This window comes from Miscanthus floridulus, chromosome 14 (genome assembly GCF_019320115.1).
Source record: "Miscanthus floridulus cultivar M001 chromosome 14, ASM1932011v1, whole genome shotgun sequence".
NCBI lineage: Eukaryota > Viridiplantae > Streptophyta > Magnoliopsida > Poales > Poaceae > Miscanthus > Miscanthus floridulus.
Window position 1 is genome coordinate 50,824,893 of NC_089593.1, and position 70,484 is coordinate 50,895,376.

Here is a 70,484-nt window from a genome sequence, read left to right on the forward strand (position 1 = left end):
GCGCTACTGAGGTGGTGGAGATACCGTCCGACGACGAGGTGGATGACATGGTGGAGCTACCAGTGTCGTCGCAGGAGCTGACGGTGGTTTAGTCGAAGGCTGGGCCCTCTAGTGGGCTGCCAGAGGGCAACCTAGAGTGGCCTTGCCTCGAGGACCCGGCAAAGGTGCGGTTCGTCCTTCGGGATTCGCAGGAGCATCAGCTCTAGGACATCCTTGGGGAGCAAGGACATGCCGTGGTGTCCAAACTCGCCAACCTATCCGCGAAGCTTGGAGACGCCCAGGAGCGGGTTAAGTCCACCCATCATTTAGTCGAGGTTGACCTGCAGCTTGCCGTGGAGGTGAGTTTCATGTACTTCTCTTTGACCTCTGAATCTTTTGTTGGTTGCCTTAGCATGCTTGTTTTTCATAGGGTCTAAAGGGGATGTTGTCCCACAAGTCCCGCTTCCTCCGAATGGAGCACGCCCGGGTGGCTGAGCTTGAGCGTCAGCTAGAGTCCGCTCACTTTGAGTCCCAGGACCGGGTGGCCGAGGCGACCGCAGCGCGGGCAGAGGGGCATCGTGCAGCATATCGAGCGACCACTGCCAAGCGAGCGCTTGAGGCGGCGAAGGCCCGCTAGGCAGAGACCGAGGCGGGGTTGCGGACATCCCTGGCGAACACCGAGGTGGCACTCCAAAAGTCCCTGGAGACCCTTGAGTCGGAGCGGAGCGCCTTGGTGTCAGAGCGGAACGCCCTGGAGTTGGCGCGGAAGGCCCTGGAGTCGGAGCAGAAGGCCCGTTCAGAGGCAGACCGGGAAGTGCTCGTGTTTCGGGGCCGGGTGATGGGGAAGGAGGAGGCAAACACCCGGCTGTGCGTGTAGGCGACTCGACAGGTGGAGGAATTCTCCGTCCTTGAGAACTTCTGCATCGGTATGTTCCTTTTCTATTTTTCGTTGTGTTGGTTTTTTCCTTCAGCCTGTTTCTGAGCTTGTCGCCCTTCTTTCAGAGCTAGGCGGAAGGGTGAAGATGCTGGAGCAGTACCTGGAGACGATCAAGTCGACCTTCAGCTGGAATGCAGAGGAGATGGCCAAGTCCCGTGAAGGGCAACGTGCTCTCAAGGGGGAACTTGACCAGATCCGCAACGTTGCCCAGCTCGTCGTCTCGAAAGTCTTTGGGTCGACGTCAAGCACTAGCGCGCCCGCCGTCTAGCTGGCGGAGGTCCCGGATGCGGTCTGGGGCCTTATCACGAGCGGGTTGTTCTACAGAGTGTCGGGGGTGCTGACTTCGGTGGCGATGCACCACCCGAACCTGGACTTTGCTACTGTCTGCAGTGGGTATGCTGAAGGCTTGAGCACGGAGGACATCCAATCGATCAGGGAGAGCTTGCTGCCGCATGCAAGGTCGGTGGCAGAGCAAGTCTCTGCTAAGTGGGTGATGGACGTCTGTCGTGAAGACATGCCTAGAAGCATGCGTGGGGAGGATGTTGCCGAGCTTGCGGATGGTACGGAGCCTAGGTTGGAGGTGGATGTCGCCCTGGCTTCGACCGAGCCAAATGTCGTGCCGCCGGGGAGTGAGCAGCTCGTGCCTTCGCCGGTCGCACCGACAGCAGATGTTGTCGAGCCGGTCCAATAGCTTGTAAAATATAAGTAGTTTAGTGAATGTAAAAAGTTTAAGTTCGTGGGGGGTCCCCATGTAAATGTTCCTGTGTGCTTAATGACTACAGTTGGTTTTATTTTCTGTGATGCAGTCACTCCATTCGGGGAAGCTTGTTCTATTTTGTTCCTTAGTTTTCCCTTAGCATAATTTTGTTTTTTATTCTTTCTTTCTCGAACCTGCCCGTTTATCCCGTAGGCTCCAACCTTGGGAGCCCGGGGCATGGCCCGTGAGGCTCAGCTGCTCGTAACCATAGGGAAAGGCGGGGTGCGATCGGTTGGAATGTTTTAAAGCAAAGCTACATAAGGGAAATTAAAGGAACGAACTCCCCTTTTGATCGGGTAGGAAGGAATTTCACCATATGATAGTAAACAAAACAGAGAGGTAGTAGTGCCCCCTAGTGGAGCCCCCGAGCGGGGTGCTTTTATAGGAGCATACGCTAAGTAAACAATGGTAAGACTGAAACTTAGGGGAAGAAAAATGACATAGCTGTTCCAAGCGTTCGGAGAGAATGTCGTTGTTGTTGTCCTTCAGTCGGTAGGCATCCGGTCCGATCACTTCAACCTTTAGTCATTCGGATCCTTACCCGCTACACCCCCTTTCTCGGTCGCTGCTTCTTCGCCTTTTTCTTCCTTTGGCCTGCTAGCCTACCACAGAAGGCGCATGAGGAGGTGGCAGTCCTTGTAGAGGTGTTTGGCGGGGTAGTCATGGTTGGTGCATGGGCTTTCCATGAGCTCGTGGAAGTGGCCCGGAGGGTCCTGCTGGGGCTACGTGCCCACGTGATCAGCCGTGGCGACCAACGCGGAGTTGGTCGGTCGGTGGCGATCCTTTCTGTTCATTTTCCCCCTCTGCGTGGAGGGGCCCTCATCCTGATTCTAGCGCTTGGCCTTGCCTTTGCCCCAGTCTTCGTTGGAGCGCTGCGGGAGCGACGCTTGCTGGAGGTTTTGGACAAAGGTCCGTGGTCCCGGGCCATCAGGGCTGGGACTCTGGTCACTATTGCGTGTGTCTTGGTTCGGCCCGAGCCACGTATAGACAGGCGGTCGGTATAAAGCAGTCATCAAGTCAAGACGAGGTGCCAATGCGGCCTCCTGTGCCGCACTCGACAGTCGTCGTGGTGATCGGGTGGGGCAACCCATCTGCTGCGTCCCTATTCCCCTGGTGGGGAGTGAGGCCGCGAGTCGGTGTCACCATACGGAGCTCTCCGCTTGTTGCATAGCGGCGGTCTCCGCTAGTGCCCGGAGGTTTTGGTGGATCGCCTGTTCATGAGGGTCGTTCGGCTCGGACAGGCCACGCAGAAGCATTGCCGTAGCGGCGATGTTCAGACTAGCCTAAGTGAACTGTGGGGATCGTTCCCCCTGTCCATGGTGTTGCACTGGACCTAACGAGCACGACCTCGGGTGCCGCTCACCGGTCTATGTGCACAGGGTGCAGTGTGGTGCGCCGAGCGCACTGGCGCAGTCGGTGGCTGATGCACCCACTGTTGTCGTAGTGCCTCGCCGTGCTCCCATGTGAGCTCGATGGTCTCCGCACGAGAGTCTAGTGAGGTGTGAGTCGGTGAGGACTCAGCTTTCGCTAGTGGGTATCCCGAAGCGTTCGCCATAGCGCATTCTTGGGACGGACGATGGCTAGGTGCCATGTCGCCGATGCTAGATGCGTCACTCTCGCCATCGTCATCCATGAGGTCAAGGAAACAGGTGGGTGCATAGCTCGCCATTCCCACGAATTCAGACGTGAGAGGGGGCAGCGTCGGCATCCTTCGGTGCCCTCGGGCATACGCGTCCACGGGAGACGCGAGGCCGTAGGGGAACCGATCGTATGGCGGTCACGACGGGACAATGGGGTCTCTCTGGGTAATCGATGGAAGATAGAGAATAGTAAGTAAATAACAGCATGTACATTACTCACAGCGGGGTTTAAGCAGAGAGTTTGCTCGGAATGAAGCCCAGATGCAGCGTCGTCGAAGTCGTGGAGCATCCTAGAGCTGATGGAGGGCGCCCCTCCGATGGGCGCCGGAACGAGAGCCTCCTCGCGGAGGTGTAGTACGCTAAGCCGGTCGGCGACGAAGTCCAGGCTTCCGAAGAGGAAGGCCTAGGATGGCTCGAAGACGGGTGGAACCTGTATCCCAAACGGTGGGAGAGTGGGAAACTCGAGTGAGCCGAAGCGAATCGTATCGCCTGAGCCCGCCACAGCGAGGGTGGCGGAAAAGTGGGTCATCCGATGACCAAAAAGTGTTGAACATACAACGTCTTCCCCACGGACGGCGCCAACTATCGGTGCATAGTGACCAACAAGTAAATATTTGTAGTTTTGCCGTACGTTGTGATCGGACGTAGCCTAGCACTCAATGACACAGGGTTTATACTGGTTCAGGCAACGTGCCCTATGTCCAGTTTGAGTCGGTCGGTGACTTTATTCTTGAGCCCAGGTGCTCGAAGTTTGCAGTGGGGCTACAAACGAGAAGGAGAAAGATGAGGGTACAAGAGGTCCGATCGGCTCCGGTCGAAAGGGCCGAGAGCGACAGGAGCTCTACTATAAGCTAAGTGTTCAAGTGTGTGCTTGAGGTTCGAACCTGGCGGTTCTGTGGTTGTGTACTAGGGAACTTGATCGATCTGGATTAACTTGTATGGACTTGAATCAACTGAGTTTCTTGAGAGAGAGCGCATCGAGGGAGAGAGTACGTATGCTTCTAAACCTTGTTGCCCACGCTGGCAGGTACATGATGGTAGGCGCCCACAACACTGTTGGATGACAGATGCACATGGGAGGTTCCGTCGTCCTTGTTTGGGTATGGCAGATGTCGGTACCTGCATATACTGTTGATGCCCAGAGGCATGTGAGGAGTTTCACCATGTGCACTCGGTATGGTAAATCCCGACACCCACAACACTGTTGGATGTCAGATGCACATGGGAGGTTTCATCGTCCTTGTGTTGGGTATGGCAGATGTCGGTACCTGCATATACTGTTGATGCCCAGAGGCATGTGTGGAGTTTCACCATGTGCACTCGGTACGGTAAATCCCGGCGCCCACAACACCGTCGATGCCCAGAGGCATGCGGGGGAGCCTTACCGTATGGAGGTTTTAATGGCGCCCACAATACTGTAGGGGAAAATATAGGCGCCTACAACACTGTTTGTGTCAGGGCGGTTGCAGAGTACTGTTCCCGCAGGTGTACAGGGCATGGCCCCTGGTATCGTGGTTTGACTTGTGCGCCTTGCCCTGCTTTCTTCGTCTGTTGCCTGATCCTTTCTGAGCGGGCGTCCCCGGTCGGTTAGTTCCAGTCGGCTCTGGCTGCGCCAGTCACAGAAGAGCAGTGAGCAGGATTTTACGTACCCCGGTCGGAGACGTGGGGTCAGAGTTGAAAGTGGTGCTTTGGCCAGGCCTTCCGGTCGGAGAGGCTGTCCGGAGGCGACTGAAGACCGAAGTGAGCGCTCCGGTCGGAGAGGTGGGCCGGAGTCGGAAAGCGGGCGCTGCTCCTCCTCGGCCAGACCTTCTGGTCGGTTGATTGGGTCGTCCTTCTAGCCTGCTGTTCAGATACTTGGGCCGGCCCGTGAGTTGCGTGTTGTCTGCTTAGGCCGAGCCTTTGGGGAAGTCGGTCCGCGAGGGACCTCAGGTTTATGAATCCGACACTTATGTTACTAGTTTTTAATTTGTACAATTTTTTTTGAAATGGATAGAAATATTTGACTTAAGACAATCCTAATATGATATATAAAAACAAATGGAGGGAGTACTATGTCCACCAGCTTCACCTATGAATAAGTTTTTTTTGTATTGGCTCCAAAAGCAGCTCTATGCGAGCGACCCGGCAGAGCCATGCCTCCTGCGCCACTCCCTGCACGGCGACCTGATGGAGCCGCGCCTCCCTGCACGGACGCGCCGCCCGGTAACCCGGCGGAACCGCGCATCCTCCCCGCGCGGACGCGCCGCACAGCGTCACACGCCCCGACGACCTAGCGAAGCGGGCCACCTGCGCCCTCCACGCGCGGTTGCGCAGCCGTTCGGTCCTCGCGCCGTCGTCCCGGCTATCAGCCTGTTCGTTTGGTCGTAAACGATCGTAAATTTCCAGCCAGAACAGTATTTTTCTCTCACATCAAATCAGCCAGCAGTAATAATCCACGATCGTATACGATCGTTTCAGCCCCAGTCGAACAGGCTGTATGCCTGCGTGAAGGCTTCGGGAAGGCAAAGCAGACCATCCCTATGCCGGGGCCCACCAGTGTAAGATGAATTGGGTCAAAGCCGGTATTTTCATATTCTCCTCTCTCTCCTCGCATGTCACAGCGCAAAATGCGGGGCTTCACCCTTGAAGCTGAGCGGCAACATCCCATTTGGTGGAGAAAGCTGAAAAACAGCTCGTGAAGCTGTCCATAAATCTATACCAAACGCGGCCTAAGATACTTCTATGAATGATTATATATATAATTCGGACCACCCACTATCATACTCTTTGTGTATAATGTCAAGAAGATGGCCTCACGTAGGGGCGGATATTGGTCTAGAGCCACCGGACCATAGCCATGTTTAGATTCATTAGCACTAAAAATTAACAGCTAAAATTAGTACCAGTGGATCAAACAGACCTGCTAATTATTAGTTAGAGGGTTGCTAACTATTAGTTGCATAAACAGGTTTGGAGTTGCTAATATGTGTTAATAGTTCATATGCACCTTCAACTAACCTAAAAATTAAGTAGCTAAAAATTAGTAGCTATTAGCTATTAGCCAGCTAATTTTTAGTGTTAATGGACCTGAACATGCCCTAAAACACCTCTTATAGTATCTTTAAATTTTTGGACCGATCTAAAGTGGCCTAGATATTGTGCTAAAATCTTTATACTCCCAACCGGCCTAGTCACACAACCACAAGCGTTCCTAAGAACCCTGGTCCGCTTGGGGGGCTGGCCACTGGGCAAGTGGACGGGTAGCCCGTGCGGCCGGTGCTCGCAACAGCTGCCACGCTAACCGGCAAGCGGCGTGTGCAGGGTGCAGGCACGATCGTCACCTACTTGCCTGTTGGCAGAAAGCCAGCAAGCAGAGTAGCATACTGCAGACACTTGATGCCGAGTTTTAGTTATGTAATTTTTCATTCTCAGATCCAATCTCTTGATTAATGTTGACCTCCCCAATCTGAAAATTCTATGAATGATTAATTGATTAAGTCGATTTTTTTACAACTGCGCCACAAGAGGATCAATACATTAACATAACATCTTTTTTTTCTCATGCTCCAACGCCAATTATACATGTTTACATCAATTATGTTGTGTAGTTAAGCATGGAATTAAGATGTCATCTAAATTTATGCATTTATGAGTTAGTCTCATAATTTACCGATACCAGACCTAGCATTCATGGTATTTTGACCCGGTGCGGATGGTATACGCACTTTCATAGTGGCTCTAGGTGTTAAAGTTGACCACTTTCGCCATTGGGCTCACACACATCATGGCCACACATTCTGTTGTATGGAGCACCCTCAATAGTTGAGCTAGTTAGCTAGCTCATATTTTGCCACACATCATCTAAGAGTAACCATAAAAGATAGCTTCTTCAACAATATGCCTCTTCAACACTGTACCATGGGTCTCACCACTTTGTTTTCCCAACCCACGTCTTCTTCACGCCGCCGCCTCCATAGCTACTCCTGCACAGCCACCTGCCACCCTCGCCTGTTCAACCGCAGCTGCCCTTGCTCGCTTGGGCGGCTCATCCCCGCTGCCCCTTGCCTCAGCCGCCACTGTGGCTCAATCCGACGCCGGCGCCGCCCCGCCTCCGCCCCGCAACTCGCTCTGATCGACGCTGCCCATCTTTTCCTAGGTCGGGCGCTTTCATGGCAAAGAGCAAGAGGAATGAGATGGGATGGGTGGGAGTGGGACCGAATAATGCCTCGTATTTTGTTCAAGCTAGGCGTGGGATTAACCGTGTGTTTGGTTGGAGGGATTCGAAGGGGTGGGATGGGATGGACCTGGGATTTGAGCTGTTTGGATGGGAGTCAGCCCAGGGACGTAGATATCCCACCTAGCATATTCCCCTCAGATTCCTTGACTCCACGTCCCACTTTTTTACACGGACGGAGGCGGTCCCTGCTTTCTTCTCACCACTCACCGTGACTCCGTTTCTTCTCTCGGAAAAAAGGCTCGAGCGGGCGACAGCTCGGCGACGACGCATCCATCACCGGCGCGGGATGCGGGGCCACAGCGCTTGACGGCGGCGCGGCACCAGGCGGCGCGTCGGCAGCGCGGCACGGGCCCCCACGGCGGCGGCGCGGCACGGGCCCCCACGGCGGCGGCGCGGCACGAGCCCTCGTAGCGGCGGCGTAGGCTGTGGTCGGCAGCGGCGGCATGGCCTGTGGTCGGCGGCGGCGGTGCGGCACACGTCCGGCAGCTCCATCCTCCTTCTCCATTAGCAGATTTGTGATTTGCCCAAGGTATACAAACCCTAACACAATGGATTTGCTCAAGATTTGTGATCTCCATTAGCAGATTTTTGTTTTTGCCTCCAGTCAAGTGCCATCAGTTGTGCCTTGGAGTTGAGAAAGCACTTCCAACATTTTAGTTGAGATAACCTAATGGACTCATTTAGGTGTGCTTCCATCTGATAAATGCAGTGAGAACCCACCAAAACATTTTTTTTGTTATGCTGATTTGGTTGCTGTTAATCTCTTAAGGTGAATATTACAGTAGACCACTGTGTGAAGTAAATTATGTGATAAAAGGGTTTATAAAGATGTGAAGACAAAATTCAACATTCCTTCTTTGTAGCCATCACATGTTCTGTCATCATAGACGAACAATCTGAACATTTTACTTCTCTGTTTGTAGAATAGTGATAGTGAAATAGAAATTGCATTGGTTGCAAGTTGATAGTCCAGTTTTTCATGTCGGTTCATGCAAAACGGAGACTGGTTGGCATTTTGAGGCTTCCTTGTCAAGCTACCTAAAAGCTCTGCTGCAGGTGCATTTTCATCATTTGAAGTGTTGAACTACTATAGGTTTTCAGTTCACAGTGTTGAACTTTAGGAACATTCAGTTCAGCAGAAGCATAGGCAATTTTCAATCAATGGAGATTGTAGCCCCTGTCATTTTCCAAACAACAGGCATAGCAAATCTGGCAATCATACTTTTTCCATCAGCAAAGTCCAATGGGAATTTTTTTCCCTACGCTGTAGCGCTAGTAAGTTACCTCATGTTTCTGATCTGTGTTTGAGCATGACATGACAATATTGTTTTTCTTTCTTTGATTGTTGCATTGTAGATGGATCAGAGAACCAAGGTTCTAGTTTGTTCAGCTGCTGCATATATGTTCTTGTTCATGGTGGCCACGGTTATTCAGTCTAGAAAGAGAAAAAGACGTGCCAGTAGAGTTGGTATTACTTATGCGCCAATTGAGGAAAGGGATAGAATTAGACAAGAATACCTAGACACTTGCATTTGGAAGGATGATACAACTTGTGTAAACATGCTTAGACTTAATAGAGCATGTTTCTATCGATTTTGTAACCTTTTTAGAGATCGAGGGTTGCTTCAAGATACCACTCATATGTGTGTTGAGCAACAGGTGGCTATGTTTCTAAATATAGTAGGGCACAACCTTAGAAATAGGTTAGTTGGCACTAATTATCATAGGTCAGGAGAAACAGTAAGCCGCTATTTCAACAATGTCCTTCATGCCATTGGAGAGCTACGAACAGAATTTATTAGGCCCCCATCATTGCAAACTCCGTCCAAAATTGCCGGAAACTATCGGTGGGATCCTTATTTTAAGGTGTGAGGTTTATCCCTACCTTTGTTTCACATTTAAATTATGTAACCTTGTGTTGGCCCCTAATTAATTTTTACTTTGATGAACATAAACTAGGATTGTATTGGAGCTATTGATGGTACACACATAAGAGCATCTGTTCCTAAAGATTTGGAGCATTCGTTTCGTGGTAGAAAATCCTTTGCAACTCAAAATGTAATGGCAGCCGTAGATTTCGATCTACGTTTTACTTATGTCTTGGCTGGTTGGGAAGGCACAGCACATGATGCTTTAGTTTTGCGAGATGCTTTAGAACGCCCTAATGGCCTTCGTGTTCCACAAGGTAACAAAAAAAAATCACTAACTTAATTTCGTTATGCCAATTTTTGATAACTCGAAATGTGATCTCCTTTTCTACAATATGCTAGGCAAATTCTATCTTGTTGATGCCGGTTATGGAGCCAAACCGGGATTCTTGCCTCCTTTCCGTGGAGTTAGGTACCATTTGAATGAGTGGGGGAATAATCCGGTCCAAAATGAGAAGGAGTTATTCAACCTTAGGCACTCGTCTCTTCGTGTGACTGTAGAGCGTGCATTTGGTTCACTTAAGAGGAGATTCAAAATTCTTGATGATGCAACTCCATTCTTCCCTTTCCAAACTCAAGTAGATATTGTTGTAGCTTGCTGCATAGTCCATAATTTTGTCATAGCAGATGGGATTGATGAGTTCATCATTCAAGATTCGAATTGGCCAATGCAAACCCATGCTACATCATATACTGGACAAGCAAGTGAGCATGCTGCAACCGTTCAATTTAGACAAACAATTGCGGATCAGATGTGGGTAGACCGTCAAAACCATTATGCAAATTAATATATAGTATCTCTATGTATTTTTATGTATTTAGACAAACAATTATGGATCAGCTGTGCTGAATTTAATTTGTATGGACATATGGCTTGCTGAAATGTATGTACAGCTCGCTGGAATTTGTATGACATATGCCTTGCTGAGATTTATTGGTTGAAACATGCAACTTGAGAAGTTTCAGTGTGTTTGTATGACATATTCCAAACATGCTTTTGTTTGCATAGTAGCACATAATTTAGTTCAATAATGTTACGTGTGAATTATTGTTTCAAGTTTCAGGGTTTGATATTCAGTCTGCAGCTGTGTTTCCTTTGAATTTTTTGTCTCCACTATTTTGCTCAGTCTGCAGTAATTTTCTTGCTGTCCAATCCTTCTTCCTATTGCAGTCGAAAGATGCAGGCTTCACTGGCGGTGACACACCAGCAACAATTCATAATTGAAAATGTGGATTAATTTTTTTTTGTCTCGTTGGCTTTCTTTGTCTTCTACGTTGGCGCTGGTTTTCTCTCTTTCTTGTCCGTCAAGTTGGTGCCTGTACCTGTGTTGTTTGTCTACCAGAAACAATTAATAAATAACTTCTCAAGTGGCATTTGTGTTTCCTGGTTTTGTATATGATAGGTCATGGCAGACCTGAACGAGGAAGTTGGGGGAACAAATGGACATGCTGTATGGACAACACCAGAGACCGCTTTTATGCTAACTCACCTAGCCAATCTGGTGGCTAGTGGCACAAAGACATGTTCTGGCTTTAAGAAAGTCCATTTGAACACTTGTGCTAAAGCTGTCAATGAAAAGTTCAGGACCATGAAAACTGGGGAGCAAGTTAAAAATCATTTGAAGACACAACAAAGGAAGTTTGCAAAGATGACCAAGCTTAGGAAAGTGAGTGCTACTGGTTGGGATGAGGACAACTTCATTATCACTCTTGATGAGGAGCACTACAATGACTATGTTAAGGTATAATTGCAAAAAACTTAACCAACATGTTAAGCTCTAATTGTTTGCTTCTAACTAAACTTCCATTTATCCATTGTAGGATCACAAGGCTGATGCTGAATTCTTGAACAAGCGCCGTCCAAACTATGGTGAGATGCGGACAATCTTTGGAAATAGTATGGCAACAGGAAAGTTTGCCAAGGACTCAAATTCTGCATTAGGTACTGAAGAAGCTAACACTGAAAATGAAGACCTGAATGCAAATGCTGTGAGTGAGTTGAATGCAAATGGTGAGAGCGAGGCCACTCCCTCTCCTTCTAATCAAGGGGCTACCTCATCAGCAAGCAAGCCAAAGAAAGCTAGGATTGGTGGGGATGAAGAGGATGGGCTGATTGCTGTAATCAGTCGTGTTGGTGACAGACTTGCTGAAGCTATAGAGAAGGCCTGTGCTGCACCCCCACCACAGCCCACCAATGATTTACCAGATGATCTATTCAACATGTTGATTAACCTTCCAGGTTTCGATGCCGCCCAGTTAAATCTGTACTACCAGTATTTGGTGGCCAACAAAGACATGGGACGCGCATTCTACAACCTTCCTTTTGACCACAAGTTGATGTGGGTGGCTATGTTTGTCTCTGAGAGGTTCCCAGGACAGTGAAATAGGGGCTTCAATGGTTCTTTTGCTTGCAAGGTTCCCAAGACAGTGAAATAGGGAATTCAATGCTTCTTTTGCTTGCACCACATGAGACAATTAGCTATGGTTAACTAATTCCAAGGCTCGAACTATATATTGTGACTAGCCTTGAATTTACTATCATGTGTTTGTATATTATGTGGTAGGTTAAAACTTATACTATTTGTAAGGCTTAGAACTGTTATGTATGAGCCTTGAACTTCTATTGTGTCCAAGAACTTGGCATGACCTGTAGTCTTGGCACCATGATGAGCATTCTCTAGCACCAGTTCATTTGTATGTGGATCAGCTGCTGACACACTTCTCTGATGAGATAGCCCTCATTTGGATCAGCGTTGCCTTCATTTGTGCTCTGAGATGGTTCAATCTCACCAGGAACCTGTGGTAGCTCATCACTTGGCATAACTGGAATTTGTGAAATACCAGCATCTGCATGATTATTCATCCAATCATATAATTTATCATTTGAAAAGAAGTGGCAGTAGAGGCAATCATTCCAGTTTGTGAAGCAAAATTTACCTTCTAAACCTGAATTTTCTATAACAAGCACAGGATCATGACGGGGTGCCCATTTTCTGGATAGGCTTTCTTTTTCTTCCGTCTGGCCCACATCACCTCCGCTATTTGGATGATCATCCACAGCAGGACACGCCGAAGATGTATTGCAGGTGTCTTCAACACTGGGCTCCTTCTTGACAATTATTCCAAATTCCTTGATCACCACAGGGGAAGGAAGAACGGGTTGCTCACAAGCTGCATCTTCTTGTAAGTCTTCGTCCATAACACTGGCTTCACGAGATTGTGAACTTTTCACATCATTGGCACAAGGGACCTCAATCTCAGAGTCAGATGCCATCTGTAGCAGACCATCTCGCTCATTAGACCTGTAGTCAGTTTGGTGGTATATATCTTTAGGCTCCAAAGGCTCGTCCACTTGACATACTACAGAGTACTCTGTGTAAGTTTTTGGTGAGCCAAACGCTCCAGTAGGCTCTAGTTCTGCACTCTTTCTAGAGGACAAAGCTACACTCCGTTGCTTAAAATGGTGTCCACAGCACGAGCAAACTTTTTTCACGAGGGGAATTCAAAGTATCATCAATTCTTTGTTTGCTATCAAGTACATTGGCATCCATCACAGTCTCATATGTTCTCAATATAAAAAGTGGTAAGAATACCTACATTATGAGGGAGGTGATCATATGGAGATATCCTGTCTCTATCCCTTCATCCAAACATGAGATAGGATCACTCCGTCTCACTTTATCCTCCTAACCAAACAGAAAACAGGGATCATCTCATTCTACTAACCAAACAGAAATAGGAACCATCCTATTCCAGAAAACAGAGTCAGGACCATCCCATTCCATTTCGCCTCTCAACCAAACGCTACCTAAGAGTTAGCTTTCTCTCTCTTTCTATTCTCTCTCTTCCACGTAAGCAAAATATTAACGTAGATTTCTATGAGTCCGCTGAGGTGTTAATATTGGAGCTGCCCTAATGGAATTGGCATTCCTCTATAGATTTGCTGGCGATAACGAATGCGTCGCTTCAATCAAGTTTTCACAAGTCCAATGTGAGGGGCTACTGATGTAAGAAAGGCACGCATTATTATTGGATAGGTACAAGAAGTCATAGAAGTTCAGAACTAGAGAGTAAGAAAGCTATAGCGGACAAGTCCAAGAAGGCCCGTCCACATACCCCTTCGGCCCCCGCGTCGCTCTCCCCTGAGGGTGACTCGGGCGGCGCCGTCGCCCCCGCCTTCGGGCCCCTCCCTACATCCTCACTGTCTCGGCCACCGTCAGAGCTCGCCGCCGGAGCTCCAGTGGAGGGCAAGGACGGCGGTGGCCGGGTGTCTCCCTCCCTCTCCCTCTCCATCCCTATCCCTTTCCCGGTGATAACATGCGCCGTCATCACGCTTCTCATGGTGGTGGCTGGCGGCCCAGATCCGGCCTCTCTGTGGGTGGATCTAGTTCCCCGCCGGCTAGATCCGGCTTCGGCGGCGTGGGGGTGGTGCTGGCGTGTTTCGGGCTAGTCCGTTGGGTTCCGGCGTGATTCTTCAAGGGGAACCTCGGCCGGCGGCGCTCCTGGCATTGGGGCGGGCGGACCCCTCCCTCCCCTTCCTGATCTGTCTCCCAGGCCAGGATCTGTTGTCGTGTCTCTCCCGGGGGGGCTCCTCGGCGTGCTCTAAGGGGAACTCGACCGACGGCACACCCGGTCCGGGGTGGACGGAGCCAGCACTCTCCGCCCTGGATCTGCGGAGGAGGTGCTCTCTGGCCTTCACCGACGTCGGGGGCGGTGGCCCGCCGTAGCACCCTTCGGGTCTGGTGGGGCTGGGAACGGATGTAGTGGTTGCAGTCGGCCTTGGCCTCCTTGGTCGAGGCTGGCGTTCCTCTGCTGGATCCGGCGTGCTGATGGCGGAAGTTCATAATGGGGATGCTGGAGGCTCTGCATGGCGGGTTTTGACGCTGGGACCGCTTGCCGGGGGCTGGGACGGTGGTGGGATGGGTGACTGCGGCTTCTTCTGATCCCGGCCCTCTTCTCCCCGCCACCTGCCTTTCCCTTGCTCGGGCTGGTTCCTCGGGTCAGGCTACCTCTGTGGGACTCCGGCGGCGGCGGATATGGAAGAAGCATGAGGTCGGGGCGAAAGCTTGGACGGCAACATCTGCGGATGACGTGCCCTCTTTGAAGGTGTCCTTTACTACCTCTCTTCCTACCGCGTTGGATGTCGCAGGTGAAAACCTTCCCTCGTTGGGCTAGCTTGTCGACGCTCTTGGCGTCGTTTCCTTCTTGAAGGCTTTGCTAGGCGATCCAGATTCCGTTGTGAACCTTTTTGTCGTCAGTCATGGTGCTTCTCCTACAGTGACAATGCTCGGTGTTGGTGCTCGGTGCTCCCTACGGTTATCCAAGTTGTCTTTCTCTAGTTGAGGTGTCTTAGTTGGGTGGGTGTTGTTAGTTGATTAGACGCGTCCAAGTTACAAGTAGTGGCGTGAATTGTGACAGTTGTTCAAAAGTTGTTAGGACGAGTGGAGCACTCTCCTGAGTTGTATGGTTTTTGGACCCAGTTTTCGCTCAAAAAACTAGGTGGGCATTTGCCTTTTTTTTCTTTCATCATCTAATAGAAATCGCGGCAAAGCTTTTGCCGTCCTTTCGGAAAAAAAGAAAGCTATAGCGATAGCTGATGAATGAAAAAAATAAAACTCGACGCTCTCGTCGGGCAAGGTAGCTAGCTGCTGCCGCTGTAGTATTGCAGGATGGTGTAGACTGTCTGCGTGATGGCCAGGACGAGGAGGAAGACGGTGGCGGTGAAGGAGAGGAACGACCAGGGGCTCCGGAAGTAGGTGTGCACCAGGTTGGCGCGCCACTGGTTCCAGCGCTTCCGGCAGTAAGCCTTGACCTCCCGGTGCACGTCGTCCAGCGCGCTCTGCGGCTCCAGCACCACGTCCCTCGACAGGCGATTGAACATCTTCGCCACCGCCTCGTCGCTGCCCAGCGAGTTGAGCACGATCCGCCCGCGACGTGAGCAGGGCCACGTCCCGCGCCGACTCCACCATGTTGTCCATGAAGAAGACGTAGGCGGTGACGTCGTTCCCGGCGCCCACGTGCAGGCGCTCGAAGGCCATGAGGTTGAGGAGCATGTACTCGGTGGTGTCGTCGACGGCGATGGACGGGAGGTAGAGCGTGCCCGTGCCGTCGTGGAAGCGGATGTCGAGGAGGCTGCTCGTCGCGCTGCGCTTGAACCGGACGCCCGCCTCGTACAGCTCCTCCGCCGACCGGATGACGATGTCGTCTGTCGGGACCGACGCGTCCGGCGGCGCCCGTGGGCCGGCCGGCCTCGGGCCATGGAGGAGGCTCCGGCGGAGGACGTCCAGCGGGTGCAGCACGAGGCCCACGCCGGTCGCCAGCGGCCACGACGTCGGGGAAAGGAACTAGAAGCACTAACCGGTTGATCAGGTCGTCGTTCTGCACGAAATAAGTTACTTGCTTTCACTTTGTTTTTTTTTTAATGCTGCTTTCACTTTGTTTTTTTGCTATACATACATGCATGCCAAAAGTAAAAGACAAAATAAAGAACCATTTGATTGCACAATTTATCAACCACAGGTTACGTTACGTACCCCGTTCTTGGCGCTCTCGACGGCGACGAGGCGTTCGAGGACGAGCAGCAGTGGCAGCTGGTTGAATGCGCCACTCGTCGCCGAGCCCCTGGCACGCGCCTTCCAGCCCCTCGGCCTCAGCCACCGCGGCAGCGAAATCTGCCAGCGGCCTGCGCGCGCGGCGCAGGAAGTGCACGAGCAGGTGGGTCTCCCCGTGGTAGAACGGGCCCAGCGATACAACCTGTGGCTGGTACGCCCTGGGGTTCAGATCCTTGATGCACGCTGGCACAGGGTAGATGCACTGACAGCGCCACCGCGCGGACGACTCCTCCGACGCCCAGCCGTCGGCAACCTCCCTCTCCACCTCTGCCATCCATACGCTTTCCCCAATGCTACTACGCCGGCGTGTCGTCATTAATTTCCTTTAGCTTCTCCACTCCTGAGACACTTGTTCTGCTTGAGCATGAGCTGCTGTGTGCTGCTGAAGCCTGAATGTATATATGGAATACAATCAGAAGCAGCCAAGCGGGCAAAGTGAGCACGACCAGGGAATAGCTGCAGGGTACGGTGCAGAGACAAGACGACAATGTTCTGCTTGGGGTTCTTTGCAATACCAGCAACGCTGCAAACGATGTGACACTGACTGGGATCACATGCAGGCTTTCGGAAAGAAGATATGGCTGTGTTTACTTTGCGAATTTTGAGAATTTGGCTATCGTAGCATTTTTGTTTTTATTTGGTAATTATTGTTCAATCATGGACTAATTAGGCTCAAAACGTTCGTCTCGCAATTTCCAACCAAACTGTGCAATTAGTTTTTTTTCGTCTACATTTAATACTCTATGCACGTATCATAAGATTCAATGTGATGACTACTATAACACTTTTTAGGAAAGTTTTTGAGAACTAAACAAGCACATAATAGCAGAAGCCGTGAAAGAGATGCACAGATAGGAATAAAATGAAAGGTAGAGAACTGCAGCTATATATAGCCATATAGGCGTACGCTTTGATGAAAACCCAAATGGTGGGTAGCATGGAGATACAGGCCTTGTTTAGTTGGGCGAAATTTGAAAATTTGGCTACTGTAGCACTTTCGTTTTTATTTGGCAATTAGTATTCAATCATGGACTAATTAGACTCAAAACGTTCGTCTCGCGATTTCCAACCAAACTATGCAATTAGTTTTTTTTCGTCTACATTTAATACTCCATATGCGTATCGCAAGATTCGATGTGATGGCTACTGTAGCACTTTTTGGGAAAACTTTTTGGAACTAAACAAAGCCATAGGAACGGTTGCACTCTAGGCAAGGAACATCATGCATGACACATTCAAAAGCTCGGGATGGATTAGTGCAACTCCAAATGATATGACATTTTTAGATTGGATTAAGTCTACTTTTGGCCCCTTAACTATCATGTTGGTCTAATTTTGATCCCAACTATAAAACCGTCTGGTTCAGGAACCTCAAGTTTGAACACCATTCACTCTTGGCACCTAGACACGGTTGTGGCTGTTTCATGCCGATGTGTACCTGGTTTTGACCCGACACGCTGACGTTGACCGCCACGTAGACGCACGCACGGGAGGGATAAAACCCGTGTATAAAACCCGGCACCGGTCAGCGTCCCCTACCCACCCTGGGCCCCACCTCCCGCTCCGACCTCAACCCCGAGCCATGGCCAGCCACCTCCCGGACGCCGACGCCGTAGGGTTCAAGCTCTTCGGCAAGGCGACGGTCGGCCACCTCCGCCGCATCCACCTCCGCCGACGACGGCGATGGTCCTTCCTCCTCCTCCTCCCCCGCCTCCATCCCCGCCGCAGCCGCCTACCATTGCACGCATGCCACTACAAGGGTGGAGAGCGACGAGGAGATACGGCGAGTGCCGGAGATGGGCGGTGCGTCGGCGTCGGCCTCGTCGGGCGCGGATGAGCGCCCTAAGGAGGACGGCAAGCAGGGGGCAGCTGGCGGCGGCCACGGGGGCGCAACCTCCGATAGCCGAGAAGAAGCGTGGCCGCACCGCGGGGCACAAGGAGTAGAACCGACTGAAGCGCCTGCTTCGGAACCGCGTGTCCGCGCAGCAGGCGCGGGAGCGGAAGAAGGCGTACCTGACAGAGCTGGAGGCCAAGGCCAAGGACCTGGAGCTCCGTAATGCCGAGCTTGAGTAGCGGGTGTCCACGCTCCAGAACCAGAACAACACGCTCCGCCAGGTGTTGCCTCGCCTACCTCCGTCCACCCCCCATTCGTTTCCGCGGTTCGATCTAAGCTCCAAAGCGTTCCTCTCGTTCTGAGTGACAGACCCCCTGGTGCTCCCGCCGCGCAGATTCTAAAGAACACGATGGCGCACATGAGCAAGAGGAGCAGCGGCGGTGGCGGTGGCGACAAGAGCGGAGACGGCGGCAAGAAGCACCACTTCACTAAGAGTTGATGAGAATGGGAGAGGGACCTGGTTTGTGCTCGTGCTCACTTGATCTAACCATTGTTGGACGGCCGCTGTCACGCGAGTCGCCGCTGCCGTGCCTCCGCAGCCACGATGGTCGTGCCATCGCGCCCCACAAGCTGCGGATCCACGCTAGTCATGCCTTCGCGCCCGAGATGGTCGCGCCTCCGCCCAGTCGCGCTCGTCGTCGGCCCATCACCTCACCGGCGACCAGCGGCCTCTGCGCCATGTAGGTTGCAGATCCGCTTCGGTTGTGCCTCCATGCTCATGCCGGCCACGCCTACGCCCAATCGTGCTCGTCGTTGGCCCATCGCCTCACCAGCGGCCAGCGGCCTCCACGCCGCAAAGACTGTGAATCAGCGTCGGTCGTGCATCCGCTCCTGAGATGGTCATGGGGGGCCGCCGCGGCCCGCAGCGTGGCCAGCAGGTCGCTAGTACCCCCATTGCTATGTAAAAACATATGTTTATAGCATGTGAGTCCAGGACGTGTGGGCCCCACATGTCACTGAGATGGAGGTTGCGTGTCAAAACTGCTCAACGTCGGTCAAAACAACCTTGCCCCCGCCCAGGTGCTAAAAGTGAACGGTTTTGACAGTTGTGGTACCGGTAATAGACGGTTTTATAGTTGAGGGTTAAAATTAGACCGACACAATAGTTGATGTGCCAAAAGTGAACTTAATCCTTTTAGATTTGAGTCCAACAGATATTGTTTATCAAATTCCAAAAAAATAGGGATTTTTGGTTTCTCGCCATTACAATTTTCCAACCATTGAAAACCACCACTACAATTCACGTTATTGTAAATTTGCCATTACAATTCTGCTTCTCCCTCACCCTTGCCCTTTTCTACGCCTGGAATGTACCTGGGCCCACTTGCAGGCATCGTATTTGTGTACTGCCCCGTATTGCCCCTGGTTAAGTGGATAAGGCAGGATTGAAGCTGGTGTTCCTTTCCTCTCTCTACTCCAGTTCTTCTGTCCAATGAACCCTAACCACGTTCTGGCGGCGGCGATTTGGAGGCGTCGGCGGCGATTGAGGCGTCAGCTTGCGACTAGAGGCGACGGCGACAAATCCTAACCAGCGTGCGTCCGGTGGGGGCGATGGAGGCGGCCTGATGGCGTCGGTGGATTTGGGCACGCCGCGCGCTGGTGCGGCTACGATGGAGAACACCGCCACCAGGTACCCTTTCCTTCTGCTTTGCCTTGTTGTGGTCATCACAGTATGGGATTAGGCTTGATTTGTGTGGTGGCATCGATGTATCGTGCATGTATACACTTTGATTTGGGGTTCGATTTACTGCATGGTAGGGATGGCATGTTTTCGGTAGAGTTTAAAGTGGAAGGATTTGCGTCCAAAGACATGGCTGGTAGGAAATCATACACAAAAGGCCATACATTTAAGTGGAATGTGGAGTATGGGTCCATGACACTTGACTTGCTGCTGAAATTTCTGGCAACTGAATTGAATCTGAGTAGTAACCAGAAACCAATAGTTTGGTTCTTTGACAAAAGATTGAATGAGGATGCCAGATTAGTTAATGAGATACAAATGCTTGATTTATTTGAAATGTACAAGGAGGAGATGAGCTGCCAGGTTGTAGTAGGTGTTTTCGATAGGGCAATTTGTGTGGAAGCTGAATTTGACGCACTGGAGCCTCTCTGTGTGGTTCCTGCTGATGATGCAAATGTTCAGTTAGAGGCACATAGAGATCCTGATAGACAAGTAGAGGCAGCTGCTAACATGCCTAAAGAACCCAATAGTGCTGCTCCTGAGAATCCAGAGGTAGCTGCTGACATAGAGCCAGCTAGGGAGCCTGATATGTTTGATAATGCTGAAGAATTTGTGGGTGTTGATGATGAGGGCATGTATGATACAGTGCCACCTACTCCTCAGTTTGCAAAGTCATCTGACAGTGCTAACACTTATGCTACTACTGATACAACTCACAATGTTGAGCCATTTGATGAGTTTGTCCATGTTGAGGTAGAGGTGGATGATGCTGACCCTCTGGAGGTCCATGTACTACAAGATCCTGAGAACCCAAAAATAGTGGAGGGGCAGTTGTTTACTGATATCATTGCATTCAGGAAAGCAATAAGACACTATGCTGTGAAGACTGGGTTTGCCTTTGTTGTTGGTTACAAAACAGACAAGTCAAGATTTATAGCAAGGTGTGCTACTGAGGGATGCCCTTGGAGAGTACATGCTTCCACTATATTTGATAAAAAAACTATAAAGGTACATTTTTCTAGATCTTTTTAGTTGTTCTATTCTTTTTTAATCATGTACATATTTGCAAATGCATTTATATGTTTATCTGCCTTTCTATAGATCAAAGTCCTTCCTGCAGAGCATAATTGTCCTACCACCAAGCTTAAAGAAGGGAAAATGACTACTCAGGGCTGGTGTGCTGATAGGCTTGGAGATTGGGTTAAGAAGAATCCAACTAAGGGAGCAAAGGATGCAAGAGACAAATTGGAGGGTGACTTTGGAATAAAGCTGAAGTACTCAAAAGCGTGGTCTGGATTGAAGGTTGCCTTGGATCAAATTCATGGTAAGTATGAGGAAAGCTTCCAACTTCTTTTCAATTGGGCTGCTCAACTTGAACAAACTTCACCTGGAAGTCATGTACAGATAGAGTTAGAGAAGATTGGTGACAAGAATAGGTTCAAGAGGGTTTTTGTTGCTTTGAAGGCATGCATTGATGGATTCCTAGCTGGTTGTAGACCCTTCATAGGAGTAGATGCATCTTTTCTACATGGAAAATATACTGGACAGTTGGCTTTAGCAACAGGTGTTGATGGACATAACTGGTTGTACCATATAGCATATAGCATTTTTGACTCAGAGACTGAGGACAACTGGACGTGGTTCCTAGAGAATTTGCACAAAGTTATAGGAGACCCACCAGGACTAGTATTATGTTCAGATGCCTATAAAGTATTAGAGAAAGCTGTAGGGACTGTTTTCCCACAAGCTAAAAACAGGGAGTGCATGAGACACATGTACAACAACTTCATGAAACACTACTCAGGGGATGTTTTCACTGATCATATGTACCCTGTAGCTAGGAGCTACACAGATTATATGTTTAAGTGGCACATGAAGAAACTTTTTGTGTATGCTCCAGAGGCAATTGACTACCTTCAAGAGCATCATGGTAGGATATGGTACAGATGTGGCTTTGCTGAGGACAGCAAATGTGACTATTTAACTAATAATGTGTCTGGGAGTTTCAATGCTCAGATCAAGCACTTGAAAGGCCTTCATCTCCATGAGTTAGTTGACAAGATAAGAGAGCTGATAATAGAGAAAATGTACATTAGAAAGAAGCTTGGACAGCAATGGCAAGATGGAATCCTACCAAGTGTTATGAAGGATTTGAATCTTATTAGCAACAATCTAAAGGTTGTCAAGGTGAAAGTTAGTGATGAGGATTTTGCAGAGGTCACACTACTTGATGAATGGAATAACCAGATGAGGCATACGGTGGATCTAAAAAATCAAAATTGCTCATGCAGGGAATGGCAGATAACTGGCAAGCCATGCAAGCATGCCTTGGCATGGATACTGTCCAACAGAGGTATGTAGATAGCTGACTTTGTGCATGAGTATTACTCGGTTGCTAGGTTCAGAGCAGCCTATGAAGGAAGAGTTGAACCAATGACGGATAGGTCCCAGTGGCCAGAAGTTAATCTTGGGTTCAAGGTTTACCCGCCTTTGCTGTGAAGAGCACCAGGTCGGCCAAAGGTGCAAAGGCAAAGGGGTTGTCTAGAGAAAAATGCCAACAAAAAGAAAGTGCGATGCAAACGGTGTGGAAGTTTTGGACACTTCGCGAAGACATGCAAGGTTGACATGGTTGGAGAAGATGGTGAAACTGCTACAAAGAAGGGGAAAAGGTTATCTTTAGTTTCAATTGTTTTCTGTTATCTGTACTTTCAATTATTCACTATTATTTACTAAAAAATTGCATGTACAGGAAGCGGACAGAGTGCGCAGGTGATGATGCTGGACCATCCAAGGGGAAGAAAAAGAAGGCAGCGAAGAAGAAGAAAACTCCTAAGAACAAAAAAACCCTTGAAGAAGGAGCAAAAGAAGGATGCAGCTGCTCCTCCAGCAAAGGTTGTTAGGAACTTGAACGACCTGTTTTCTGATGGACAGTGAACCTGATGGTGCATTTCAAGCTATTTTGTGACCTTTCTTTTGTAATATAATGGCATTGAACTGTGAAGGTAGATGCATGTGATGTCATCTAAATTGTGAACTGGAATGCTGAAATGCTTGTAAGCTAGGCATTTTCTGGATGTAGTGCTTCAAAACTTGAATAAGCTCTGAATTAATGCTATTCTCAGAAGTGCTATTGTCTCAGTGATGCTACTGTGAGTTATTGATATATTTTAATAATGCTATTGTCCTATTAATTATCCCAACAATGCTTCTGTCTTGTTGAAATACATGTGTCAAACTGAAGGACTCTCAATCTGAATTTCTATACATACATTTTCAAACTGAAAGCAGCTATTACATAATACATTTCAGATATTTTCAAACTGAAAGCACACAAACTGAATTCTCAGTTTCAGACATGCTATGAGAACTGAAAGCACACAAACTGAATTTTATTAACATAAAGCAGCTATTACAGAATACATTTTAGTTTCAGTCTGGCCACTGGCATACATCAACTGACCAACAAAAGCAACACACAGACTGCTTTCAAATCCTACATTCGACACCACAGGCTACTTCCATATTTTGCTCATAAGACAACCAATAGCTACACCTACACACACTGCTGCAATAATAACGTAGTCCTTCTTCACAACCTGTACTTGCACCTTCAGCTCCCACAGATCAATCACAACACTGTCAAGTTTTGCCTTCACTACCTCCAAATCTTGCTTTAGGTCCAAATTGAGGTCCATAGACCCATGTCCACCATCTACTGAATTGAATGGGATCACCTTCTTCGACCGAATTGGGTGCTGCTCTGGGTTGCGTAGGTAAGCTTCATACTGCGCCTCGGACATGATGATAGGACATGTAGTTGAGTCATCCTGCATCACATGAAACCATAGCCTCATGAACACCATCCAAAATTGAACAAAATAAATTGACTTACTTTGATGTTGTTTGGACACTTGACGAAGGTCTTGCCGTACGTCTCCCGCTGCTTGCTTGTGATACGTACTAACTGAATGCGGCACTTTGGGCAGTCCACGAGCGGGAACAGCGCCGGGCTCTGGATGGCCGCCGAGCTGGAGCATGCTGCTGCCCCTCCCTTAAATTGGCTGCCACTCATATGGGAAACAGCAGGCGGCAAAGGCACAGGACAAAAGCAGGCGGGCGTTAGTCGCGGGCAAAGCACGGCGACGCGCGGCAATGGTGTGCGCGAGAAAAGGGAGAAGAATGGGGGCACCTCTGTTTGTCTCCTGCCAACGCCGATGTCAACGACCCGGAGCCAGAGCCGACGTCGCCAATCGTCGTGCGGCCACCTCCAATCGCCGCACGGCCGTCTCTAGTCGAGTGCTAGGGTTCGTCGCGGGAGAAAGGGAAAGAACACGGGAGGGACAGAGAAGAACGGTGAGAACGCCAGCTTCAATCCTCAGTGCCTTATCCACTTAACTAGGGGCAATACGGGGCAGTACACAAATACGACGCCTGCAAGTGGGCCCAGGTACGTTCCAGCCGTAGAAAAGGGTAAGGGTGAGGGACAAGCAGAATTGTAATGGCAAATTTACAATAACGTGAATTGTAATGGCGTTTTTCAAAGGTTGGAAAATTGTAATGGCGAGAAACAAAAAATGCCAAAAAAATAACCGTTGAAACTGGTCACTAGAGAAAGCCAGCAGACGCCGCTCCCTCGCCAACGGGGCCTCCCGCACTGAGTCATCGGGTTCCACACGCATATATATAGATCTTCTCGCACGGCGTTTCTCTTCCCTCGGTGTCTTACTTTCCCTCCCCTTCTCGCCCCTGCTAGCGCTAGGCGTAATTGCATGCACGCCCTGGGGCTCGGATCCGTGATGCACACAGGCATGGGGTAGATGCACTGGCAGTGCCACTGCGCGGACTCCGACGACGCGCAGCCGTCGGCAACTGCCTGCTCTACCTCTGCCACCCGCCCATGCGCTTTCCTCGATGCTACCTCGTCATGTCCTCTAGCCTCTTGGGGTTCTTTGCAAGTTTGCATTGGTGTGCTGAATTCTGATCGAATGTATATTATAGAGAGAATTATGTATTTGGCACTGAAACAAATCAGTCTTCCGCATTTGGCACTAAAAAATTTGAATTTTCTTATTTGACACCAAGTTGAAATTTCCTTCCCTAGATAGCACTGCCGTCCATTTGGGCTAGTAACGGCGTCAAGTGGCCGGTAAAATGACATGAATGCCCTTCTTTGTAGCAGAAATACATGATGCCAAATAAGAAAATAGTAGATGGACAAGTTGTCAAATAAGAAAATTATAAATATCACAAATATATTGTGAACTAAAACATGGGATTTTGATAATCGAAGTCTGCAAATAAACAAATAATAAATTTCAAATTCTAAGGCAAGAGCAGGTCCCACTGAGGTAGGCTTAGCACGGGAGGGATTTGCCCTGTCTAGTTAGCTTGGTCAGAAATTGTTTGATGCAGTTTAGCAGCTCACTCATCTCAGTTTGGTCAGTCCTATATTCTTGTCAGATCATCGCAAGACATGAAGACAACAACAAACAGATATTTCTCCACAAATGCTTAGAATAGTACAGGTTTGAGCATCTGGTGTCACAACTAGCCAATCATCTAGCACAAAAAAAGCATTGCAAATCTCACAAATAACAAGTGCAAGAAAACTCTATCCCGTTCCAGATCCAAGAACATGCCTCCACAATCCTCCTGATCTGGCCTGGGGAGGCTGCCCTGTGGCCTGTGCACCGGGAGCCGCCGCCGCGCCGCCTCTGCCATGCTGCTGGCTGGCCGGAGGGGCTGCGTCGCCTCCACGACACCGCGGGCTGGTCGGAGCGTCGGCCCCGCCGCCGCACCACGGCCTGGCTCCGCCGGGTGAGGTCGCCCCGCCAGAGGGCGCGGGAAGCTGGTGCTGGGCGCCGCCGGCCGCAACATCCTCTGCTCCATCATCCTCTCCACTTTATGTATCTCATACATATTCTCTACAAATTCCTTACAAATTATTCAGAACACAATTCACCACTTTAAGTATTTTGAAGATAAAGATGAACCTGTCTTCTGCCCTAAAAAAGGTAAGGGTTGCGATCAAGGACTGGAAGCAGAACATGTTTAACTTGCGAGAGGGCATCAACAGCCAAACCACTTCCAGATTCATTCACTTCCGCCCTGACTGATTACCCAAACAGAAAAGAAGTACTAAGCAGTAGTATCTTTGGCTTAGTGAATGATTCACATTCGCAAGAAAAATATCATTATAAAGGAATGCTCTAATTTAGAAGCTAAAACACAAATGAAATAGACTCAATTTTCAGTTCTTAAACTCTGTTCAAGCCATACTGAACTCGAAATAGGAAAGGAAATCATTGTGGTAAATTTTACATACTATACTGCTGCCCTTTTTTAGCCACAAGTACAATGGTCTCCTCGAATGCAACTCAGCAGCACTCATTCATGCAACAACCAAATCGACTTATGGAACTTCTGTTATCGAATTAGGTCAGGTTTACTGAAGAATCGAATGCAACTCAGCAGCACTTATTCATGCAACAACCAAATTGACTTATGGAATTTCTGTTATCGAATTTGGTCGGGTTTACTGAAGAATCGAACATGATGAAGCAGAAAAGCAAAAATGAAAATCGTAATTGTCTATTCAGCTGCAGGGACTAGAGGAGCATGATCCTACAACTAGCAATGAAATCAGTGCTCAGTTGAACTTGGACAAAACAAGAACAGTTAAAAGATAATTAATTTCACGGAACTAAAACACTAAAACTAATATGCTTAGCTAACTGGGAGCTACAACTTCTGTAACCAATTTCACAGAACTACAATTGCTTGTGCCACCAGGTTCACAGACCTATGACATTTTGTATGGACCCGTATATCAGGTATCAACCACACAAGTTAAGTGTGGACCCACATGCATGTCGACTTAGGTTTGTGTGAAACTAAGGGCACAAATAGTTTTAGGATTGTGAAACTGATCTTGCAGTTCCTTGATAGTTAAACACGAATAGTTGTAGTTTTGTGAAATTAAATCAAATCATGCCTTTCAGTTTCACAGTTCAACATGACCCGAAGCAAGAGAGGGCCTGTTCTACTATTCTGAACTTTCACCACTTCCAATCTGACAAATGCACTCGGATGACCCCCAGATGGTCCTACGTTCTGGCATTTCATAGACAGCTGGCGATCAAGAGCGGCGAGGCCTAGAGAGATCCTACACTAAAGCAGGTCTCGCGCACGCGCACCGAGCAGGACCGGCAGCGGAAAGAAAGTGCCGAGCTTAAGCTAAGAGTACTGGGGCAAGGAGAACAGGGACTACCTCCGTGGCGGGGTCCTCGGCGCCGGCACGCAGCGGCGAGCGAGACGCTCTTCTTGGCCGGCAAGAAGGCGGCGAGCTCCGGCGCGGGGCTCGCGCAGACGCGGGAGGCCACCTCTGCCACGCTGCTGGCTGGCCGGAGGGGCTGCGCCACCTCCACCATGCCGCGGGCTGGCCGGAGCGTCGGCCCCGCCGCCGCACCACGGCCTGGCTCCGCCGGGTGAGGTCGCCCCGCCAGAGGGCGCGCGCAGCTGGTGCTGGGCGCCGCCGGCCGCAACATCCTCTACTCCATCATCCTCTCCTCCTTCTATCGATCTAGGGTTTGGTGTTTTTTTTCGGGGAGGAAGGTCACGGACAGGAGCGCTCGGCCGCTCGAGAAGTTCAGGAGAAATTGGATGCGAGGGCATGTTTGTCACACTATGAAAAAACTGACATGGTCAACATAGGCAACTAACAGATGAATGGATGAAATGGACGGTAGTGCCATATAGGGAAGAAAAATTTAACTTGGTGCTAGATAAGAAAGTTCAAATTTTTAAGTGCTAAATACGAAAGACTGATTTGTTTCAGTGCCAAATACATAATTCTCTCTATATTATATATGCAATCTGAAAAACCAAGCAGGCAAAGTGAGCAGGACCAGGGAATATCTGCAGCCCGCAAGGTGCAAAGACAAGACACTAAGTGGTGTTGGAGTCTCTTGCTCAGGGGCGGACCCAGCGGCGAATCTAGGCTTTTAGCTTAGGGTATGCCGTCTAAAAAATTTTATATACAATTCGGTAAATCAATTTTACCAATTCGGTAATAATTGTAAAGTTGACAACGTAATTCGGTATATATGCACTAAGTAACACAATAAGGCTTAAATTCATGGATTAAGTTCAAACCATCAACTAAATATAGTATAAATAGTTTAAAAGTCATACCGATAATTGAAATATAAGCATAAAAGAGAACCGGAGACTTACAATGCTATTTTCTAACTATTTTATTCGACACTTTCGAAGCGACAAAAATATCTTGATTATATCATCTTCATCAACTTGAAAAATATCTGAGTTGTAGCAGTGGCGGTGAAGACGGTTGTGGCGGTGGTGGTGGCATAGGATTTGCAATTTCCTCAATTCTCTCATGAGTCTGCTCTTCCACCACACGTTCAACTGGATCGGGGGAATGATTAGAAGCAGAAGCAGCTGCCGCTGCCTTTTTTGCTTGATGCTTCTGAAAAGTGATGCAATATCCGAGTTTTTCTTTATAACTGTATAAATATTAAACAATTTGTTATTTGTGATGTTAACAAATAGCTATGAAATTAGACAATAATTTTCTAAAAAGACAAAGAGCAGAAAATTAAATTTTATATACCTAACACAAATAGTGAATCGGCGAGCCTTCGTGACTGCGCGGCCGTGCAAACTACAAACTATAGATGCGTGATCGGAGAACGGAAGGCAGCAAGGCAGAAGCCGAGGGCACCGGCCACAAGGACCAGCAGGGCGTCGCCATCCATCACGTCTCACCACAGCGGCGTCGGCGTCAATCGTCAGGGCGGCGGCGGCGTGAGTTCGTGAATCCGCCCCGATGAACGGATCCAGATTATAGAATACCAAAAGTCAATAGAGAACTATCGTGTAGGCGTGTACGTACTTGCTGCGTGGGCCGCATCCTGGGCCTTCTAACTTGCTGCTTCCATGATAGCGTGATCAGGTGAGTATTTTTTTTCTTTTTTTATAAATACATATGTATAATACTTATATTATATTGTACACTTGCCGGTCAAACAGGGTATGCCGGGGCATACCCGGCATACCCTGTGGCTCCGTCATTGGGCGGACCCAGTACATGAGCGGGGGCGCATGCCCTCATTTAAATTTTGGGTTTTCAAAGAAAATACACCTTCTTTTGTGTAGCTATAGAGATCCATTAGTAATAGGCCGCTATTAGAATAATAAACTTATTTAGAGATATAAATATTGCTAATGACTTTTATAAACCTAGTGAAAGTTGACATTAAAAAAAGAGCCCGAGGGAGTAGCGCGTAGTCAACATTGTTCCAGGTTAATTACGTACTCATCGTATTACCGGATTTGGATTAGAGGGAAAGTGTTGTGTCTCTCTTAGGTACTAGGCAACAGGAATAAACAAAGCGAATGCATGTTATAATAACGTCACGTAGAGAACAGAATATTAGCGAATATTGCCTATTAATATCACATCCAATGAACCAAAATATGAAAGCTAGACACCAAATTACTCTTACTAACGATAAGCTAAGAACTCAATGATCGGCTACAAACTAGAGCTAACAACTTCAAGTGCGTCTGTCGGTGGCGGAGGGCGGCGTAGTGGCGACCACCTCAACCGGCGAGCTAGGGTGGTGGCCACCATCCGCCACTCCCAGGAGGCAATGACAAAGTCAGCTGGATAGTACCGCGCTCCTTGCGTTAGCAGGGGCGCTGTCAGGGCAGCGGCAACCTCCCCATCAATCTGCGCTGGCATTGCCGTCGTCTCCGTCCTCCGCAGTTGTGTCGCCATCTTCATCCGCAGCGGCATTGTCGTTGTCCACGGCCTCAACACCGCCGTGGGCCTTAGCAAGTATGTCGATGTCATAATTCGCAAAAAAAAAGCCTGACGATACCATGTCCGTTGCCGGCGGCCTAGGCAGGTGTGCCGCCGCCACCGCCGTGGGCCTCAGTAGGGGCAGACCCAGTGCACAAGGAGCGGGGGCACATGCCCCCACTCAAATTCTAGGTTTCCAAAGAAAATACACCATCTTTCGTGTAGCTATAGAGGTCCATTAGTAACAGACCGTCACTCAAATTTTGTCTTAGTTCTCGTGCGTGTTTGAGAAAAAAAATGTGTTCTTCCATCTAGTCTTTGGATCAATTCAGTCTTTTGCTAGGTATAAGCAGCGCAATAACTTGGTTTCAATTTTCTAAGTATCTGTTTAGTTCTTGTAGGTCTTGGCTTTTCGTTATCTGTATCCCCACGTCCACGCACTTGCACCAAAACGATATATATACCTCTAAATTAAATCGTGTTACGTATATATGTCTTAGCTGCACATATTTCAATTTAATTTGCAGGTTAGCTAGCTGACCTCCTATCACCGTGAAAATGACCCAATGCATTTTGCCCATTTCTACAAGGACTGCCACGTTTGTTGAAGCCATTAGCATTACTGCAAGACATTGCACTATATCTTTATTTAATATTGACAGGTTGATATACATGCTAGGAGGAATTGCTTCTGCTGCCACAACGGTGTGTGTTTTCCATAGAAATGCTTTCCATCTTTTTAGAAACTCTTAAAAGCTTGAATTTGTACCTTTTTATGATACTCCATTTTGTTACTCTTCACAATAATCTATTTCTAAAAGGGATCTCCCATGTATTCATTACTATTTCCCAAGAAATGAATTGTTTTGCGATGTTAATTATTAGCGTTTGGCCGGTGTGTAAACATAAAAAATTACTGTAAATATATAGTTTTTTTTCTGATTATGAGCAAAAGGCTGGTTTGCTTTGCGGATGGTAGTACTTTGGTTCATTACTGCCTCATCACTTCTCTTAATTGTGACATTATGTATCTAGTATAGAAGCGAAGAATATTGTCACCCACCAAAACCTTAAGATTATAACACATGACAGCCAAGGAGCCAACCTTTCGTTAATTCAAATTGCCTGCTTTTATCGTTTTCATTAGACACGCTAGTTGTTGAACTGCAGTACATGGTAAGAAATTAAATAATCTAGTTCTATATATAAACAAGTTTCTAGTAACACTAAGTAATTGAACTATTTTTTTGTTGTTCTTTGGCACTGAGATTAACAGACAATTTCAATTTATACCTAGGTACATATGTTGAATTAAAAGAAATTTAAGAGCAAATGACGTGGGTGCACAATTTGATGGGACCATATATGTCAAACCTTATAAAAACTTGGAGATGCGTCTTAAATGATGGTCGAAATCTATATACCCGATGTTGAAGTGGGTTTGCTCCACCATAAAAGGGCAGTCCCAACGAAACAAACTAGTAGTTTCTATAACATAGGATACCGCACCAAAAAAGTACTGCTTTTCAACCCATGGTTTCTATGAGTAATAACTATTTTCTCTTTCTCTCTCCCAACTCTATCTTTTCCTCCAATGGGAGTGCGACACGAGCTCCCTAGAAACTGGTGGTTTCTCCCTAATGGCGATTTCATGGTTTCTTGGTGCATTGGGTCAAGAGTAGACCTGGTTTCTTCATGAAGAAACCATTTCTATGATTTTTGCTCTCTTTCTTCATTAATTACGTTGCCATGTCAGCATTTTGCCTACGTGACAAGTCATTTAATGAGGATAGAAACCATCATCAATGCACCATTGGGACTGCCCTAATCAGTGCAGCCCTTTAGGGAGATCAAAGGCATTTTGTATCGGCTTCATTGGTTTCATTCCTTCCTAAAAAAACAGTTACTCTATTGGATAATCCAGAACAGACTGTTCTCATTGGGAACAACCATGACACGAAGACTCATCAAATTCAGTATGATGCTGAACACTTAGGCCAATCTCAATGGAGTTTCATTAAATTTTATGGGTATTAAATATACTGACGTGACACTATATTTATGAAGAGAGAAATGATAAAAGTTTCATGTGAGTAGAAAGAGTTTTATAGAGATAAAACTCTTCTGCACTATTTCCAAAATTAAATTCCCACTGAGACTGATTTAAGTGTCAATAAAAAACGGATGAAAACGACCCTATCTAAAACATCCATGGGGAACTATAAAACTAGTAACGACTAAACCGAGAAGTCGATCTTGACAGGGAAGGACACCGACGAGTCGCCGTTCTGGACGAGCACGGTGCTGACTCCCGATGGCACGACTTTGTAGGCGGTCCGCTCGACGATCCCGAACGCCCGGCACACGTTCAGCGTGAACTTCTCGGTGACCGTGCTCCCCGCCGGCACGAACACGCGCCGGAACGCGGCCACTTGCTTGATGGGCGTGTCTGCGACCTCGGGCGGCGGGACGGTGTACACCAGCACGGCGTGGGCACCGTCCCGGCTCCCGCCGTTGATCACGCCCACGTTGAAGCTCACGGTCTCCTCGCACGCATGCCCGTCAACGTTGATCGCCTGGCAGGACGGCAGCGCAGACGAGGCGAAGGAGGACAGCGCGCTGGGGCGGTAGCTGAGACCCTTGCAGTGGCCACCGGCGACGGGCATCGTCACGGTGGTGCCGTTGCAGCTGGTCTCGTAGCGGAACTTGGTGTAGCTCAGGCCGTAGCCGAACGGGTACAGCACCTCCGGCCCCGAGTAGAACTTGTACGTCCGCCCGGGGTACCCGTGCTTCGTCACCGGCCGGAGCTCCATGGACGTCATGGGGATCTGCTCGATGTACTTGTTCTTGTACCATGTCAGAGGCAGCCGTCCTCCTGTACGTTTCATCATGTACACAAAAACATGCAATGCAAGGAGGAAATAAACACAAAAAATGTTCAGTAAACAAATAAGAAAAAAAATGAACGCGTGGATTTATTACCAGGATTATATCTTCCGAAGATCACGTCGGCAATGGCGGTGCCGCCTTCGCCGCCGGGGTACCCGGCCCAGACGATGGCGCCGATCTTGGGGTGGTTGTGCGCGAAGGACACGTCGAGGCCGCCGCCCGACAGGAGCACCAGGATGATCGGGTTCGGCGAGGCCGCGGCGGCGCGGAGGACCTCCTCCGTCTGATTGTTGGGCAGGAGAAGGTCCTCCCTGTCGTTGCCCTCCATCTCGATGTGCAGGTTGATGCCGCCGACGTAGATGGTCGTCTTGGCGTGGTGCGAGATCTTGACGTGCTTGCTGATGCCCTCGCGTGGCGTCACGTACCAGCACGGTGGCCCTACAGAAATGCAGATGCAGTTCGTTTGTATTGCGTGCTTTGCTACTAGTCGATCTACATGGCATGGCTTGGCTAGTCGATCTACTACTTGCCTGTGTAGCCTGCGTCCATGACTCTTTCCGGCGCCCTGACGTGCGGACCGTGCATGGCGACGGCACGGATCTTGTTGGCGTCCAACGGCAGCAGGTTGCCGTGGTTCTTGAGGAGCACGATGCCCTGCCTGGCGCCGTCAAGGGCGAGGCTCTTGTGATCGGCGGTGCAGATGTCCGTCTCGTTGAGCGACGCGTACTGCGGGATGTCGTCGAAGTAGCCGACCCGCATGAGCGTCATGAACTGGTTCCTGAGCGCGTTGTCGATGTCGGACTCGCGGATCTTGCCCTGCGCGACGGCGGCCAGGCTGAAGTTGCTGAGGAAGTCGCCCACCATCTTCCCGTCGTCCTTGCGCACCTTCCAGCTCTGGCCGCAGTCGAGGTCGAGGCCGGCCCTGATGGCGGCGGCGCTGGCCTCGGCGCCGGTGAGGTTGAGCCACCTGACGTCCTCGGTGATGACCTGGACGGCGTCGCAGTCGGAGACGATGTAGCCGTGGAGTCCCCAGTCGCCGCGGACGGTCTGCGACAGGAGGCGCGCGTCGGTGCAGGCGGGGACCCCGTTGACGAGGTTGAAGGAGCACATGACGCTGCTGGCGTCGCCCTCCCGGACGCACATCTCGAAGGGGCGGAGGAAGGTCTCGGCCATGTCGCGCTCCGTCACGCGGGCGTCGTAGTCGAAGCGCGTGTGGTTGCGCCAGTTGTCCAGGTCGTACGCCGCGTAGTGCTTGCAGCAGGTGGAGGTCTTGATGGGGCGCGAGAAGGGGTCGCCGCCGGCGCCGGCGTCGTGGCCCGGCACGTCCTGCATGCCGCGCACGAAGTTGACGGCGTACCGGCCCACCACGTAGGGGTCCTCGCCGGGGGTCTCCAGCGCGCGCCCCCACCGCGGGTCGCGCACCACATTGATGTTGGGGCTCCAGTACGTCAGCCCGCCCTTGCCGAGATTGTACATGGCGCGGGCCTCCGTCGACACCGCCTGCATGCATGCCATGCGTTGCCATTGATGAGAACGAATCAGATAGATCTGAACAACCAGAGAAGTGATACGTACCTGGCCGATGGCCTTCCAAAGCGTCTCGTTGAATGAGGCGGCGCTGTTGATGACGTTGGCGAACACGGTGGCGTTGTTGACGGCGACGCGGCCGGAGTGGTTGGTGGCGCCGACGTCGTCGAAGAGCGTGGCGGGTCCCGTGCTGGCGACGCCGTGCAGCGCCTCGGCCCACCAGCGGTAGGGCGGCAGGCCGACGCGCGGCGCCCCCGCGGAGAGGTCCCCGAGGTTGCGCACCTTCTCCTCCAAGGTCATCCAGCCGATGAGGTCCCGCACCCGCTCCGCGTACGGCAGCGACGCGTTGCAGTAGGGGAAGGACGGCATGTCCAGGCCCAGCTCCGCGAACCGCGCCGCGTCGCACACCTTGGTGTACACCTTGCCGCCGGTGGCCGCCACCGTGGTGTTGGGCGACGTCACGCTACTGGGGAGGAGGGCGGCGGGGTGGTGGTTGTGGTGGTGCGTCGTCCGTGATGAGGCGGCGGACGCGACCGGGACGACGACGACAGTGGAGCCGCAGTACAGCAGCGAGGCGGCGAGGAAGAGGAGGAGACGGGATGAGGACGCCGCCGCCGCCATGGTATGGTAGGTCGGGTGTGGTGCTAGCTAGCTCGGTGACCTGAGGCGATGAGATCTTGCGTTCGACTGGCCTATATATGGAGAGGGTGATCCGGGGGAGAGAGCGGGAGGAGGGAGAACTGGAGAAGGCGATGGCGCACAACAAATTTTCGAATTTCGAAATGCAGTCAGTTGGAGGCTTGGAGCTGCCATGCGCGGAGAAGGTGCGCACGTGCGCGCGGACGGATAGGATCTTTGCGTGTTGGTTGTCTTCTCTTCCGGGGTCGTCCCCGCACCGCACGCACGCATGGCGACTTCCTCGCGCCGCTCCTCCGGAGATGGCGCGCGCCTTGTTGCTCACCGCAAGCGGGGGCAAAGATACAAGACACCACGGTCCAATCCAACGCACCTGCGTGCTCTGCGCCGCCGTGACAACAGTTTGGACTTTATTTACCCGTGCCCCGTTGGCTTGAGCTTATCAGCCAAAATCAATTCTATTTTTCAGATATAAAATAATATTTTTTTTCTCATAATAAATTAATCTTATAAATCAGCAGCAACAGCAATAAAGTCCTGCCGAACATGGCCTGTTGTGTTGTGTCCGGTCTCCCGTGTCAACTCATCATCTGGACCGGTGTGTTGCGTTTAACCCCTTGATAACAGTTTGGACTTTCTTTTCCCGTGTCAACTCGTCACCTAGACTAGTGTCCTGTGTTTAACCCCTTTGTAGACACTTTGTTTTCCTTACATATATGATATATCTGGTGTGACACTCTTTAAGTGTCTTTATAAAAAAACATCTATTATATAGATTCCAAATAATAAATTGTTTTGATTTTTCTAGATATATAGCTTTTTGTTTTGAAAAAAAAAGATATATAGTTTTTGCTATGCATCTAGATATACATTGTGCCTAGAATACATAGTAGCTTTTATTATGTATATAGAAAAAATAAAATAAATTATAATTTACAAATGAGGGAGTATTATTTAAGGAACTACTATTTGATAGACGCTTGAAATCCCCATTCTTTTCACGCCACACAATGTAGCCGTCAGAATATATGATTCCTTTTCATCTTCATTTATCACCCTCTTTCTTCGGTTACTACTTGCAACACATGTTCGCTCTTCCGCCTACCACCCTCCTCCGCCCGTCCTAAGTGCTGCTCCCACTAAGTTTGTTGTTGCTGCCTCCCACTGCGCTACTAGCGTAGCTCGAGCTCCCCCACCTACCACCCTTCTATGGCCGACTCTCGCAACCCGGCCGCTACGTTTGTTGACACCAACCCCGCCACACTAACTAGTTTCGCTTGAGCTTCCCTAGCCAAGTTTGGCCCAACCGCCATCTCTTTGTTGCCTGTGGCCGGTTGGGGCCCACCACCTCACTAGTCACTTCCACTTGTCTTCCCAGCCTCCTCAATCTTTTCTAAGCCCAGAGCACATTGCAAGCAAAACCTAACCAAGGTCAGTGTGTAGAGCAAGTCACCAGAGATTTTTTTTTTTGAAAAACTTAGGCTTATGTATATAGTTTAAGAGGTGTGGGTATTTACATGTCACTACTAAACATATATTACTAAGGATTCAACAGTTCAAATGGCTTTGATGTTACCTCGTCAATGAATTGGATTGTTCAAGTAATGCAAGATTATAAAAATTAGAGTTTTCCACTGATCCATGTACTCAAGCATCTCCCTAATTAAGCTCATACTTTTTAGGGTCGTTTTAGATGTAATCAGTACTCCAGATATGTGGATCAATGTCAGGTCCAAACCTGGCATCTCTGCCGGAATCAGATGCAGCAGAGGGTAATTGAGATTAATTGGCTTCCCTATCATTGTCGATTCCTAGAGACCCGGCAGTGATTGGATGAGGATCATTGTCGGGTCAAGCCTCTACCCAATAGTGACCTTTATTTCCTAGATTGAGGAGTAGCTCTCTCTAGCGAACTTGTGCTAGCAAGGAAGAGTGTAGGGGTTGAATAAGTGTTGTGGTGATGTAGGAGGGGAAAAGCAAGGGCGAAACTCACCCATGTGGGCTTGGAGCTCGACAATGGCGGCGCAGCATTGTGGGGGCAAAGGAGAAGAATGACAGCGATGACGCTTGCGGATGGCTTGCGGATCCCAGTCGAGGTGTGTGGCACTCATGCTCATAGGACATAGACACTACTAGAGAACAGACTTTAGAACGATGTCCCAATTTGGCATTAGCCTCGGCATTTTTTTGCCCCCAGGACTAAAGGACCCTACCAACCGGGACTAAAGGTCCCTGCCCAACGGTCGTCTGCGGGGCAGGGGCCTTTAGTCCCGGCTGGTATTACCAGCCGGGACTAAAGGTAAACCTTTAGTCCCGGCTGGTAATACCAGCCGGGACTAAAGCTTTTAGTCCCGGTTTGGGTGATGCCCCGGGAATAAAGATTAATCTTTAGTCCCGGTTTGGACCCCTAACTGGGACTAATAATCCCGGCCTATAATTCAGCTCATTTCTTCCTCCCCGAGCTCGAGCCATTCCATTCAAACTCACTGCCTCTGTTTTTCAGCTTGCTGTTGTTCTTGCTCTCTCCCCCTCCATTGGTGTTGCTCTTCGATTTTGGAGGTAACAAACTTAATCCTCTTATGTTTTATCAGTAGCTTATCTCATTTTGCGATGTAGATGCATGTGTAACTTTATATATATGTTGGACTTTATTATGATTTTATATGTAAACTTATAAAATTGTAGAAAATCCGTACTAGTTGAACTTGCGGACCGTGTTCAAGTCGGCGAGCATGTTCTCTGCCGAGCGGTAACGGACGTCAAGGAGAAGCTTTGATTCTACGAGGGAGAGCGGCAACGGTCGTGGAAGACCGTGTTCTCTTTCTCGTAGAATCGGAGCTCTTCCTTGACCTAGTACGGTGCCGTCCGGTGGAGAAATGCTCGCCGAGTTGATCACGTAAGCAAGGTCAACTAGTACGAATGGTTATTTATTGAAACATGTTTTTGAGCTATAATTTGATGGATATTTGATAACTTCATACCTACAAATGTCATCTACAAATGTTACTATCCCCGGTAACCTAAATGTCCGCGAGCTCGCCGATATCGAGCAGGTCACTTAGAATTATTTTTTCCATGAAATGAACTACTTAGAAATCATGCCTTTTTTTAGAATTAAATTTTCCATGAAATGAAAAACTTAGTAAATAGTTAGAAAATTATAGAAAATCCGTACTAGTTGAACTTGCGGACCGTGTTCAGCTCGGCCAACATGTTCTCTGCCGAGCGGTAATGGACGTCAAGGAGGAACTTTGATGCTACGAGGGAGAGCGGCAACGGTCGTGGAAGACCGTGTTCCCTTTCTCGTAGAATCGGAGCTCTTCCTTGGCCAAGTACGGTGTCGTCCGGTGGAGAAATGCTGGCCAAGATGATCACGTAAGCAAGGTCAACTAGTACGGATGGTTATTTATTGAAACATGTGAAATCTGTACTAGTTTTGTTTAAATATATCATTTTAGAAAATATGAAATTTACACTAGTTTGCAAAAATAAGTATAGAAAGTAGATGACAACTGGTACCGGATCATCGGCCTCTCGTTCGGTTGCGAAACGACTGAGGCCAGAACTCCCTCTCATTATCTGCGGCAAGTGTAAGCAGAAGATTGTGATGGAGTACCGAGTCAAGAGACAGGGACCCAACAAGGGTCATGTTTTCTACAAGTGCCCGGATCGCGATGTGAGTTTCTTACGCATTTTATCTTTATGGCTAATTGACCTGTTTTTCTTAAATATTTTTGACTAAATATTTTTTGGCTTTAATTACAGTGGGAGGGCAATGGATGCGATGGTTGGTACTGGGAGGAAGATTATGCTACGTACATGCAGAATTTGGGTGCGCTTGAGGTAGCGGCTGCTGCTGATGAGGCAGTGAGCCAGCAGGAGAAGCTTATTGATATTCAATAGAAGAATGATTTGTCTGTTTTAGTTGCGTACGATCACGAAATAATTATGTTACTGAAGTGCATTGTAGTTTTAGTTTATTTAGTGATAGTTGGGATTGCTTACGTTGTAGCCAGACTTAGTTAATTAATCAACCGTGTGTGTGTCATTTATGTTGTGTAATAAAATACTAAATTATGTTCAAGGTTTTCATAATTTGTCATGTAATACAGATTATGTCACGCCATTGGATGTATAATGCCAATCGCCGCTCCCAAGACTTTATTGAGGGCTTGCACTATTTCTTAGGTGTGGCCGAGGCAAATAAGCGGGATGGTTTCATGTGCTGTCCATGTGCCCTATGTAATAATTTAAAGGAATATTCAAGCTCAATGAGTCTTCATTCACATTTGTTTAAGTCAGGTTTCATGTCAAACTATATATGTTGGACTAAGCATGGAGAAAGCGGGGTCATGATGGAAGAAGGTGAAGGAGAAGATTTAGACATTGATGACATTATTGCTCAGTATGGTGCCTTTGATGATACTACAATGGGGGGAGATGAAGAAGAGGTAGCGGTAGAAGATGATCTCGGTGATGCTCTTGGCGATGCCATTCGTGATGCACAACAAGAATGAGAAAGTGAAAAAGAGAAAGTTAAGTTCGAGCGCATGCTTGAGGATCATAGGAAGTTGCTATACCCGACGGTCGAAGAAGGGCAAAAAAAGCTGGGTACAACACTGGAATTGCTACAGTGGAAGGCAAAGAATGGTATATCTGATAAGGCATTTGGGAATTTATTGAACCTCATAAAGAAGATGCTTCCGAAGCCAAATGAATTGCCCACCACTACGTATGAAGCAAAAAAGGTTGTCTGCCCATTGGGATTAAAAATCTAGAAGATACATGCATGTCCTAATGACTGCATCCTCTACCATGGCAATGAATACGAGAATTTGGATGAATGCCCGATATGTAAAGCATCGCGGTATAAGATCAGGCGCGATGATCCTGGTGACGTCGAGGGTGAACAACGTCCTAGAAAGAAAATCCCTGCCAAGGTTATGTGGTATGCTCCTATAATACCATGCTTAAAACATTTGTTCAGAAATAAAGACCATGCAAAGTTGTTGCGGTGGTATAAAGAAGACCGTAAGGTAGACAATATGCTGAGACACCCAGCTGATGGGTCCTAGTGGAGAGCGATAGACAGGGAATTTCTAGAGTTTGCAAATGAGGCTAGAAACTTAAGGTTCGCCTTAAGTACAGATGGTATGAATCCTTTTGGAGAGCAGAGCACTAGTCATAGCACTTGGCCAGTTACTCTATGTATCTACAACCTTCCTCCATGGTTATGCATGAAGCGGAAGTTCATTATGATGCCGATCCTCATCCAAGGTCCGAGGCAACCTGGCAACGATATTGATGTCTATCTGAAGCCATTAGTTGAAAAACTTCTAGTTTTATGGAACAAACCAGGTGTACGTGTCTGGGATGAGTACAAACAAGAACACTTTGACCTACGAGCAATGTTGTTCGTAACAATCAATGATTGGCCTACTTTAAGTAATCTTTCAGGTCAGACAAACAAAGGATATAATGCATGCACACATTGTTTTGATGACCTTAACAGTATATATTTGAAAAGATGTCGAAAGGTCGTGTACCTTGGCCATCGTCGATTCCTTCCGTTGAATCACCAAGTAAGAAAGAAAGGGAAGCATTTTCTCAAATGGGAAAATGAGCTATGTAACAATTGTAGATCTTGCTGAGATGATCAAACTTGGTATTCAGAGTTTTTTCATCTGAGGTCATTTAGTGTCTCATTTGAGCAAGTTTGACTAAGTCAAATTTGGTCAAATAAAAAAACAACACTTTGACTCTAGTATTATGAACTCTAAATGACTTCAAATTGAAAAGTTTTGAATACCAAGTTTGTTAAACTCAAAAAGATCTACAATTGTTGTTTTGGTCAACTTTCCATTTGAGAAAGTTTGGACGGTTCAAATTTGTGATTTTTAAATTTCGACGCCTACAAACTAGTTTTTGGGACCCTAGATTGTCTCAAATTGAAAAATTTTGAATACCGAGTTTGTTAAGCTCATCAATATATACAATCCTTATATAGGACATTTTTTCATTTGAGAAAGCTTGAACAAAATGTAGTTCAAATTTTACAAGTGTGTGACATAGTTTTAGAAAGTATATATGAGATTCAAGAAGTTGTGACTAGTGTTTGATAAAAATTTCTCAAATGGGAAAATGAGCTATGTAACAATTGTAGATCTTGCTGAGATGATCAAACTTGATATTCAGAGTTTTTTCATCTGAGGTCATTTAGTGTCTCATTTGAGCAAGTTTGACCAAGTCAAATTTGGTCAAATAAAAAAATAACATTTTGACTCTAGTATTATGAACTCTAAATGACTTCAAATTGAAAAGTTTTGAATACCAAGTTTGTTAAACTCAAAAAGATCTACAATTATTGTTTTGGTCAACTTTCCATTTGAGAAAGTTTAGACGGTTCAAATTTGTGATTTTTAAATTTCGACGCCTACAAACTAGTTTTCGGGACCCTAGATTGTCTCAAATTGAAAAGTTTTGAATACCGAGTTTGTTAAGCTCATCAATATATACAATCCTTATATAGGCCATTTTTTTATTTGAGAAAGCTTGAACAAAATGTAGTTCAAATTTCACAAGTGTGTGACATAGTTTTCAACACCGCCCCCACCCCCTCCACAGCGACGCACTACAAAGACCGGCCACATCGCCTCCACGCCGGTCTCCACCAACACCGGCCACATCGCCTCCACGCCGGTCTCCAACACCACCCCCACCCCCTCCACAGCGACGCACTACAAAGACGTCTAAGGTCCCGGCGGCAAAGAAGACCCCGAGAAAAAGAGTTATTTCTCAAGAAATACTTTCTGAAAAGACTGATGAGCAAATAGCAGCTGAAGAAGATAAAAAAGTGAAAGATTTTTTTATAGATACCAAAAAGAAGAGTCAAGCGAAGCTTAAGGAGAAGCCGTACTTTTACCTACCACGAGAGGTGCTGAGGCAGAAGGTCGATGCTCACAAGAAAAAGATGATTGAACTTCGTAAGCCTTCGCCACTATTAGACTATGACCGCTCCCTCGTGAAGTCACATGATGCAGATAAGAAAAGGAAAAGAGCATCAGGGAAGGATGTCCCACAGCTCGGACAACAGAAGCAACCAATGCAAAATCTTGTTGTTGCTAATCAATATGGTTCCAACATAGAAGTCTATCGACCAGACAACTCTGGAGAAGTGTCGGTTCAAGCCCTTAATGCTTTTTTTCAAGATACTGGTTTAACCTTGGATCAATTGACGGGTAAAGCTCTAATCCAGAACCTGAAAGTTGATACCTGGAAGACTTATAAATATGGCAAAAGTCTGTACAACCCTGCGGCTCTGAATGAATTGGGTACGCAAATGTACTTGCTCAACAAGTGGTACATGCAGGCATGTGGCAGGGGTGAGCAGTGGATCTTTGTCAGATTTAGAGACCATCATTACTTCCGTGGTGATGACATCTTACATATTAGTTTCGAAGAATTGCATCAACTATACCACATGGACACTCTGGACAAATCAATCATTAGCTCCTTTTGTTTGTAAGTGATTCTTACTTTTATTTAATAAACTCACTTCCATGCGTACGTGTATATAATTATCCTCACATGTTACTTATATTTATATACAGATTCCAGATGTCAGAGCTCCAAAGAATACAAGACACCAGTGTTGGCTTCATTGATCCTTATATCGTATTCAAAACCGGTATTATTTGTCAAGGAGCGATGGGTATCTGAAGCACAGGAGAATATCATGATGTTCTTCGTGAAGCAGCACGACAAGACAACAATACTTTTCCCATATAACTTTGAGTAAGTGTTAATAATAATGTAGTCTACACATTTTATGTAATATCAATACAACTTATATGCATGTATGTGTGTGTATAAACCAATGCAGTTTTCACTGGATACTCATTGTCATTGAGTTAAACTCAAGTCGGTTACTAATCTTTGACTCGTTGAGAAAAGAACGGGCACTATACCAAGATATGATAGACATTATCCAGGGGTAATTTCGATCTCTCGCGCACAACTATTATTGAATAGACTTTGCCATAATTTATTAACGATCGTACATTATTGGTCGCATAGGGTTTGGAAAGAGTTTATTCGGCAACATCGCAAGGATTGCAAGGCACCACTTAATGTAGTTGAAATACCAATAAGTTGTACTATATACAATTTCCCACGTGTTTAATTACTATATCATACTTCAATTTACGTGTGAGATGATGAGAATAATCTTCTTCTCGTACAGTAGTGTTTGCGGCAGGAACTAGGTAATAACTTGTGTGGATACTACGTTTGTGAATTTATCACTGTGCACATAAGAAGAACTCCTGAAGATGTCCTCAGAGTACGTATATATCAATTTTTATTTATTTTTAAATGAATATATATACATATATGTGTATTAATACTTTTCCTTTTATTTCAAATGCAAGACTGAATGGTTGAAACGAAGGGTCATGCAAAAAGACCATCTGAAAGCAGTTTAAGAGTCAATAGCAGGATATCTTCTAGAAAAAGTGCTAAATCCCAACGACGAGTTCTACTTTGATCCTAAGGAATAAATGATGTAAATTAAATGTTTATTGATATCGTTATTTTCGAGAACAAGATTATGAAAGTGTTGTATATATACATATATATATCTATAATATATATAGTTTCATAGTTTATTCGAATATAATAATGCTCAAGACGAGAATTAGATGTAATAATACGCATGCGTGTATTTATATTAGCAGCGTAGAATACGTACATAAAAACATATTATATATTAAATAAATACGTGTAACTGAACTGAAAACAAATTAAACAAAAAAAAATGAAAAAGAAAAGGAACCTTTAGTCCCGGTTGGGGTTACCAACCGGGACTAAAGGGTGAACCGTTAGTCCCGGTTGGTGTTACCAACCGGGACTAAAGGGTACGCCAGGTTGCTCGGCTGGAGGTACCAACCGGGACTAAAGGGTACGCCAGGTTGCTCGGCTGGAGGGCCTTTAGTCCCGGTTGGTGTTACCAACCGGGACTAAAGGTCCCTCTTTAGTCCTGGCTCGATGACCTGGGACTGAAGGTTCCACTTTTAGTCCCGGGATCGTTGTCCCGGCGCGGTAACCGGGACTAAAGGCTGTTACCGCCCGGGACAACAAGTCCATTCTGTAGTAGTGAGAATGGTGTTGTCAGCGTCCAGGTGCTAGCAATAGGCGTGGCAGCAGTCCTCAGGGCGGAGCGCTAGGGTGTCGACACGGGGTAAGTGTTGGCGAAGGTAGAGCGAAGGAAAACAAAATTTTGGAAGCAACATCAGAGCAAGAAAGATGAAATTTTGCAAGGAGCACTTCGGTTATATAGGCATAGGGCTTCACTATCGGTGCCATTGACCCAACATTGAATCATGGCCATAACTATTGTGTGTCACTAACCCAATAATGAACGTTGCCCATCACTATAGGAGTTCTTGATCCTGCAGCGACATGGTGACCGACCTCTAGAAAATGTGTTTTAATCCTTATTCTTGTAAAAAAATGGAATAAATGTCAGATTTGTTCAATAAATGCTAGGAAAAATGAGGTATGCTCCTTGCGATATGCTTTGACCATAAAAATATATGAATGCATGTTGAATGTTCTTGTTTTATGCATGACGGATAGCTTTATATTTAATCTATTTTATTTAATAATAAATAGATGCATCTTGTTCTAATCGATTTACATATTTTTCCTTGGTTGCATGTTATCTGTTATATCTAGGAAAATTATGGTTGCCTGTTGTATTCTATGTTTGTGTCCTTCAATATTTACTTCCAATATCCAGGCATAAATTTATTTAGACTATAAAAAATATTAAACCACATCCAAAAAATTTGAAACCTCATTTTCCATAACTTGGGGGTAAATATAAGGTTCTGACAAATTCGAAGTGCATATCACTAGTAGAGAAATGACTTTGATCAAGCTCGAAATTTGGCTTTAGTCCCGGTATTTTTCACGTCCAGGACTAAAGAGACCTGTAGTCCCGGTTTGTAGATCCAACCGGGACTAAAGGTCCCTGCCCAACGGCTACTGCGCCAGGCTTTTGCTAGAGGGGACCTTTAGTCCCGGTTGGAGCTACCAACCGGGACTAAAGGTTAACTTTTACTCCCGGTTGGTGCCTCCAACCGGGAGTAAAAGTCTACTCCCGGCTGGAGGCTCCGTCCGGGACTATAAAGGGACCTTTAGTCCCGGTTTCTGTCTTCAACCGGGACTAAAGGTACCCTCCTATATAGCCCTTGTTCCTCCCCGAGCCCGAGCCACTTCGAGCTTAGTGTTCTCTTGCTATCGTCGGCCTCTCTTCTTCCTCATCACCGGTCACAAGATTTCTTCCATTCCTCCATCGGTTCTAAAGGTTACCAACTTTATACTCTCGTGTTTCATCTGTAGCTTATTTCATTTTATGGACTAGATATATATGGTTTTTTTATGGTAGATTTTTTTTATTTGTAAGCCATTTAAGCTCAAAATCACTTTAAAGTTTGCGTATTAGGATGAATGAAGGTTAAAGTAGTTATTCAAAACTAGTATTGAGCTTTCATTTCTAGCATGCATAGCACTCTTCATGCTTTAGAGATATAGAGAATTTTAGAGTTTTTTAATTTTATTTGTTTATAAAATGAGAAATTTATATTATATTAAAAATGAGTATAGAGAGTAGATGTCAACTGCTTCTGGGTCCTCGGCCTCTCATCGGGTTACAAAACGACTGAGGCCGGACCTTCCTCTCATTGCATGTGGCAAGTGTGAGGAGAAGATTGTGATGAGTACCGGGTGAGGAAGGAGTGTCCCAACAAGGGCCGTATCTTCTACAAGTGTCCGGATCGCAATGTGAGTTATTTTATCGCATTTGATGATTATGGTTAATTTATACTTATTTTCATGATGATTGTAATTAAAGTTCTAATTTTTTATTTTAATTTTAGTGGGATGGCACTGGATGTTCAGGCTGGTACTGGGAGGAAGAGTGTGTTGAACACGTGCAAAACTCTCTTGCACAGGCGGCTACGGCGGCTGATGAGGCAGTGATCCTACGGAAGAAGCCCATAGATGTTGAACAAATGCATGATCTGTCTGTTTTAGTTGGAATTGGTCACGAAATCCTTATGCTACTGAAGTGCATTTTAGCTTTAGTTTTTTTAGTAGTAGTTGGGATTGTCTACATTGTAGCGAGACTTTCATAAATTAATACCTTGTGTGGTGGCATGCATGTCATATAATTAACTAATTATGTTCTAGGTTTAATATGGTATGTATGTCATGTAATGCAGATGAGCCGACATTGAATGTACAATGCTGATCGCCGCTCCCAAGAGTTCATTGAGGGCGTGCATTCTTTCTTACGTGTGGCCGAGGCAAACAAACGCGATGGTTTCATGTGCTGCCCATGTGTCATATGTAAGAATTTGAAGGAATATGCTAGCTCAAGGAGTCTTCATTCACACTTGTTGAAGTCGGGTTTCATGCCAAACTATATTTGTTGGACAAAGCACGGAGAAACCGGGGTTGTAATGGAAGAAGGTGAAGAAGAACAATAGGACGATGATGACATTATTGCTGAATATGGTGCCTTCAATTATACTACAATGGGGGAAGCTGAAGAAGAGGTAGTGGCAGAAGATGAGCCCGCTGATGATCTTGGTCAGGCCATTCGTGACGCACAAAGAGAATGCGAAAGTGAAAAGGAGAAGATCAAGTTCGAGCGCATGCTAGAGGATCACAAGAAATTGCTATACCCAACTTGTGATGCGGGACAAAAAAAGTTGGGTACCACACTGGAATTTCTACAATGGAAGGCAAAGAATGATGTATCTGATAAGGGATTTGGAGAGTTACTGAAAATCCAAAAGAAGATGCTTCCAAAGGATAATGAATTACCCGTCACTACGTACGAAGCAAAACAGGTAGTATGCCCTTTGGGATTAGAAATCCAGAAGATACATGCATGTCCTAATGACTGCATCCTCTACCGTGGCGAGGAGTACGAGAAGTTAGATGCATGCCCGGTATGTCATGCATCGCGGTATAAGATCAGGCGAGATGACCCTGGTGATGTTGAGGGCGAACGTCCCACGAAGAAAATCCCTACCAAGATTATGTGGTATGCTCCTATAATACCATACTTGAAACGTCTGTTCAGAAACAAAGACCATGCAAAGTTATTGCGATGGCACAAAGAAGACCATAAGGTAGACAATATGTTGAGACACCCTGTTGATGGGTCCCAGTGGAGAGCAATCGATAGAGAATTCTCGGAGTTTACAAATGACGCAAGAAACTTAAGGTTTGCTTTAAGTACGGATGGTATGAATCCTTTTGGGGAGCAGAGTAGTAGTCATAGCACTTGGCCTATTACTCGATATATCTACAACCTACCTCCCTAGTTATGCATGAAGCGTAAGTTTATTATGATGCTAGTGTCATCCAAAGTCCAAGGCAACCTGGCAACGACATCGATGTGTACCTGAGGCCACTAGTTGAAGAACTTCTACTTTTGTGGAATAGACCAGGTGTACGTGTGTGGGATGAGCACAAATAGGAGCACTTTGACCTGCGAGCATTGTTGTTCGTAACAATCAATGATTGGCCTGCTCTAAGTAATCTTTCAGGACAATCAAACAAGGGATATAATGCATGCACGCACTATTTCGATGACATTAACAGTATATTCTTGAAAAAATGTCAAAAGGTCGTGTACCTTGGCCATCGTCGATTTCTTCCTGCGAATCACCCCCTAAGAAAGAAAGGCAAGCATTTTAAAGGTAAGGTAGACCACCAGTCCAAGCCGGGCAACCGAACTAGTGAGGATGTACTCAATATGGTCAAGGATGTGAAAGTAGTATTTGGAAAGGCACATGGCAGCGAACCTGTTCTGGACGACACCGATGGTCACGCACCCATGTGGAAGAAGAAGTCTATATTTTGGGAGCTACCCTATTGGCAAGTCCTAGAGGTCCATAGCATGATCGACGTGATGCACCTGATGAAGAATCTTTGTGTGAACCTGCTAGGCTTCATGGGTGTGTATGGGAAGCCTAAGGACACACTTGAAGCATAATAGGACTTGCGATGTTTGAAAGAACGAGACAACCTACATCTAGAGAAGACAGATGATGGATGCCATTACTTAAGTCTTGCCAGCTGCAGTTTTAGCAAAGAAGAGAAGGAAAGCATGTTTGAATGCCTATCAAGCATCAAGGTACCATCTGGATTCTCCTCGAATATAAAGGGTATAATAAATATGCCAGAGAAGAAATTCCTAAACTTAAAGTCCCATGACTGCCACGTGCTCATGACGCAATTGCTTCCAGTTGCATTAAGACGAATTCTACCTCCAAATGTACGTCTAGCCACCATGAAGCTATGTGCATTCCTCAATGCAATTTCTTAGAAGGTAATCGATCCAATGGATCTAGCTAAACTATAGAATGATGTGGTTCAATGTCTTGTCAGCTTTGAGTTGGTATTCCCTCCTTCCTTCTTTAATATCATGACAGCTCCTAGTTCACCTAGTCAAGGAGATTAGCATTCTCGGTCCTGTGTTCCTGCACAACATGTTCCCCTTTGAGAGGTTCATGGGAGTCCTAAAGAAATATGTTCATAACCGTGCTTGGCCAGAAGGAAGCATCACCAAGGGCTATGGAACAGAGGAGGTCATTGAGTTTTGTGTTGACTTTATTCCTGACCTTGACCTAGTTGGTATTCCTGAATCATGACACAAGGGGAGACTAAGTGAAAAGGGGACACTAGGGAAGAAAACATATATTGGTATGCAGGACAATTATTTTAATAAAGCACACTACACAGTTCTGCAAAACTCCTCCTTGGTGGATCTGTATATCGAGACATATAAAGAGTTGCTCCGATCCGAGTTTCCAAGGAAGTCTGAAGCTTGGATTACGCATCAGCACATGGAAACTTTCAGCGACTGGTTGCGAATAGAATGTCAGGGTGATGAGAGTATTGATGAGCAACTTTATTTGTTGGCTAGGCAGCCATCGTGGTATATCCTCACATACAAAGGGTATGAGATAAATGGGAATATATTTTACACAGTAGCCCAAGATAAAAGGAGCACCAACCAAAATAGTGGTGTCCGCATAGATGCCACCGACCCTAATGGAAATAAGCAAACATATTATGGCCACATAGAGGAGATATGGAAACTAAACTATGCACCTACTTTTAAGGTACCTTTGTTCAAGTGCCAATGGGTAAAGGCGACTGGAGGCAGGGTAGCAGTCGACAACCAGTATGGAATGACAACCATGTACCTCAACAATATTGGGTACAAAGATAAACCATTCGTCCTTGCCAAGGATGTGAATCAGGTGTTTTATGTCAAGGACATGTCTACAAAACCAAAGAGAGGGAAAACAACAACGACCCAATCTATGAGCCAAAGCGCCACATAGTTCTTTCAGGGAAAAGAAACATCGTCAGAATTGAAGACAAGTCAGACATATCAGAAGATTATGAAAAGGATGACCGAATTCCACCCTTCACAGTGAACAAAGACCCAAGCATCCAGCTAAATGATGAGGACACTCCATGGTTATGACGCGATCATAACCAAGGGATATACATTAAGAAGAAGTTCACTACTGTGCCCGCTTGATATATTTAGTGATGTATTAGACCTATTATGTAATAATTGTGACTTCAGATTTTTTTGTCGTGTTTTCATATTTTCTACGGTTTAAATGAATTTTCTGCTAGACGGTGGATTTCCCGTGGAGAATGTGTGATGAAAAACCAAATGATCAACATTAATAAGATGTGAAAACTAATTTCCTGTCGAAAAGCAATAGTTTTAATGATTTTAATTAAGTAGTATATTTTTGCATGGTGCAAATTGTAATTATTATTTACACTATGTCAAATATTCATACAGTAAAACAAAAGAGTTTAGGTTACAATTTTTTGTTGTGTATAATAATACAAAACCAAGTCTAGGATTTTTTTATAATTTTTTTGGTAATATTTTATTTATTAGGCAATTAATAACTGTATGCATTTTTATATAAAAGAAATATATAAAAAGGAAAAAACTTATGGAAACCGGAGAAAGCCAACTATAGACCACCTTTACTCCCGGGCCTAAAATGCCCTTTACTCCCGAGCTGTGGCTACACCCGAGACTAAAGGTGGGCTGCGTTTTCGTAGCCCGCCAAAATGACCTTTACTCCCGGGCCGTGGCTACACCCGGGACTAAAGATCAGACCTTTAGTCCCGGTTCTAATCATCACCCGGGACTAAAGGGTCTTTAGTCCCGGTTCGTAGCGGCAACCGGAACTAAAGGTCTCCCTTTATAAAACCTCTCTGTCTCCACCAAGCCTCATCTTCTCCACCAGATCGATCCAGCAGTGCCGCCGCCCCTAGGCCACCCTAGCCTTGCCTCACGCGTGCACGCTATCACCGGTCGGCCAGCGCACGCCTCGCGTCGTCCTCGTCCCCGGCCCACCACGCCCCAAGCAGTCTTCTCCAAGATCCACAGCAGGCCACAGCTATGGCATGTCTCTAGGTTTGGCCCCGGTCTCCCTCTTCCTCTGCACTTCCCTTGATGATGCCGTAGTTAGTGTTCTGATGATGATGGAGATCGCCGGGCTAGGTTGGGGCGGGGCACCCATGGCCTTGGTGGAATTTATAGATACCTGGTGGAGAACAATGTTGAGATATGTCATGGTGGGGTTCATATTTGGAAGATGCATATTACTGAATTTGTTAGAGGGCTTTTGCATTGCATAAACATGACTACATTCTGTTGTGCAATTTGAAACTAACAAGAGGTGGTTGAGTTGGGGAAGCTAAAACATGTGTCTTGTCTGTTGTCTGACTGTCTTTCTCATGATGTGTGTAGGTCAATAGAATCGGTATTAGTGATCAGCGGCGAGATGATCAGTGCTGTGCATGATAGTTGTGTGTGTTGCTATTGCTAGGAGGTAGCATGCTCAACTGCTCAAGTGTAGAAGGGGCAAGGGTCAAGGGGCTTGTTCTGTCATCACAAGAGGGAGGACGACGGTTAGCAGTGTGTGTTTGTGAACCTGCTTTGCTGGCTTGAAGTCTTTCTCGCGATATATGTGTTATTATAGATGCTCAAGATATTGTTAATTAGTTCTTATAGTTTATCTAGTGTATTTACAGGCTGCGTGCGGTCGCATGCCGTAGATGTCAGAAACAGCTTCATCTTTTGAAAAAAAAATCTAGTATGGTTTCAAGTTGAACACTAGGTGGAATTTTTTGGTGACCTACTAAATCCACTCCCCAACTCTCTGTTGGGTCGGCATCCAAGTTGATGCCACGTATATTGGCCTTGGCGGCAGCGGGAGCAGGAGGGGAAGAAGGAGGCCACCGCCATGTCCATGGAGCTCCGGCATGACAAATCATTTAATTAAAAGCTCTACTAGATGATCATGTTTATTAGAATTATGATTTTATACATTTGTACATACTTGTTGCAAATGAGCTTTTGTATGAATCTAGAATCTGGGCAGGAGCTAACTTTGATCTGGTAGGAGTTATGGCTAATATCATGAGCTTTTGCAATTTCTACAAGTCATAAAAAAAGATGCTTCTGTATGAATCAAGAATTTGTGCATGATCTTTGAAGTTTTTTTGGCTACAGGAGCTGGACCTCGCGTTTGACACCTTGGATGTGAGCCACCGCCGACACCATATATAATCCGTTTATGATGGATTAATTGCTCCAACCTTTTGTAATCGGATGGATGCGTGTGCCGAGCCCTCGTGCCGGCAATCTTGTAATGCGATTTTGCGCTGAGCCATCGAGCTCAGTGGAGCATGGGCACGCCCGGTGTCTTGTTGTTTTCTCCTTTTTGCGCGGTAGCTTATGACGACTAGTTAGAAAATTGTAGAAAATCCGTACTAGTTGAACTTGCGGACTATGTTCAGCTCGGTGAGCATGTTCTCTGTTGAGCGGTAACGGACGTCAAGGAGGAGCTTTGATTCTATGAGGGAGAGCGACAACGGTCGTGGAAGACCGTGTTCCCTTTCTCGTAGAATCGGAGCTCTTTCGTGGCCAAGTACGGTGCCGTCCGGTGGAGAAATGCTCGCCGAGATGATCACGTAAGCAAGGTCAACTAGTACGGATGGTTATTTATTCACACATCCCGATATCGTCGCAGTAGTCTATCAATCACCATACCCAAACATAGTATATATATAAATATAAACGATAATCGATTGTTATGTGTGTACACTCCCATTCTTCTGTTAATTTGCGGAAATATCATGTGAATTACTTACCTGCCGCAGTAAAAGACGAGAACACAATGACCATGGCCACGGCCATGAAAAATGCCAACAACACAACACTAGCAACTTTCTTGGCAGGTAGAGTAGTGTTAAACGCTCTGGAAACCTTTAAACTTTGTCAGTTAAGATTTCCCCTTCAAACAAGCTAGGCACTTAAATAAGGCTTATGCTAGATTCTATCATTAGTACAGATACAGAAATGATTTTTTTACAAATGTTACTATCCTTGAGGTGGCACATCTTGCAAGAGTTCATTTTATAGATATAGTTTTTATTTTGTATAGATATATCTGGTGGTGTAAAAGCTAGATGGCTGCCCCGAGAGACAACATGGATGAAGAAATAATGAATATTATCAACACCGGCACTCAATTTGCCGATGGTGACCAGCAGGATGTAGATGACGGGAGTCAATACCTGGCTCTTGAAGATAACCAAGAAAATATTGTGCAAGAAAATACAGGCGAGGTATATATATTTATATATATATTTGAATATTATATATATATATATATATATTTGAATATCTATCATCTATTATACGTAGCCCTCTGGATCGACGACAACAACGGCGAAAAGCAAAAAAATTCGAGGCCCGAAAAAGCCATTGGAGGGGCGCTACATAATATTGGAATTCAATATCGAGACAGGCGAACAACTTGGTCCACACGCAAGGAAATTCGTGCAACACTGTGGGTGCCTTGTAAGGGACAGACTTCCGATCAGTGCCCATGAATGGAAGCAAAAGATCAACGAGCCTCATGTTAGTTTTGTCTCTGATCTTGATAAGAATTTAATTTGGGATGATATTCTTCAACATTTCACGTTGCAAGCGGATGATTATGATGCAATCAATGATGATGAATTGAAGGAACTAGTTCAAAATTGGGCTATGAAGAAGATGGCCACACAATTTCAGACTTGGAAGAAATCCCTATACACGAAATATGTCAAGAAGAACATAACGCCCAATTTCAATACTAGTGGCCTGCTCGCGAAGTTGAGGCCCTACTGGAATGATTTTGTACAGTACAAGACATTGGAAGAGGGTGAGGAATGGGTGAGAAGGAACCAAGAGAATGCCCGACAGAAGTTATATCACCATGGCATGGGATCTGGTGGCTACGTGACTGCCATTCCCAAGTGGGAAAAATGGAAGTGGACATTCTTGCCAAGGGTATCACACCAGAATCACTCAATTGGCCCAAACGCGCGAAGAATTATTTTTTCGCTCATGGGGGAAGACTGGACCTAGAGACCAAGAAGCTGGTTCATGGCTCAAAACTCGAAAGAGCAACACAAAGATTATCTTATGCTATACAAGCTAAAACTATTGGTGTGTTCAGGCCCAATAGAGAGAAGGATGAACTGACGTATGCCCTCGGGACCACTGAACACAATGGCCGAACGAGAGGTTTAGGACAGAATATTTCTTGGGAGCATGGTTTCCCTGACGACAGAGATACCTATAGAAGCCGGCAGAGAAGGAAGGATGAGGATGCAGCACGGATCAGCAGGTTGGAGGAATTGGTTCGTGAGTCACGGGAGGCGTTGATTCAAGCACAGGAGCACGAAAAAGACATGCAAGCTAGAATGCAGGACGAAATCATAAAGCAAGTGCAAATAGCAATGAGTGCCTAGAGGCAGGCATCAGATCCAGGAATGAACATTAATATTAGCCCCCCTGATCAGTTGAAAAGCAGCTGCGCTTCCATGGAGTTGCCAAATCAAGATGACGCAATGCTACGTTTCCCCGTGGATGACATCACTGCACCGTTTACATCATGTGAGCTACATATTCCAAAAGAGAATGCCACAATCATGGTGGCTCTCGGTGTTTTTTCTCCTCCAGATCCTACCAAGACACCTAGAATCCATGGGGCAATAATACCAGCTTGATATGTTAGCGTCTCAGTTGATAGAGTTAACAAAGGTTTTAGTGACCTGCCTCTTGACATTCCAGGAGGTGATGGGGAGAAGACTCTAGGAGAAGCAGAGAAAACATTCATACTATGGCGCAAGCGCTACATCATTATTCCCGGGGTCTCTAGTCCACCGCTGCTTCCTCAACTGCCAGACAATAGGCACGGACAAAAGTGAATGAAATAATTTTTTCACAAACTTTCTATTGACATGCATGATTAATAATAACAATTTCTTATACCTAATTATTCTTTTTTGTAATCACACAGCAGGGCCTCCGCCAACCTAAGTCCAATTATTTAATCTCCAGATCATCATAGTGCTCTAGGCAATCAGATGGCAACGCCACCACCGCCGCCACCTCCAAGGAGGTCTCCAACGCCTCCAAGGAGGTCTCCAACGCCTCCAACGGCTGCCCCACCTCCCTTGATGACTAAGAGGAAGCCAGCTCCTAAGAGGTCCGCCCCGCAAACAAAGTTGTTGTCCCACCAGCCGACAAAGAAGAAAGCCTCATCTAATCTAGTTATTCCCCAAAAACTGTCTTTCGAGAAAAGTGAAAAGGAATTAAAAGCTACCGTAAAAAAAAGATATGGACAGTTTCTTCGAAAAAGTAAAAAAGCAACAAGAAGAGAGGGAGAACCCAGAGAAATCATACTTCTATCTACCTCCAGATCTTCTAAGAAAGAAGGTGGACCAGAAAAAGCGGGAATCTCAAAAGACCCGGCCAAAATCGGACTACGACCGCTCTCTCACTAAGTCATTTGAGGCGGCATAGAAAAAGACTAGACCAGAGAAAGGTGTTGCTCAACTCGGACAATAATCGCAACAATCAGTCCCCCCTCTTGTCATTCATAATGAATATGGTTCGAACTTAGACTTAGACGTCGATTTTGAGGAGCTGGCTCGGTTTTATGAGGAAACTGGTTTGGACCTTGCCCAAGTGCTCACTGAAGGACCATCTGCTCTGAAAGTGGATCCTTGGAAGAAATTTGAACGTGGAAAGAGTCTATACAACCCTGAGGCCTTAGGTGAACTGGGTACGCAAATGTACCTGCTAAATAAGTGGTACATGGCGGCGTGTGAACGGGGAGAGGCCTTTGTTACTATCAGAGTTAGAAAACAACATTACTTCCGTGGCGATGACGTTATATATGTCGAGTTTGAAGAATTACACCAACTATGCCACCTAGACTCTCTCAACAAAAGTCTCATTAGCTGCTATTGTTTGTAAGTGTGATTATTTTCTACTATTAAAGTGTGTATATATAAAGCTACATGTATATATATGCATTATATATCCTCACACTATATTTTTATATATGCAGATATGAGATGACATAACTCAGAAAGAGAAAGGATAATGACGTTGTTTTCGTTGATCCAAATATCGTATTCAAACACCCTAATCCCCCGCCTCAATGGAAAGCTGAACTCAAGAAAAATCTCATGAGGTTCTTAGTGAACCAACAAAACAAGGACATACTCTTCCCCTACAACTTCAAGTGAGTGTTAAATAATTAATGTCGATCATATGGACATTTGTTCAATTATTTGCTTATTAGCTAAGCTATCTCCCATATATATACATATATGTTGACTCTAGTTAATGTCGATCATATTTGTGTATAAAAACATATGCAGCAATCATTGGATATTGATGGTCATCGATATGGCCAATAGTCGGTTGAGAATCTTAGACTCGTTAAGAAAAGAGCAAATAGAGTACCAAGACATGATAGATATTATCCAAGGGTAATATGGTCTCTCTAGCAACTATATATACCCCTATCTCTTAACTGCAACAATTATTAAAGACCAAATTAATGTTTTATTTTATTGGGCGCAGTGTTTGGAAAAGTTTCATTGAGAATCACCACATGAAACATTGCAAAGCGCCACTGGATGTAATCGCACACAAAGTAAGTACTATCTACATATATATATATATATATATATATATATATAATTCAATTAACACCATGCATGCTTTCAATTCACCGGATCTTTTTTCTCGTAAAAGTGGGTTCTGAGGCAAGAACAGGGGAACAACTACTGCGGATACTATGTTTGCGAGTTTATCGGGGCGTACACAAAAAGAACTCCTGAAGAGATCCTCAAAGTATGTTATATAAATAAATATATTCATATATTCACAATTTCTTTTGTTGCTCATGTATATAAGTAATCAAGTGACCAACACACACATATATATATTAATACTTTTCCTTTAACTTTTATTGAAGACTCTATGGTTGAAGGAAAAAGTCATACGGCGTGACCAACTAAAAGCAATTCAAGAGACCATAGCAGGATTTCTTAATGACCAGGTCCTCAACCCCGTCGGCGAGTTCTACAATGACGTCAACGAAACATGGAAGCCAAACTAGATGGAGTGATTTTGTTATCCCAAGGATATGATAGAATATACAATGCAACCTTTATTTGTAATATATATATATATACACACACATACATACATATTATATGTACATAAAATAACGACAATATATGTATATGCATGTAATATATACGTTAGTTTCATACTTTAGTTTGTACAAAATGTTTGAACATTATAAATGTATAGAATACGTATATTATTAGCAGCATAGAATGCGTATTCGAAAACCTATTCGAAAACCAAAACAAATCATCAATTGAAAATAGAAACAAAAAAAAAATAAAAAAGGGAAACCTTTAATCTCGGTTGGTAATACCAACCGAGACTAAATGGCCGCCCCACGTGGCCAGGCCGGGAGGCCCTTTAGTCCCGGTTGGTCCGGGACCACCTTTAGTCCCGGGCGCGAAATCGGGACTAAAGGAGAGGACCTTTAGTCCCGATTTCGTACTCCCGGTTCCAAAATCGGGACTGAAGGCGGTTGAGAACCGGGAGTACAACCCGTTTCTCCACTAGTGTATGAGTCCAAATTTGATATGAGGTGTGCAAATTATAAAGTTTGACTTGACTACATAGAATTATATTTGATCTATACACATTTTCTGAATAATGTATAGGTCCTTTGCTAAAACTATTTAAAAATGATGGCAAGCGTATACACCCAAAATATGCTTCCATCCTAATTTTCAGATTTTTCCTGACTACTCTTAGGTATTATGAATAATATTTTGTGGTAATTTGGAGATGGTAGGTCAAATTATCCCTACATAACAATTGAATCTTTCATCTATCTCCATGAAAACGGCTTGAATGGATCATATGAACCAATACAATTTTTATGTATTTTTTAAAATTTTATTGGGATACATGTAGTTTAATATGGAATTTATCTGGAATGTAGAAATTCATTTAAATTATATAAAATAGTGAATCATTTGTAGAATTTCAAAAATATATGCCATCTACTTGTATATGAAAAAAATTAGGATTAATTTGCATACGAATTAATAATGCAATATTTGAACTATTAGAGGAGGGAGGAGAAATAAGGAGGCTAGGTTTTATAGTGTATCTAGGACATTGCTAGGTAAAAGCTCTAGTTTCATTTTGGTGAATTGATGAAACCCTAAGCACTAACCTAGTTTATAAAATGATTATGAGATATGTAGCACTACTCCAAGTGGCGAAGCAAATAAAGATCATGACATGATGATGGTGTTGCCATGGTGATGATCATGTGCTTGGACTTGAAAAGAGGAAGGAGAAAAACAAAAGGCTCAAGACAAAGGTATAAGTAGTAGGTGCTATTTTGTTTCAGTGATCAAGACACTTAGCGAGTGTGATCACATTTAGGTTCGATAGCCATACTATTAAGAGGGGTGAAACTCGTATCAAAATACGGTTATCAAAGTGCCACTAGATGCTCTAACTCATTGCATATGCATTTAGGATCTAGTGGAGTGCTAACACCCTTGAAAATGTTTGTGAAAATATGCTAACACACATGCACAAAGGCGATACACATTGTGTTTAGCACTTGGGAGCAAGCATAAGACAGTGTCCGCTCGTACAGTCCAACGATGCCACCGGCGCCCTGTACAGAAAAGACAGAGTTTCACAGAGTGCACCGAATGCTGGTCTCAACTAGACCGGAGCATCCGGTCAATGGAAGCAATGAAGACACTAGGGTCAATCTTCAACCGGACATTGGGTCACTTCGTGACCGGACGCTGGTGGGGTGCATCTAGTCCTGCTGATGTGGCAGTGCACAGAGGAGACAGTGAGTGACTGGACGCTGGGTGAGTCCGGTCGGGCATGACCGGACGTGTCCGGTCGCGAGTGGAGGCTTACTGAAAGTGACCGGACGCTGGGGTCCTACGTCCGGTCGTGATCTAACTAACGTGTCCGGTCATAGCTAGAACCTTACTGGAAGTGACCAGATGCTGGGGTCCTACATCCGATCATGGCACTGTGCTGCGTCCGGTCATCACTTGACCGTTGGGATCGGACACTCAATATTTGAAGAGAGGGATGACGTGGCAGCCATCCATTGACCGGACGCTAGCAGGGTGCGTCTGATCGATCTGACCGGAGCGTCCGGTCACCCCGAGTAGTGCTCAGTGAAGGGGTACAACGGCTCTATTTCATGGAGACTTCTATTTAAGCCCCATGGCTAGCTCTAGCTCACTCTCTTGGCCATTTGCATTGACATAGCAACCTTGTGAGCTTAGCTAAAGCCCTCCCACTCATCTCTATCATTGATTTATCATCTTTGTGAGATTGGGAGTGAATCCAAGTGCATTACTTGAGTGTTTGCATCTAGAGACACTTGGTGTTCGTGTTTCACTATGGGATTCGCTTATTACTCTTGGTGGTTGCCACCACCTAGACAGCTTGGAGCAGCGAGGATCGTCGAGCAGAGGTTGGTGATTGTCTCTGGCTCCGATCGTGGTGATTGTGAGCGGTTCTTTACCTCTCCCCGACGGAGAGCCAAAAAGACACTCTAGTGAATTGCTCGTGGCTTGTATGATCCTCATCTTGTGTTGGTTGTGCGACACCCTATTGAGGGTTTAGCGTGTGATATCAATTAGCTCGTGAACCTCCAAGTGAGTGAATCGCCACAACGAGGACTAACTTGCCGACAAGCAAGTGAACCTCGTGTCGATGTTTTACCACCGATAGCCTGCCACGGGAGTACCCGGGGCAGTATGTTCGGGCTTTGGCGTATGCTGAACTCGATGGTTAACACAAGAGACAGTCGATTTATCCTGGTTCAGGCCCTCGATCGTAGATCGAGTAATAACCTTACGTCCAGTCGGCGTTAGCCTTTGTGTTGGATTGATCGTGATATGTTGTGTTGTACTATTGTTGTCTTAACTCTTAGGAGCCCTGCCCTCCTTTATATAGTCAGGAGGCCAGAGTCCTAGTCGGTTTACAATGAGATTTCCTAGTAGGATTACTTAATAGTTCTACTACTAAGATTACATGGGAAGAATCCTAGTTGGACTAGATCTTCTCTCTCCCTTGCGGGATATCCTGTGGGTCCCACATCGACAAGCCCCTGAGCACTTTATGGTTGAGCTCTGAAAGTCTCGCTTTGCTCCTTCAAGTCTTGTTGAGTAGGAACAAAATGTCATCCGAGTGCTTTCTGGAGTGAAACCTTGTAGCGCTTCTTGGGATCTTCAAGTGGTGAGTGCTTTTTGAAGAAAAAGTACATCCATCTGGTTGTAGCCCCCGAGCCTCTTGCTATTTGGAACAAGGAGCTAGAGGATCTTGTCTTGAAGTTGCTCTTATTGTTCATTGAAGTTTTATAAAAAAGAACTCGAATATAGCTTGTTCCGGGTTCTTTTTGGGTGGGTGCAATTTTTTGTAAAAATTGCACTCACTGAGTGTAGCCCCCGAGCCTCTTGCTTTTACTTGCAAAAGTTGGAGGGTCCAGGTTCTTGTCTTCAAAAAATTCTAGGGCTATGTGTCCCGCAGCCCCGTGCTTTGTCCGAGTTCTTCCCTTTAGAAAAGAAGTCGGATGAAGAGTCTTGATGTGTCGTCGTCGTTGTCAGATGTAGTTGTATGGTGGTGGTTGAGTGTAAATGCCTTTTATTCATGGGTTGTACTGTGCTGGTATATTCTTCCGAATATGTCTGTCTTCGAGTACTGCTTCCTCTCGCCTAAGTCATCCATTATTGAGTCATGTCTTTTCACTGTGTCCTTTGTTAGGCTTATTTCGTTGGTACTCCTAGTCCATGTGCGCCGCTCCTTTGGTCTATAAATACTGTCCCAGAGTGCTTATTTTCATCCATTGGATATTCTGTTGAAACCTTCGTGGTTATGAACATGGTAGTTTGTAAAGTAGAGCAGCCCCCGGGCATATTTTGTAGTTCTTGTGTGTCTTGTCATAGCTGGAGGAAGTCTTGTGATAGGGATTAGAGGTAGGCTAATCCCACGACAGCATTGTGCTAGGGTGTACGTGGTGGTAGTTGGAGGAAGTCTTGTGATGTGGGCTTCGTTCCTTCATCCGGCAGTTCTGGGTTGATCCTCATCGCCTGTCTTGAGACTGTCTGGTGTAGATCAACACCATATCCAGCATCACATCGGTCTTGGGTAGACAGATGCCCGCTGGCCTTCTCTGCTCCATGTTGCCCTGCCGTGCTGCCGATTTCTACCTTGGATGCACTGCGTCCGTCCTTTGAAGAAAATAGTGTAGCTGATGGCGGTTTGTCCTTCTGAGTAGCAATTTGGGACACGTAGTCGTTCCAGAGCCTAGCCGTGTCCGTGTTCCTCTTTGCTACTTTGCTTTTTGTGGCGCCGAGTTCGTTGTGTCTTGTAAGATTTGTAATCTTTCATTTTTGAAGTTGCTTGTAATGTAACAAATCTTGTCTTCTGAGTTGTATTTTACTTTTCTACTGTGATCTCTGTCGTTCATGAGGTTACCGAGTTCTTTCTTAAATAACCGGGTTACTTTGTTCCTTGCGAGGTAGCCCTTTCTTTCTTCTTGGTTTGACGAGTTGTTCTTGTAGTTCATCTGATAACCCTGCCGTGGTGCTGTGTGGATAAGTCTAAAATCTGCCCGTTGGTTTGTACCGTTGTGTGGATTCGTGCCCTCCACCATTTTAGCTGCGTCGGTAAATGGACTGTTGCGTTCTCACACTGTGTTTTGACGGGCCTTGTGGGCCGTTTTTTATACCGAAAAATCTATTTAAAGACCTTTTATCTTCCTTTCCCTTGCTGCCTAGCTCTTGCCTTTAAACCCTAGCTTTCAGAAATCCGCCACCGTCTTCGTCGCTGTCACTCGATCACCTTCATCCTAGCTTTCTCTTCCCTAGTGCCTTCTTTGCTTCCGCTAGTTCATGGGAAAGAAGAAAACCGCAAGCAAGTCTCAGGCGACCTTCGTGGACGAGGAGTCGTCCCTTTCTTTGATCGAAAACCAGGAGTTCATGGCCATGAGGGCTGCTCAGAAGGTTTGGCCGGCTCCAACAACAAGCGAAGACTAGCTGCGCGAGCTCATTAGCGACGGCTTGATCCAAAGCAAAGTCATCACTGAATGGAGAGTTCCGGGCGAGCATCGGGTTCCAGCTCCGGGTCCTGGTGAGATTGTCCTCTTTGTTTCCTTTGTCCGCGCCTGACTTTGTCTTCCTGCTTCCGCCTTCCTTCATCAGTTTCTTGGTTATTTCGGGGTTAGTCTGAACCATCTAACCCCCAATGCCATTCTCCATCTTTCTGTTTTTGTTCACCTTTGTGAAGCCTTCCTTGGGATCCCTCCTTCTCTATCTCTTTTTTGCTTTTTCTTTCATCTGAAACCTCAACCCCGCCGTGAAGAAACCAGTGTTCTTGGCGGTTGCGGGATTCAGTTTCGCCAGGGTCTCAAGATTAAGTTTTTTGACTATGAACTGGTCGACTCCGTAAAAGATTGGCGTGCCGAGTGGTTTTACGCTGCCAATTTGATCCCTTCCCTCGTCGTCCACTCTGGATCTGGTCCTATGGTGAACGACCGATGGGACAAGAAGCTTGAGTCACCTGCTGAGATTCAAGCGATCCAGCCGCTCCTTGATAGGATTGGCATGCTGAAACAGCAGGGTTTGACCGGCTTTGGTATCATTTTGAGCTTTCTTCATCGCTAGGTTCAGCCTTTGAAGGAGCGGGAACATCTTGGCTTTGAGTATTCTAGGGCCGAGGATCCCTCACGCATGGTCCTAGCTCTTGAGCTGACCGGTGAGGAGGTACTCGAGCGCCTCCAGAAAATGCTGAAGGGAGTGAGCGTCATTCCTCCTGCTGTCTCCGAGTTCTCAGCCAACAACCCGCCCCCAGCTGTGAGTTGTCTATCTTCTTGTTTAAGTACTTTATGTACCCTTGCTGCATCCATTCTTGCTTAGTCTTTCTTTGTCTTGGTGTTTTATTCTTTTTCGCAGGAGCTCGGGCGAAACTTTGTCGATCCGATCCCCCTTGATGCTCTCCCTGCCATGGCGGAGACTGGGGATCGTCTAGCTGGAACTTCTGCAATTAGTAAGTCCCAGACCTCTACAGCCCTTCCTGGGGTTTCTTCCGGATTTGTTGATGTATATGAAGAATATATTCCTCGTCTAGTCCCTCGTGGTCCTCGTAGTGTCCCGAAGAGGGGGCGAACGGATGGGTCTTCATCTGGCCTGCCTGTCTCCAAGAAGCCTCGCAAACCAAGTACTCCCTCAGGTACTCCAGTCGTTGCTAGCATGCTCTTAGGTGAGCACATTTAATACTCTTTTCCTTTATTTTCCTGTTTCTCTCTTGAACCGAGTAGTTTTTATCCTCTTTTCAGCAGGTGCTCTAGTTTCCTTGGCTGAGGAAGAAGAGGATGATGAAGTACCCCTCGTCATGCGGCGGTGAGTTGTTTTTCATATTCCTATTGTATTGAATTTCTCTTCTTTGTCTCGACTTTCATTCTTGAACTTTTTGAAGTAATCGGAGGTCGGGTGTGAGTTCTTCCGAGGCTCCCGCGCCGACTTCTTCTGAAGCTCCGGTGTCGAATTCTTTGGATGCCTCTGTCCCGAACTCTACCACTCCTCCAGTGTGGAGTTCTTTCATGGTTCCAGCCCCGGCTTCTTCCACGGCTCCATTGTCAGCTATCCCGCTCCCATCGCCGGGTGGCGGGGATGTTTTCGCCGTCGTGGTTCCCCCTGCGAGGCCTTCTTTTGGCTTCGCGAAGAAGAAAGTAGTCGGGTGAGTAAATTCTGGCTTTTATCCTTTTGGCTTCTTTCTTCCTTCTTCTGGTTCTTATCAGTGCTTCCTTTTGTCACTTTTTAGTGTTTCGTCTTCTCTCATTTCTTCATCGACTTCTTCTCTGCCTCCTGCCGTGCCAATGAGTTCCGAGCCTGAGGACTCACAACATTCTGTTGATGAAGTTGCCGCGGGAGCTTTGGAGCTACCTAGCGAAGTTGCGGATTTGGCCACTCTGGAGGTGACTGTGGCCGTCGTGCCGGGTCCTTCTAAGGGTTTGGCTCTGGTTTCTCTGGAGGTTGCTTTGGTCGCTCCTTCTTCGCCCCAGCCGGCCTCTCCTTCCCCTTCTCTTGCTTCCGGCGGTCCCTCTTTTTCCGGTGGTGTGGTGCAACAGTTCGATGCCACTCATCGGTTATCGGAGCTGACCATAGCCTGGGGGAGCTTGTCGACCCTCACGACTTCTTTTGGTGAAAAGCTCCAGGTAGGTTCTACTACCGCTCTTTTTTGTGTGCTTGTTTTTCTTCTGTTCTCACGCCTTGTTTCTCTTTGCCTTTTTTCGCTCAGTCTTTCTCTTGTGATCATTCTGGCTTCTTTTTCTCATCTGAAAATGAGAGAAAGTTGTCTTCTAAGGTGGACGCTCTGAAAGCCGATCTCGACCTTCTCCGGGCTGAGTTGGAGACAGAGCGTCAAATGCATCGAAAGGAGGAGAAGACCCTTCGTGCTCGGGTAGTGGAGACGGAGAAGCAGAGAGATGCCGCGGTGGAGTCTGCGAAGGATGAATGCAAAGGTGCCGTGGGTTCTGCCTATTTCTTCTTGTATTTTGACTTCTTTTTCCGCTGACTTGTTCTTGGATGTCTTGTCTAGTTCTCCGAGTTGAGAAGCAGAAGCTCTCGGAGAGTATCGATGAAATGAAGGCTCTTGTCTGCTCCAGTCATAATAAAGCTGAGGAGATAATTACTCATGCTGAGGAAGAACTCGCCCTTGCTAAGCTGATTAGGCGTGGAGCTGACAGAGATCTTATGCAGGCCCAAAAAACTATTGAAGTTTTGTCTGGGAAACTGGCGATGGCTACTGAAAATTGGAACGTTTTGTGGAAATCTTTTCGCTCAGTAGCCGATGTTCTCCGGACTCCAGCGGATGATGGGCAATCTTGGGCGCAGTTCATTCCCTGGATTCCGACTCGTTTCCAAGAGTTCACGAAGAAGTGTGCTCAAGTATGTACCAAGAATGTGCTGGCCCAGGTTCAGGTCCTTGCTCCAGAGGCGCCTCTGTCCAAGATAGCAGAAGAAGCTAAAAGCTAAGAATACCTTGACGCCGTTGAGAGGATGGAGCCTGAGGTCGAAGGTTTAGCCAGTTGGGTTGTAGACAGTCTAAATATTGACATTTCTTTTTCTGATGACAATGCCTGATTCGACTGAGCATCCCCTTGTAATATTACACTCCTCTTTAAATGAAGATTCTTTATTTTTGTTGATGTATTCTTTGCCTAGGTGCGGTTGAAGTTACTTGACTTGCTGAGTAATTTGTCCTATTTTCGTCTCTGCTCCGCAAAACAACTCTGTGCGTTATTCTGACGAGACCCCTCGATTTGTCGAGTACTTTTCTTTTCTTCCCCTTTTGTGATCCGTCGAGTGCTTTGTCCACGCTATGACTTGTTAGATGTAAATCTTTGTGTTGATAACCATTCATCTGCGCTATGTAAAAATGACTCGGCATAGAATGTTGCCTTGACGAACTTGGCGCTTGTGCTTTTCTGAGGAAAAAGTATTCCTATCTGGATGTAGCCCCCGAGCCTCTTGCTTTTCAGAACGAAGAGCTGGAGGGTCTTTTGAAGTTCAATTTCGGTTGACTAGTTTTTAGCTTTTAGCTACCCTCATCGGTGGGCTCAAGCGTGTTTTCAGCTATTTTGCTCTCGGCCGGGATGCTCAGGCATGTTTTCAGCCATTTTGCTTTTTGTTTCGGGTGTTAGCTTTTAGCTACCCTCATCGGCGGGCTCAAGCATGTTTTCAGCTATTTTGCTCTCGGCCGGGATGCTCAGGCATGTTTTCAGCCATTTTGCTTTTTGTTTTGGGTGTTAGCTTTTAGCTACCCTCATCGGCGGGCTCAAGCGTGTTTTCAGCTATTTTGCTCTCGGCCGGGATGCTCAGGCATGTTTTCAGCCATTTTGCTTTTTGTTTTGGGTGTTAGCTTTTAGCTACCCTCATCGGCGTGCTCAAGCGTCTTTTTAGCTATTTTGCTCTCGGCCGGGATGCTCAGGCATGTTTTCAGCCATTTTGCTTTTTGCTTTGGGTGTTAGCTTTTAGCTACCCTCATCGGCGGGCTCAAGCGTGTTTTCAGCTATTTTGCTCTCGGCCGGGATGCTCAGGCATGTTTTCAGCCATTTTGCTTTTTGTTTCGGGTGTTAGCTTTTAGCTACCCACATCGGCGTGCTCAAGCGTCTTTTCAGCTATTTTGCTCTCGGCCGGGATGCTCAGACATGTTTTCAGCCATTTTGCTTTTTGTTTCGTGAAAACAACTCGTTGGAAGTCATGACAAGACGTGCTGTGGATGAATATCATCTTTATTGATCATGAATATAAATTAATACATATGTTGTTGAAGAGTATTGTCTTTCATCGATTGTGAACGTTGGTCCCTTGTGGCTTGCATATCTGTTTTTTGTTGAGTTGTTTTTACGCGTAGAATCTTCTAAGTTGGCTGATGTGCCATGTATTGCTGACTTCTTTTCCATCTTCGGTTATTAACTTGTATGTGCCTGGTCCGGTGACTTTTGTGACGATGAATGGACCTTCCCATGGACTGAGTAGCTTATGTCGTCCGTCAGTCTTTTGTATCCTTCTTAGCACTAAGTCTCCGACTTGTAGCGATCGAGGTTGGGTACTCTTGTTGTAGTGCCGTCTTAAACCTTGTAGGTATCTGGCTGATTGGAGGGTAGCATTTACTCTGACTTCTTCTGAGCTGTCGAGTTCTAATCTTCTTGTGTGTTCTGCTTCTCCTTCATCGTATTGTTCTATCTTTGGTGATGTCCAGATCAAGTCAGCGGGCAGTACGGCCTCTGACCCGTAAACTAGGAAGAAGGGTGAGTAGCCTGTTGCTCTGCTTATTTGAGTTCGTAGCCCCCATACTACTTTTGGTAATTCTTCGATCCATTTGGACCCATAGTCCACTAGTTCTTCGTATAACCTTGGTTTTAATCCGGCTAGTATGAGTCCATTAGCCATTTCTACTTGTTCGTTGGCTTCTGGATGTGCAACAGACGCATAGTCTATACTGAAACCATAGTCTTGTGCCCAGCTCTTGAATTCTGTAGCTATGAAGGGGGAGCCTAGATCTGTGATGATTCGATTGGGCATGCCAAAGCGGTTCATAATGTCTTGGATGAACTCGACTGCTTTGGTTGCGTTGTATTTCGCGAGTGGTTTGTATTCAATCCACTTGGTGAACTTGTCAATTGCTACAAAGATGTACTCGAAATTGCCTTTTGCTTTCTTTAGGGGTCCTACTTGATCCAGCCCCCAGCAGGAAAAAGGCCAAGCGGGTGGGATGCAAATAAGATTGTGAGCTGGCACATGGGCTTGTTTTGCAAACATTTGGCAACCTTTGCATTTTCTGACAAGTTCTTCTACGTCTTTCAAAGCGGTTGGCCAGTAGAATCCGGTGCGAAATGCTTTGCCAACTAGTGTTCTTGAAGCGGCATGATTTCCACAGCAACCTGAGTGTATTTCGTCTAGGATCTCTTTTCCTTCTTCAAATGAGACACATTTTAGGAGTACTCCTGATGATGCTGCTCTTCTGTAAAGTCTATCTCCTACTAGAATGTAGTTTTTGCTTCTGTGAACCACTTGGGTGGCTTCTGCTTTATCTGCTGGCAATTTATTTTCTTTGATGTAGTCGATGAAAACTTGGCTCCATGAAGTGTTGATTACCAAGATCTGAACGCCTTTAGCCTGAATTTCATGGGTTGTTTCACCGGATTGTTTGATAGAGGTAACTAATAGCTCTTCTATGAATACGCCGGGTGGAACCTTCGCTCTATCTGATCCGAGCTTGGCGAGGATGTCTGCTACAATGTTGGAATCGCGCAGGACATGTAGAATTTCTAATCCTTGAAAATGTTTTTCGAGTTTCCGTATTTCAGCACAGTAAGCACTCATGTTTTCTTTGGTGCAATCCCAATCTTTGTTGACTTGGTTGATGACTACTGCTGAATCACCGTATACGAGTAATCTCTTTATTCCGAGAGTAATTGCCACTCGTAACCCGTGGATGAGGGATTCATATTCTGCTTCGTTATTTGTAGCTTGCCATAATATCTGAAAGACGTACTTGAGTTGTTTTCCTTCTGGAGAAATGAGGTGAACGCCTGCACCGGCCCCACCTAGTTTGAGTGATCCGTCAAAGTACATCTTCCAGTGGTCAAGGATTGTATCTGATGAAGGCTGTTGAATCTCTGTCCATTCGGCCACAAAATTGGCGTCTTTCTTTGGAGGGGTCAGGACAGGCGACGAGGTGAGGTATTCTTTAAGTTTTTTGAAAGCTTCGTCGGCCTCTATTGTCCACTCGAACTTGTCTGTCTTCTTTAGTAGTTTAAAGAAAGGTAACCCCTTTTCGCCGAGTCTTGATATGAAGCGGTTGAGGGCCGCCATGCATCCTGTTAGTTTCTGCACATCTTTGACACTTCTAGGTGGGCCCATTTCTGTTATAGCTCGAATTTGCTTGGTACTGGCTTCGATCCCGCGCTGACTGACCAAAAATCCGAGTAGTTGTCCTGAGGGAACTCCAAATACACATTTGTTTGGGTTCAATTTCCATCTCCATCTCTTCAAGTTTTCGAAGGTTTGCTTTAAATCTTCAATCAGGGTGTCTAGGTTCTTTGTTTTTACCACTACATCATCCATGTATGCCTCCACATTTTCACCGATTTGATTCCCAAGGCAAGTTTGGATAGCTCTTTGGTACGTGGCGCCAGCGTTCTTTAGTCCAAACGACATGGTCTTGTAGCAGTAGGCACCAAATGGGGTGATGAAAGATGTCTTGCTCTGGTCTTGTTCTTTTAGTGCGATCTGGTGATACCCTGAATAGCAATCGAGAAAAGATAATAGTGCAAATCCTGCTGTTGAGTCAACTATCTGGTCAATGCGTGGTAGCCCGAACGGATCTTTTGGGCAATGTTTGTTGAGATCTGTGTAGTCGATGCACATGCACCACTCGTCCGTGTTTTTCTTCTGCGCAAGGACCAGGTTTGCTAGCCAGTCTGGATGAAGGATTTCCCTGATGAATCCGGCTGCCATCAGTTTTGTTATTTCCTTTTTAATTGCTGCCTTTTTGTCGGGTGAGAATCGTCGTAGCCGTTGCTTTACAGGCTTGGAGCTTTCATTAACATCAATTCTGTGCTCAGCCAACTCCCTTGGGACTCCTGGCATGTCGACCGGCTTCCAGGCAAAGATATCTTTGTTGTCCCGAAGAAAATTGGTGAGCGCGAGTTCCTATTTTGTCGAGAGGTGAGCACTGATGGTTGCTGTCTTGGAGGTATCGCCTGTGCCTAAGTCGATTTGCTTGACGTTGGCTTCTTTTGGTGGTGCGATGATGCTGGGCTTTTTAGCCGGTATTTCTAATTCTTCTTGGCTTGTCTCTGCAGCGATTGCGGCTATTTCTTTTCTTCCCTTGTCGTCTTGTGCCTTAGCTGCAATTTGGATCGCCTGAACGTCGTAGTCAAAAGCACGCTTCAAATCGCTTCGAAGAGAAAGGATACCGTTGGGTCCTGGCATCTTGAGCAGTAAGTATGGATAATGTGGTATTGCCATGAATTTGGCTAGTGCTGGACGTCCGAGGATTGCATGATATGACGAATCGAAGTCAGCGACCTCAAATTTGATAAACTCTGTTCGGTAATTTGAAAGAGTTCCAAAAGTAACGGGTAAAGTAATTTGTTCGAGTGGCATGGCTGCTTTGCCTTGTACTATTCCATAAAAAGGTGTGCTTGTTGGCGTGATCATCCCGGCGAGTTGTAGTCCCATTTTCCTTAGAGTTTCTGAAAAGATGATGTTGAGTCCAGCTCCTCCATCGATTAGTACTTTGGTGACGGTCATACCAGCAATAGTTGGATCTAAAACCAATGGATAATGGCCTGCGTTTCCCACGCTAGTCCATTGGTCTTCTCTGGTAAATTGGATAGGATATTGTGACCAATTGAGGTATCTTGGTGTAGCCGGTTCTGCTGTCATAATGGTCCGTAGTGCTAGTTTTTCTTGATGTTTGCTTCTGCAATCCGGAGCCCCTGAGAAGATCACTGCTACTGTTCCCCTAGGTTTTTGGAATCCTTTGTCCTCGTGGTTGTCTTCATCTCTTTTCTGATTGTCCTCTTTGGTGTTTTCCTTACTATCTTTTCTTGTGTATCGATCATTGAAAGTGTAGCAATTTCCGATGGTGTGCCTCCCATTAGGGTGCAATGGGCAACATATGTTTTCAATGTCATCATATCTTCTGGGTTTGGAAAACTTCTTTAATTTGTCGGCCATTGCCACAATATTGTCTGGTCTACGTTTTCTTTCTTAATGTCTGCTATTTTGGTGATTTTGCCTGTCCGAGTTGTCCTGGTTGCTTCTGTCCGGGAACCTCTCTCGTGTTTTTTCTTCTACGGTAATCATCTTTTCTACTGTTCGTCTGAATTCTTCGTTGTTTCTCAGATTTTCTTTGCAGAAGTCTTGAAATTGCCACCTAGCCATGATTCCGTGAGAGAAAGCTTCAATTACTTCTTGTTCGGTTATGTCATGCACTTGAGCTCGTAGTTCGCCGAATCGTCGATAGTAATTTCTAAGGCTTTCACCTCCCTTTTGCTTGAGTCCTTTCAGTTCTGCATGAGTGATTGGATGTGTAATGATTCCTGTGAAATTCTCACAAAAAGCTCTTTGCAAATCTTCCCAATTTCTGATGGATCCTGGATTCAGTTTGTCGAACCATTGGAGGGGCATGGCTTCAAGTGCCATGGGAAAGAACAGGGTTTTGATATCGTCGTCTCCTCCGGCTAGTTCAATTGATTGTGAATATATTCTGAGCCATTGCCTTGGTTCAGTTTTGCCATCATACTTGGAGTGGTTAGACGGTTTGAATTTGTGAGGTAATCGTACCAATGCAAGCCTGTTCGCGAAACAGGGGAATCTATCGTGTGTCCTGGTTTCTTTGAATTCAGATTCGGCACCTTCTTCTGGCCAACTGTCGTTTTGATGGGGATAATCTTGCGAGGTTGTCTGGGTAGGCACCCTACTCTTGGTCTTCCTTGGTTGTTCAAATCGGTGGCCTTGGTTATGTTCCTTCCTACTTCCTCCATCATGGCTTCCACCCGGCCCAAGTCTTTCGAAAGCAGATTTCCTTTGATTTTGATCTTCTTGCCGGTGGGTTGTTGATCTGGCGGGTAGTCTTGATCGAGCTCTCTCTTCATGCGTTCTCGGGATCATCGAATGGAGCAAGTTCTGGAGCTGTTCATACTTCTCACCGGGGTGTGAAGTTGCTCCAAGTTCTTCTAATGCTTCTCGAATCTTATCGTAAGGCGTATTTGCCGTGCATCTTCCTTTGACTTCTCGTTGCAATTTTCTTTTGTCGTACTCAGCCAACTCTAACTCATATCTGATCCAAGCTTCCCTGCGCTGCCTAGCACGGTGTTGGCGCCCTTGCT

At 46.3% G+C, this 70,484-nt stretch overlaps 5 protein-coding genes and 2 pseudogenes across 5 annotated transcripts; 4 read left to right on the plus strand and 3 right to left on the minus strand.

Moving 5' to 3' along the window:
* Positions 1-8,885: 8,885 nt before the first annotated feature.
* Positions 8,886-10,245, plus strand: LOC136506163 (protein ALP1-like). Its single transcript, XM_066501278.1, has 3 exons — positions 8,886-9,395; positions 9,489-9,714; positions 9,800-10,245. The coding sequence occupies exons 1-3, from the start codon at positions 8,886-8,888 to the stop codon at positions 10,243-10,245; spliced, it is 1,182 nt and encodes a 393-aa protein (XP_066357375.1).
* Positions 10,246-10,863: 618 nt separating this feature from the next.
* Positions 10,864-11,839, plus strand: LOC136503429 (uncharacterized). Its single transcript, XM_066498512.1, has 2 exons — positions 10,864-11,199; positions 11,279-11,839. The coding sequence occupies exons 1-2, from the start codon at positions 10,864-10,866 to the stop codon at positions 11,837-11,839; spliced, it is 897 nt and encodes a 298-aa protein (XP_066354609.1).
* Positions 11,840-15,098: 3,259 nt separating this feature from the next.
* LOC136502818 (UPF0481 protein At3g47200-like) lies at positions 15,099-16,384 on the minus strand (annotated as a pseudogene).
* A 1,480-nt stretch (positions 16,385-17,864) lies between these two features.
* On the plus strand, positions 17,865-18,401 carry LOC136502638 (transcription factor HY5-like; annotated as a pseudogene).
* A 2,400-nt stretch (positions 18,402-20,801) lies between these two features.
* LOC136504983 (uncharacterized) lies at positions 20,802-22,004 on the plus strand. The gene has a single exon (XM_066500036.1). The coding sequence runs from the start codon at positions 20,802-20,804 to the stop codon at positions 22,002-22,004; it is 1,203 nt and encodes a 400-aa protein (XP_066356133.1).
* A 1,143-nt stretch (positions 22,005-23,147) lies between these two features.
* On the minus strand, positions 23,148-24,177 carry LOC136502602 (uncharacterized). Its single transcript, XM_066497848.1, has 2 exons — positions 23,536-24,177; positions 23,148-23,470 (listed from the first exon to the last, which is right to left on the minus strand). Exons 1-2 carry the CDS (start codon positions 23,713-23,715, stop codon positions 23,156-23,158), a joined length of 495 nt encoding a protein of 164 aa, XP_066353945.1. The 5' UTR covers positions 23,716-24,177; the 3' UTR covers positions 23,148-23,155.
* Positions 24,178-31,476: 7,299 nt separating this feature from the next.
* LOC136505530 (probable beta-D-xylosidase 2) lies at positions 31,477-34,528 on the minus strand. Its single transcript, XM_066500700.1, has 4 exons — positions 33,934-34,528; positions 32,889-33,858; positions 32,452-32,796; positions 31,477-32,344 (listed from the first exon to the last, which is right to left on the minus strand). Exons 1-4 carry the CDS (start codon positions 34,504-34,506, stop codon positions 31,707-31,709), a joined length of 2,526 nt encoding a protein of 841 aa, XP_066356797.1. The 5' UTR covers positions 34,507-34,528; the 3' UTR covers positions 31,477-31,706.
* Between the last annotated feature and the right edge of the window lie 35,956 nt (positions 34,529-70,484).

Excerpts from the sequence above, each read along its gene's own strand:
- LOC136506163 (XM_066501278.1), top strand. The coding sequence starts at position 8,886 with ATGGATCAGAGAACCAAGGTTCTAGTTTGTTCAGCTGCTGCATATATG. Across the intron at positions 9,396-9,488 it reads GGTGGGATCCTTATTTTAAG|GATTGTATTGGAGCTATTGA; the intron begins GTGTGAGGTTTA and ends AACATAAACTAG. Across the intron at positions 9,715-9,799 it reads TGGCCTTCGTGTTCCACAAG|GCAAATTCTATCTTGTTGAT; the intron begins GTAACAAAAAAA and ends ACAATATGCTAG.
- LOC136503429 (XM_066498512.1), top strand. The coding sequence starts at position 10,864 with ATGGCAGACCTGAACGAGGAAGTTGGGGGAACAAATGGACATGCTGTA. Across the intron at positions 11,200-11,278 it reads ACTACAATGACTATGTTAAG|GATCACAAGGCTGATGCTGA; the intron begins GTATAATTGCAA and ends TATCCATTGTAG.
- LOC136504983 (XM_066500036.1), top strand. The coding sequence starts at position 20,802 with ATGACTACTCAGGGCTGGTGTGCTGATAGGCTTGGAGATTGGGTTAAG.
- LOC136502602 (XM_066497848.1), bottom strand. The coding sequence starts at position 23,715 with ATGAGTGGCAGCCAATTTAAGGGAGGGGCAGCAGCATGCTCCAGCTCG. Across the intron at positions 23,471-23,535 it reads AGTGTCCAAACAACATCAAA|GATGACTCAACTACATGTCC; the intron begins GTAAGTCAATTT and ends CATGTGATGCAG.
- LOC136505530 (XM_066500700.1), bottom strand. The coding sequence starts at position 34,506 with ATGGCGGCGGCGGCGTCCTCATCCCGTCTCCTCCTCTTCCTCGCCGCC. Across the intron at positions 33,859-33,933 it reads TTTGGAAGGCCATCGGCCAG|GCGGTGTCGACGGAGGCCCG; the intron begins GTACGTATCACT and ends GCATGCATGCAG. Across the intron at positions 32,345-32,451 it reads CTTCGGAAGATATAATCCTG|GAGGACGGCTGCCTCTGACA; the intron begins GTAATAAATCCA and ends TGAAACGTACAG.